Source organism: Sphaeramia orbicularis, chromosome 18, assembly GCF_902148855.1.
Source record: "Sphaeramia orbicularis chromosome 18, fSphaOr1.1, whole genome shotgun sequence".
Lineage (NCBI taxonomy): Eukaryota > Metazoa > Chordata > Actinopteri > Kurtiformes > Apogonidae > Sphaeramia > Sphaeramia orbicularis.
The window spans coordinates 2425815-2496124 of NC_043974.1; the positions used below are offsets into that span (position 1 = coordinate 2425815).

At 37.4% G+C, this 70310-nt stretch overlaps 4 protein-coding genes across 5 annotated transcripts in view; 2 read left to right on the plus strand and 2 right to left on the minus strand.

Annotated features, from left to right (window-relative positions):
* The first annotated feature begins 437 nt into the window (after positions 1–437).
* On the plus strand, positions 438–9487 carry LOC115438153 (galactose-specific lectin nattectin-like). 2 transcript variants are annotated; one of them, XM_030161571.1, is made up of 8 exons: positions 438–500; positions 579–672; positions 1352–1399; positions 1648–1695; positions 8216–8322; positions 8499–8618; positions 8711–8822; positions 9082–9487. In XM_030161571.1, exons 2-8 carry the CDS (start codon positions 603–605, stop codon positions 9153–9155), a joined length of 579 nt encoding a protein of 192 aa, XP_030017431.1. In that variant the 5' UTR covers positions 438–500; positions 579–602; the 3' UTR covers positions 9156–9487. The 2 variants fall into 2 exon arrangements, with proteins under 2 accessions (XP_030017431.1, XP_030017432.1); XM_030161572.1 differs by having other exon boundaries at positions 8219–8322.
* Positions 9488–20530: 11043 nt separating this feature from the next.
* LOC115438138 (transmembrane protein 185A) lies at positions 20531–34894 on the plus strand. Its single transcript, XM_030161548.1, has 7 exons — positions 20531–20745; positions 22981–23157; positions 25366–25573; positions 25713–25796; positions 26527–26703; positions 31126–31249; positions 33834–34894. Exons 1-7 carry the CDS (start codon positions 20708–20710, stop codon positions 34082–34084), a joined length of 1059 nt encoding a protein of 352 aa, XP_030017408.1. The 5' UTR covers positions 20531–20707; the 3' UTR covers positions 34085–34894.
* Positions 34895–36408: 1514 nt separating this feature from the next.
* LOC115438132 (crossover junction endonuclease MUS81-like) lies at positions 36409–60622 on the minus strand. The gene is given in 18 exon segments (XM_030161541.1): positions 36409–36806; positions 38507–38590; positions 40064–40167; positions 41100–41234; positions 45016–45111; positions 45249–45368; positions 46992–47104; positions 49062–49189; positions 51732–51896; positions 52941–53144; positions 55510–55598; positions 55692–55748; positions 55750–55773; positions 55882–56013; positions 56169–56254; positions 59338–59421; positions 59424–59466; positions 60453–60622. Coding segments are annotated over 18 exon segments (1872 nt in total). The 5' UTR covers positions 60594–60622; the 3' UTR covers positions 36409–36739.
* Positions 60623–70111: 9489 nt separating this feature from the next.
* The window catches only part of LOC115438140 (putative transcription factor Ovo-like 1), a 29238-nt gene continuing 29039 nt past the window's right edge, over positions 70112–70310 (minus strand). The window contains exon 5 of the mRNA XM_030161551.1: positions 70112–70310. This exon is cut by the window's right edge and continues 347 nt beyond it. The gene's annotated coding sequence lies outside the window, so the exon portion shown is untranslated.

Consider the following 70310-nt stretch of genomic DNA (forward strand, 5'->3'; position numbering starts at 1 on the left):
TAAACATGTCCCATTGTACAGTAGAGCTTTAACTGAGGAGGAGGAGGAGAACTGAACACCTTGCTTTTCCAACTCAACATGGATCTGCTCCAGGCCTCCACCTTCTGGAATCGGTGTATTGTAAACTGATGAATTTGGGGGGGACGGATCAGGTCACTAAAAAACTGGGGGGTACACGTCCCCCCCATCCCCAGTGCTGTCTGCGCACATGCACACACTGCAGCTGCAGTTCAGTTTGTCAGCTCAGTTTATTCTTGTTTGTCCTTTTCGCTGACTTCACGTCCTTCCATGGAAACAGTCACTGTTGTATTTATGAGTGAAATGATCTGTGTACGTATGCGTTCATGTTTATCCTCTGGGTGTACACTGTCAGAATGTGTGCAGTTCCTGATAATTTTGCTGATGACATGCTATGTACCAGTATATAAGAAGTGGACTTAGTGTCGTTGAGCACCTCAGACTGAAACTGAGAAGACACAAGAGAAGCAAATCTGCAGCAGGTTTGGCATCCACTGTGGAATTCAAACTGCACTAATACTCACATCCACACATCTAACATGTGTTTGTCTGCTCTGAAGGCCTTCATCTGGGACATCTGCATCATGTGCACCGTGGTCATGAAGTTGCTGGTTGTGTTTCTGCTCGTTGGATCCATGATGGTCCTGTCAGAGGGTACTGATGAGTCAGACTGATCCTCCATGTGTTTGTGTGACTGGACACCAAGGTTCTAGTTTAGTTTAGTTTAATTTAGTTTGGACTTTTTTTTCTCTATTCAGTCAGTTTTAGGTGGTTTTTACAGCAGGTTTGCTAGTTTTTATTAGTTTTTGTTGTTTTTCTAAATGCTTAGTTGTCGTTTAGTTTTCGTCTGTTTCTGTCTTTTCTCTTCCTCGCTGTTGTATTCACATAAATCCCAGACAGGATTCTACTCTATCCTAACTTTAGTCTCCATGTTGCCAAGTACAGTGGGGACGAGAAGACGACTCTAAACCACAAGTGACGGACCTTCAAGTGTCGTAGGGTGCCACCAACCAAAATTACTCGATTTCGTATTAATCCGACGTTGACAAAGACAAAAACAAAGGGAATTTAATCCATAATTTTTATCCGTTTTAGTTAGTTTTATAAACACACAAAACAGTTTCAGTTAGTTATGGTTTTTCTTTTAATTGTAGTTTTTATTTATTTCAGTTAATGAAAATGTTTTTTCAATTCTAGTTTTGGTCATTTCGTTAGTTTTCGTTAACGATAATAACCTTGCTGGACACACACTCACATGTGCACACACACACACACATTGAAAGTGTTTGGACTTTAACACAAAGAACAAATGTCTACTGGTATCAAACTGTAGGTTTTCCAGAACCAGAGCCTGGACCTGAGGCTGAACCGACTGAAGAACGTGGGTGCATTTTCTACTTTTTGTCATAGATTTAATTGAATGTCATTGATTTTCATCAGAACAGTGTGCATGACAGATGAGTGCTTTGATAAGTGTCTGAAATGACATGGATGTAATTCTGTTTGGAATGTGTGTGATTGTGAACACAGACACACAGCAGAGCAATGGGAATGGAATCAAATGTCTGTATTTATCCACTTTTTCTGTCTCTGATTCATTCACATATTCATCCTTTTTACAAAACCAAGGTGAAGCTGACACAGAATCAGCAGATGAAGAATCAGCAGATGGAGACGGTAATCTGCTGTTATTTTTTCAGACTTTTACAAAGTCACATTATAAGCAGTTTATCCCAGACACAACAAAGGTTCAGCTTTAAAACAGTTCTGTTACAGTTTGGTCTGTATTTAAAACAGTTCTGTTACAGTTTGGTCTGTATTTAAAACAGTTCTGTTACAGTTTGGTCTGTATTTTAAACAGTTCTGTTACAGTTTGGTCTGTATTTTAAACAGTTCTGTTACAGTTTGGTCTGTATTTAAAACAGTTCTGCTACAGTTTGGTCTGTATTTAAAACAGTTCTGTTACAGTTTGGTCTGTATTTTAAACAGTTCTGCTACAGTTTGGTCTGTATTTAAAACAGTTCTGTTACAGTTTGGTCTGTATTTAAAACAGTTCTGTTACAGTTTGGTCTGTATTTTAAACAGTTCTGTTACAGTTTGGTCTGTATTTTAAACAGTTCTGTTACAGTTTGGTCTGTATTTAAAACAGTTCTGCTACAGTTTGGTCTGTATTTTAAACAGTTCTGTTACAGTTTGGTCTGTATTTAAAACAGTTCTGTTACAGTTTGGTCTGTATTTTAAACAGTTCTGCTACAGTTTGGTCTGTATTTTAAACAGTTCTGCTACAGTTTGGTCTGTATTTTAAACAGTTCTGCTACAGTTTGGTCTGTATTTAAAACAGTTCTGTTACAGTTTTGTCTGTATTTTAAACAGTTCTGCTACAGTTTGGTCTGTATTTTAAACAGTTCTGCTACAGTTTGGTCTGTATTTTAAACAGTTCTGTTACAGTTTGGTCTGTATTTTAAACAGTTCTGTTACAGTTTGGTCTGTATTTAAAACAGTTCTGTTACAGTTTGGTCTGTATTTTAAACAGTTCTGCTACAGTTTGGTCTGTATTTTAAACAGTTCTGCTACAGTTTGGTCTGTATTTTAAACAGTTCTGCTACAGTTTGGTCTGTATTTAAAACAGTTCTGTTACAGTTTTGTCTGTATTTTAAACAGTTCTGCTACAGTTTGGTCTGTATTTTAAACAGTTCTGCTACAGTTTGGTCTGTATTTTAAACAGTTCTGTTACAGTTTGGTCTGTATTTAAAACAGTTCTGTTACAGTTTGGTCTGTATTTAAAAAAGTTCTGTTACAGTTTGGTCTGTATTTTAAACAGTTCTGTTACAGTTTGGTCTGTATTTAAAACAGTTCTGTTTCAGTTTGGTCTGTATTTAAAACAGTTCTGTTACAGTTTGGTCTGTATTTTAAACAGTTCTGCTACAGTTTGGTCTGTATTTAAAACAGTTCTGTGACAGTTTGGTCTGTATTTTAAACAGTTCTGTTACAGTTTGGTCTGTATTTTAAACAGTTCCGCTACAGTTTGGTCTGTATTTGAAACAGTTCTGCTACAGTTTGGTCTGTATTTTAAACAGTTCTGTTACAGTTTGGTCTGTATTTAAAACAGTTCTGTTACAGTTTGGTCTGTATTTTAAACAGTTCTGCTACAGTTTGGTCTGTATTTTAAACAGTTCTGTTACAGTTTGGTCTGTATTTAAAACAGTTCTGTTACAGTTTGGCTTGTATTTTAAACAGTTCTGCTACAGTTTGGTCTGTATTTTAAACAGTTCTGCTACAGTTTGGTCTGTATTTTAAACAGTTCTGTTACAGTTTGGTCTGTATTTTAAACAGTTCTGCTACAGTTTGGTCTGTATTTAAAACAGTTCTGCTACAGTTTGGTCTGTATTTTAAACAGTTCTGTTACAGTTTGGTCTGTATTTAAAACAGTTCTGCTACAGTTTGGTCTGTATTTTAAACAGTTCTGTTACAGTTTGGTCTGTATTTTAAACAGTTCTGTTACAGTTTGGTCTGTATTTAAAACAGTTCTGCGACAGTTTGGTCTGTATTTAAAACAGTTCTGTTACAGTTTGGTCTGTATTTTAAACAGTTCTGTTACAGTTTGGTCTGTATTTTAAACAGTTCTGTTACAGTTTGGTCTGTATTTTAAACAGTTCTGCTACAGTTTGGTCTGTATTTTAAACAGTTCTGTTACAGTTTGGTCTGTATTTAAAACAGTTCTGTTACAGTTTGGCTTGTATTTTAAACAGTTCTGCTACAGTTTGGTCTGTATTTTAAACAGTTCTGCTACAGTTTGGTCTGTATTTTAAACAGTTCTGTTAAAGTTTGGTCTGTATTTAAAACAGTTCTGCTACAGTTTGGTCTGTATTTAAAACAGTTCTGTTACAGTTTGGTCTGTATTTTAAACAGTTCTGTTACAGTTTGGTCTGTATTTTAAACAGTTCTGTTACAGTTTGGTCTGTATTTAAAACAGTTCCGCTACAGTTTGGTCTGTATTTTAAACAGTTCTGTTACAGTTTGGTCTGTATTTAAGACAGTTCTGTTACAGTTTGGTCTGTATTTTAAACAGTTCTGTTACAGTTTGGTCTGTATTTTAAACAGTTCTGCTACAGTTTGGTCTGTATTTAAAACAGTTCTGTTACAGTTTGGTCTGTATTTTAAACAGTTCTGTTACAGTTTGGTCTGTATTTTAAACAGTTCTGTTACAGTTTGGTCTGTATTTAAAACAGTTCTGCTACAGTTTGGTCTGTATTTTAAAACAGTTCTGTTACAGTTTGGTCTGTATTTAAAACACTTCTGTTACAGTTTGGTCTGTATTTAAAACAGTTCTGTTACAGTTTGGTCTGTATTTTAAACAGTTCTGTTACAGTTTGGTCTGTATTTTAAACGGTTCTGTTACAGTTTGGTCTGTATTGTAAACGGTTCTGTTACAGTTTGGTCTGTATTTTAAACGGTTCTGTTACAGTTTGGTCTGTATTTTAAACGGTTCTGCTACAGTTTGGTCTGTATTTTAAACAGTTCTGTTACAGTTTGGTCTGTATTTAAAACAGTTCTGCTACAGTTTGGTCTGTATTTTAAACAGTTCTGTTACAGTTTGGTCTGTATTTAAAACAGTTCTGTTACAGTTTGGTCTGTATTTTAAACAGTTCTGTTACAGTTTGGTCTGTATTTAAAACGGTTCTGTTACAGTTTGGTCTGTATTTTAAACAGTTCTGCTACAGTTTGGTCTGTATTTTAAACAGTTCTGTTACAGTTTGGTCTGTATTTAAAACAGTTCTGTTACAGTTTGGTCTGTATTTTAAACGGTTCTGTTACAGTTTGGTCTGTATTTAAAACGGTTCTGTTACAGTTTGGTCTGTATTTTAAACGGTTCTGCTACAGTTTGGTCTGTATTTTAAACAGTTCTGTTACAGTTTGGTCTGTATTTAAAACAGTTCTGTTACAGTTTGGTCTGTATTTTAAACAGTTCTGTTACAGTTTGGTCTGTATTTAAAACAGTTCTGTTACAGTTTGGTCTGTATTTTAAACAGTTCTGCTACAGTTTGGTCTGTATTTAAAACAGTTCTGTTACAGTTTGGTCTGTATTTAAAACAGTTCTGTTACAGTTTGGTCTGTATTTTAAACAGTTCTGTTACAGTTTGGTCTGTATTTAAAACAGTTCTGTTACAGTTTGGTCTGTATTTTAAACAGTTCTGTTACAGTTTGGTCTGTATTTAAAACAGTTCTGCTACAGTTTGGTCTGTATTTTAAACAGTTCTGTTACAGTTTGGTCTGTATTTAAAACGGTTATGTTACAGTTTGGTCTGTATTTTAAACAGTTCTGCTACAGTTTGGTCTGTATTTAAAACAGTTCTGTTACAGTTTTGTCTGTATTTTAAACAGTTCTGTTACAGTTTGGTCTGTATTTAAAACAGTTCTGTTACAGTTTGGTCTGTATTTTAAACAGTTCTGTTACAGTTTGGTCTGTATTTTAAACAGTTCTGCTACAGTTTGGTCTGTATTTTAAACAGTTTTGTTACAGTTTGGTCTGTATTTTAAACAGTTCTGTTACAGTTTGGTCTGTACTTAAAACAGTTCTGCTACAGTTTGGTCTGTATTTTAAACAGTTCTGTTACAGTTTGGTCTGTATTTTAAACAGTTCTGCTACAGTTTGGTCTGTATTTTAAACAGTTCTGTTACAGTTTGGTCTGTATTTTAAACAGTTCTGTTACAGTTTGGTCTGTATTTAAAACGGTTATGTTACAGTTTGGTCTGTATTTTAAACAGTTCTGTTACAGTTTGGTCTGTATTTAAAACAGTTCTGCTACAGTTTGGTCTGTACTTTAAACAGTTCTGCTACAGTTTGGTCTGTATTTTAAACAGTTCTGCTACAGTTTGGTCTGTATTTTAAACAGTTCTGTTACAGTTTGGTCTGTATTTTAAACAGTTCTGTTACAGTTTGGTCTGTATTTAAAACAGTTCTGTTACAGTTTGGTCTGTATTTTAAACAGTTCTGTTACAGTTTGGTCTGTATTTAAAACAGTTCTGCTACAGTTTGGTCTGTATTTTAAACAGTTCTGTTACAGTTTGGTCTGTATTTTAAACAGTTCTGTTACAGTTTGGTCTGTATTTAAAACGGTTATGTTACAGTTTGGTCTGTATTTTAAACAGTTCTGCTACAGTTTGGTCTGTATTTAAAACAGTTCTGTTACAGTTTGGTCTGTATTTAAAACAGTTCTGTTACAGTTTGGTCTGTATTTTAAACAGTTCTGTTACAGTTTGGTCTGTATTTTAAACAGTTCTGCTACAGTTTGGTCTGTATTTAAAACAGTTCTGTTACAGTTTGGTCTGTATTTAAAACAGTTCTGTTACAGTTTTGTCTGTATTTTAAACAGTTCTGTTACAGTTTGGTCTGTATGTAAAACAGTTCTGCTACAGTTTGGTCTGTATTTAAAACAGTTCTGTTACAGTTTGGTCTGTATTTTAAACAGTTCTGTTACAGTTTGGTCTGTATTTAAAACAGTTCTGTTACAGTTTGGTCTGTATTTAAAACAGTTCTGTTACAGTTTGGTCTGTATTTAAAACAGTTCTGTTACAGTTTGGTCTGTATTTTAAACAGTTCTGTTACAGTTTGGTCTGTATTTTAAACAGTTCTGCTACAGTTTGGTCTGTATTTTAAACAGTTCTGCTACAGTTTGGTCTGTATTTTAAACAGTTCTGTTACAGTTTGGTCTGTATTTAAAACGGTTCTGTTACAGTTTGGTCTGTATTTTAAACGGTTCTGTTACAGTTTGGTCTGTATTTAAAACAGTTCTGCTACAGTTTGGTCTGTATTTTAAACAGTTCTGCTACAGTTTGGTCTGTATTTTAAACAGTTCTGTTACAGTTTGGTCTGTATTTTAAACAGTTCTGTTACAGTTTGGTCTGTATTTTAAACAGTTCTGTTACAGTTTGGTCTGTATTTAAAACAGTTCTGTTACAGTTTGGTCTGTATTTTAAACAGTTCTGTTACAGTTTGGTCTGTATTTAAAACAGTTCTGCTACAGTTTGGTCTGTATTTAAAACAGTTCTGTTACAGTTTGGTCTGTATTTAAAACGGTTATGTTACAGTTTGGTCTGTATTTTAAACAGTTCTGCTACAGTTTGGTCTGTATTTAAAACAGTTCTGTTACAGTTTGGTCTGTATTTAAAACAGTTCTGTTACAGTTTGGTCTGTATTTTAAACAGTTCTGTTACAGTTTGGTCTGTATTTTAAACAGTTCTGTTACAGTTTGGTCTGTATTTTAAACAGTTCTGTTACAGTTTGGTCTGTATTTGAAACAGTTCTGCTACAGTTTGGTCTGTATTTAAAACAGTTCTGTTACAGTTTGGTCTGTATTTAAAACAGTTCTGTTACAGTTTTGTCTGTATTTTAAACAGTTCTGTTACAGTTTGGTCTGTATTTAAAACAGTTCTGTTACAGTTTGGTCTGTATTTTAAACAGTTCTGTTACAATTTGGTCTGTATTTTAAACAGTTCTGTTACAGTTTTGTCTGTATTTTAAACAGTTCTGTTACAGTTTGGTCTGTATTTTAAACAGTTCTGTTACAGTTTGGTCTGTATTTAAAACAGTTCTGTTACAGTTTGGTCTGTATTTAAAACAGTTCTGTTACAGTTTGGTCTGTATTTTAAACAGTTCTGTTACAGTTTGGTCTGTATTTTAAACAGTTCTGTTACAGTTTGGTCTGTATTTTAAACAGTTCTGCTACAGTTTGGTCTGTATTTAAAACAGTTCTGTTACAGTTTGGTCTGTATTTAAAACAGTTCTGTTACAGTTTTGTCTGTATTTAAAACAGTTCTGTTACAGTTTGGTCTGTATTTAAAACAGTTCTGTTACAGTTTTATCTGTATTTTAAACAGTTCTGCTACAGTTTGGTCTGTATTTAAACAGTTCTGTTACAGTTTGGTCTGTATTTTAAACAGTTCTGCTACAGTTTGGTCTGTATTTAAAACAGTTCTGCTACAGTTTGGTCTGTATTTAAACAGTTCTGTTACAGTTTGGTCTGTATTTTAAACAGTTCTGCTACAGTTTGGTCTGTATTTTAAACAGTTCTGTTACAGTTTGGTCTTTATTTTAAACAGTTCTGCTACAGTTTGGTCTGTATTTAAAACAGTTCTGTTACAGTTTGGTCTGTATTTAAAACAGTTCTGTTACAGTTTGGTCTGTATTTGTCATCAGCAGAACACAGTGTTGTCAAGAGAGCAACAAGATGTCCCTGTGGTTGGAGACAGTTTGGAACTCTGTGTTTGGTTGTGAATGAAAAAATGAAGTGGACTGACGCTCAGGTATTCAACAGGATCTGAATGGAAAATGCTTCTCAACGTTACCTTTTGTGTTTTTGTTTTGTTCTTCTTATGTGGTTGTATTTCTTTTCTACATTTAGACTTTTACACAGTAGTTTTCCGTTGCCTTTGCTCTTCTTTTCTTCCATATCCATATATTTTGTCTGTGTCCTCTGTAGAGGCGCTGTCAGTCCATTGGAGGAAACCTTCTGTCTGTTCATAATGCGCAGCAGAACAACCACACCTTGAGTTTACTGGGGAACAAACGAGCATGGATTGCAGGATTTGATGCGCAAGAAGTATGTAACCACAATCTGAATCCAACTGTCTGTCTGGTTTGTAAATGAATACATTTCTATGTAACTTCATATTCATTTGTGTTTACTTTTAGGAGGGTCAGTGGCTCAATGTTGATGGTACACCCTTCAACTATACAAACTGGTGTCGTGGACAGCCAGACAATGCCCATGGCAAAGAGCACTGTGTTGAAGTTAACTTTAGAGGTAAAGGAGGACACGCCACCTATGTATTAAAAGAAAAATAATCATCTATTCACAATAAATATTTGATAAATCATCATGTTGTTCTACAACATTTAGTTGGTTCATTCTACAAATATGCGAAAGATTTTTAGAGAGAAACTGTTTTTCCTCCAGGATAAATCATGTGTTGGTTCTGTGCTAAAGTTCAGGTCAGAGTTGTGTAACTGTTGTGTAGTTTGTGTACAGATGTTGACTCAGTTACTGTGTTTGGGACTTCCAGGTCGAAGGTGCTGGAATGATTTTGTTTGTACAAAGCTCCTTTACTCCATCTGTGCCACAACAGTGAATCCCTGAGCAAACACAGAGGCATGAAGTGAAACCACAACCAGTCAGCGCTGTGTGTTTGTGTCTACAGTCTGTGCATCGGTCTGTGTCATCAGTCTCATAGATAAACTGATGACTCCATATTTGAAATCAAACCTGTATTTCTTTTCTTTTCTCTCGCTGTAACGCTACACATGGAAAGAAGTGACAAGTCAAATGTGAACTGTAGGTGGACTGCTTTAGGACCTGGTGTCTCATAAAAGAGCAGATTGAACGGTTCTGAAAAGATGCTTTTAGCTCAACTTCATTCTGATTCTGTTCTCCTTCAATCATGCATGATTAAAAAGATTTAAGCATTGAAACAAGATGGTTTCGGAGTTTTCATCACATCATTTTAACAGGAATAATTCAGGATCTCAGCAGAACCTCGCTGTAAAAAAATACACCCGTAAAAAATCTGTAATATTCCAGCAGCAGGGGTGCCAAAAAAATACTGTTAAATAATGGAAAATAACCATCTCATAAAAATACCGTAATTTTCCATAATTAAAATACAGTTTTTTGCCCTAACTTTACATGAGATTTTGCATATTTTTTTTTACTTTTTAATGTTTAATAAAGAATATTTACATGTATTAAAACAATCAAATTACCTATATAAACATATATATATATATATATATATATATATATATATATATATATATATATAGTAGTGGTGGGCAGCGATTACAATTTTTAATCACAATTAATCATGTGGATTTCTGCGATTAATTGCGATTAATCGCATAGTTATATGGGAGGTTGCTGGCATCAAAAGCGTGTATTTCCTTTCAGTGATATTTCAGACTGAAGTACTCCGGTGATCAAAAATAACTGCACATGTCAGTGCTTCCAAACACCTGTGTCCTTCTCACCCCCACCATCTGAAGACATTTAAAATGAAAATGTCCATGGAACAGACCGGTACTGTTACACATGTTTATGTCCACACATGTTTATTTCCACTGGTGAGTGATTGACAGGAGTCTTAGTCCCACTAATAAGTACTCATACTAATAAGAACAATAATATGTGATGTTCAGTTGTTCAAAGCAAACAACGGGGGCCCTCTAGTGGTGGGAATGAGTGTCACTAACGTATGTTTTGTCCTTGCAGTGTTTCCGTAGTCAGTTCATATATATACATATATTATGTAGTAGTATATGTATATATACATATATTATGTAGTCAGTTCATATATATATATATATATATATATATATATATATATATATATATATATATATATATATATATATATATATATACATACATATACACACACACACACACACATATATATATATATATATATATATATATATATATATATATATATATATATATAAATACAGTGAGGTGCAGTCAGAGGAGGCAGGGGAGGCAGAGCCTCCCTTGTCATTCTTGAAAAGAAAAAAAATACTTAACCATAAAATATAATAAATGTTGATAGTTTTCAGTTGGTATGTCCTATAAACTCATTTTCCGTTCGAATCCAATATTATTATTATTATTTATTTATTTTGTCAATTAGAATAGCAGAATTTCCACATGCTCCGTTCAAATACAGAGGAGGCAGCGCTGTGCTGTGCCTCCCACAGAACTGTTTCCTCCCGTCATGAACTCTGCTGAAAATATTGTGTGGCTGTCCCTCTGTATATCGCAGTTCAAATGCTTTCAAACACTCTGATTATATGCTCTAACCTTCCATAATCTGCATAACATATGGAATGTATTTCTGTAATGTGTTTAGGCTCGCAGATTAATCAGAAAACCGCAGTGAAAAAGTCACTAGGGGAGGCACACAGTACCGCTGCCTCATGATAGATGGCGCCAGTGAGTCCACAGATTCATGCACTGATAATCTTCTTCGTTCTTTTTTATACACTTTAATTCACCTCATCAAAAATGGAGCATTACATTTCATGTACAAATAAAGGTAAGACCATAAACTTTTTTTATTTTTAGTTTGAAATGGCTCTTTTTGAAGGTTTCCTGTTGAGTTCCTGCCAGTCTACCTATGCTGACCTGATGCACAGCCCATATACCCAGGCCGTTCCTTTGGCTCACTCTCTCTATTCCAGTTTCTCAGGCAGTGGTGATTTCTCACAGACTGCAGTGGAAGCCCGGCTTCCCCTAAAATTACGAAAATTAAATGGTTAAATATGTTCGGTTGTGTTGACATTTCATTGACTACAAATGTGTTAGAACACGTTCATCTCAAAGACGAGTTCGTTCAGAATCAGCTTTATCACAAATCAACGAACGCGATGTTGTTCACTTCTCCTCCATTCCTGTTGTGCTGTTTTCTCCTCCATCTCTGCTCAGTGCATTTGTCCGTAGACTGTGTCCGTCTGTGGGCTTCAATGGGACTGAGTGGAACAGTTTTTTTCATTGCCTCAAAACTGGACGGTAATTGGATAAATGCCACGATGTTGTCCCGCCCCCGGACGCCGGACGTCTCTGGGGTGAATGGAGTTGTGGGCGGAGCTCAGCCGGGCTGGACGCCAGAATCCCACGTGCTGATTGGAGGATCAGTCCAAAGGCTGAATCCCGTTTGATTGACAGCTGTTTTCAGATCTGCTCCTTCACTGACACAGTTCAGTTTAATACCGTCACACATTCTGCTGTGAAATCACAGAAACCACTACCAAAGTACTCGTTCATTTCTTGCACTGTAAATAAAACACTCATTGGACTTCCTTGTTTCAATTTGACATAATTTCAGCATTTTCTTGTTTCAGTTCCATAATTTAATCATTTCTTGTTCGAGTTTAATATGGTTTTGTGGATAGTTAAATCAATCATACTGTCGGCTAGGTCGAAGTGAAAGGAGCATCTGTAGTTTAAAAAGGCTGAAGTCTGACACCCACAATGCACTGGGCCAAGGCCGTCTGAGCAGAGAGGACACTGGTCCAGTCCCTGGAAAAGACGCCTACTTGGTACGATAAGGTTACTGAGCATTTTCTTAAAAAGGAACGGAGGGCCGAATGTATATTTAAATAACTTGACAATTTTTTATTTTTATTTTTTTTTTATGTAAGCTGACAATGAGCTTCCCCTGTCTGAAAGGTGAGCAGCCGCCACTGTTCTCAGGCCACCATATATTTGTAGATCTAGTTCTGAAAGAGTCAGTGCCTCCCCAGCCATGAGCCCCACTGCACGTCACTGTATAAATATATATATATATGTATAAAATTTTCAGTGAGACTCAGTTGTCCAATCCACTGTTAAAAACTGTATTTGGACAGTTTATCAGTGCTTATACATGTTATACATTCACAAAAATACATTTATTCAACAGTTTTGTTGTGAAACCTCCTGTAATTACACAAGATATTTGTCAATTAACAAACAAGTCTGGTTAAACTGACAGAACAAATACTTCTGTTACCGTTAACTGTCAGTAATTTTATCTGGTTTTATTTATTTATTTTTTTACAGTATTAAACTTTAAATTAACAGTTTAATCTCACAAATAGAAAAGAAATATTTGTGAAATTACGACACATTTGCAAATGTATTTTAACTGTAGTTTTCTGTGACACCCCCCCCCCCCCCCCCCCCCCCGAAATCTTTCAAAAATGTAAATTTTTTGGTTATTCACAGTTACAGTTTTTTCATGTTATTTTACATGTAAAATCACAGTCTGTTTTTTTTCGTTTCATTGATATTTTCCTGTATCTTAAAAATACAGGAAAAATCTGTAAAAATAAACAGTGAAAATTCTGTTAAATTACAGATTTTTTTTACAGTGCTGCTTTTAACCACATTAAAATTATATTTTAAAGCAGAATATTTCTAAAAGTACATCATGGTAGTATTAAAAGAACAAAAAACAAGTATTTTCACAGTTTCACTTCAGTTTTACTAAATAGTGACAATGAATGAACAAACTGGTTCAAAAGAAATATGAGATTCACCTGTGACTGAAGATACAGGAATACACAGGTGTCAAACATGAGGCCTGGGGTCCAAATCCGACCCACCACAGGATCCAATCTGACCTGTAGGATGGATTTATGAAATACAAAAATTACACTGAAAATATGAACAATGGAGGATGTCAGAATCCTTTTCATTCAGATTCCACATACAGACCAGTTAGATCTCCAGTAGGTCAGACCAGTCAAATACTATCATATTAAACCTAGAAAGAATGAAAACAGACCATTTTATCTTTGTTTTAGTGTCAAAAAGTCAAATTACATGAAAATGTTTCTATTAAAAAACTGTTATTTGACAAAAAATGTGAATAACCTGAAATGCCTTCAGATAAGTGAATGCAGTTGTACCAATATTCTGCCTGTTATTAAATGTTTGGTGTATTTGTAATTCTAATGTCAGTTCTAATGCACTTGTGTAAAGGATAAACTGAGAATCTGAGGCAGAATATTGTTCAAATTGCAGTTGTTTTTCTTCAGATGTTTCCAGTTGTTCATGTTCTTCAGATTTTTGTCGATGTAAACGTTATCATCATTTAATTGTACTTTTTTCACTGTTCTTATTTTACTGGTCCGGCCCGCTGCAGCTCAGACTGGGCTGAATGTGGAACTGAACTGACATGAGTTTGACAGAATTGCATGAATACACTGATGAAAGTGTCAGAGTCACTGAGTTGATGTGAAATATTCCCATCAGTGAATCAAAGCCCGGTCATCAGAAGTCATGTGGTGGTCCATATTTCAAATGTTCCTCCATTCATCTGACCTCAGCTCTAACACAAGTCTAGGATGTCTACCATTCTAGGACTGGAAGTCACATTAGTACCATTCCTAGCCCTGACACTGAACACTAAAGACTGTCACACACAGCAAAACTAAGAAGGATTTTCATTCATTGGCAAATCATAGATGTGTAGGAGCTATTTGTCTAGTTTTTTTGTTCAAAGTTAATTTACTTTTTTGTTCACTAATTTAGTGTTTATTGTTTATTTTTTGTTTGCTTTTTGTTCGTTTATCCTCCTCAGACCCAGGAAATATCAGCAAAATACCAGCTTTTTTTGTTTTTTTTATTAAATCAGTGCCTATATTGGAAACATGATGATGCAACAGTGTTTTCAGATGCAGTTTTAAAATTTTTATGGAATGTCCTTTGTGGTGGACAGTTTTCTTTTCTTCCTTTTTTTTGTATAAAGTTGTGAAACTCTTGTCCAAATGTGGACAGAAAACCCATAGCTGGGTCTGAGGAGGTTAATATTTAGAATATATATGTTGATTTTCATAGTTATTGTTTTCATTCTTTAGTATTTAGCACCTTTTCGTTTTGTGTTTTCTTATTGGTTTAGACCGTGGGCACCTGGGTATAAACAGGCAGCACTAAGAGAGACCAGCATGCACCTGGGTGGGCCCATGGTTTTATGCCAGCCAGCCAGCATGAATGAATGAATGAATGAATGAATGAATGAATAAGCAGGAGACACAACACACAAGGCCTTGGTTGTTGTTTGCCTGCTGCTAGAGTCCTCACTCAGACCAGAAAAGCGGACCACATTAGTCCAACTCTGAGCTCCTCCCACTGGCTGCCTGTCCGTCAGAGGACAGACTTTCCAGTTCTGTTGCTGGTCTATAAAGCTCTGAATGGTTTAGGACCAAAATACATCAGTGTCCTCCTGACCCAGTGTGAACCCACCAGACCCCTCAGGTCATCTGGATCCGGTCTGTTGTCAGTTCCCAGAGTCAGACCCAGACCTCCAGAAGCTGCGTTCAGCTTCTATGCTCCACATATCTGGAACAAACTCCCAGAAAACCTCAGATCAGCTGAAACACTCCGTTTATTTAAATCCAGGTTCCAGACCCACCTGTTCTCAGCTGCATTTGAACAGAGTTTGTATTCATCAGTTCAGATCTGCACTGTTCCTTTTAAGCTAAGTTTTTATCTGTTTTATCTGCTGGTCTCTTTTATCTGTTTATCTGTTTTATCTATTTATCTGATTTTTGTTTGTTTTTCTCATGCCTTCTGTTGTAATGCTTTGAATGTTTTATGTAAAGCACTTTGAACTGTCTTGTACATGAAATGTGCTGTAGAAATAAAGCTGCCTTGCCTTGCCTTGCCTGCAAAAATCCTAAAAATAAACCACTTGAAATCCATCTGTGGTCTGGACATGGTGTTTCTGACGGTAGAAACCACAAACCCATGGTGCATCCAGTGGTTATTTGAATTTTGTTAAAGTCTTCAGTTCAGTCACTTTTGATTTAACTTGATTTAATTTTGATGACAAGTAGCCGCTACAATATGGATAGGATTTTCAACTGAAGTGAACAGGTCTGAAGAACAGAATAAAGTACATTGGGAAGTTACTTTTCCAAACCTATTTTTCCTTCTGTTTGTTACCCCCCCCCCCCCCCAATAGAGACAAGGGCTATTGTTTTAGGTTCAGTTTGTTTGTTTAGTAACACTTTAGCACAGACCTGGGCAATGTAAGGCCTACTGGCCACATGCTGACCCTGACCATGCATGAGGTCACTGGCAAATTAAAAGTCAATGCCAGTATTTATCATGGTAATAGATGCAACCAATGCAACGGCACAGCTTTTATTTAGTAGGATCTGATAAATTAGTGTTTTTTTGCACATACTTCCCATTCTCAGCATACAGCTTATGGTTATAATGAAGCTTATTGGTTTGTTGGTCAGTTTTAGCCCATTGAGATGTCAGCTAATGCCAAAAAAAGAAAGAAAGATTGATTAAGAACGCAGAGATTTTAACAAGACATGGACTTCTAAGTATTTCTTCACTGAAGTCAGAAAAGGAACTGATATGCAAACAAACAAAGCTGCATTTATGGTTTTTCATGTAAAGTTAACATGGAGCTGGTTTTGCACATTTTTGACAATGTTTTTGTGAATATTCATTAGATAGTTGTATTCTGTGCTCCACATTTTCATTGTATCATTGTGCTGTTTCATTGACTGTTTTTATAGAGATATTTATTGAGCAGAGCTGTAAGTGAGTTGATCCAGCCCTTAAAAACTGTCAAAGTTTCTCATGTGGCCCCATAGGTAAATTAATTGCCCACCCCTGCTTTAGCAGCAAAACTGTTGGTTGAATTCAGATCTAATTGGGTTTACAGATTACCAGTGACCCAGAATGGACGTGATTACATTTTGGGAAAAGTAGGTCCAAGTTCACATTTTTAGGAATTTTTAAAATCTTTTTTTTTCTCCATTTACTTATAATGGGTGAAATGTGTCTCTGCTGTCTATGTCTACGCTGACGTCAGTACACACAGACATGATGACATCAGCTGGATTCATACCAAAATAAGATGGAATACATGTGAGGGGCGGGGCTTGTTGTGCCTGGAACCACTTGTTTGTGTGTGTTTTGCAGATACATTTAACCCACAGGTGTCAAACATGCGTCCCGGGTCCAAAACCGTCCCACCAAAGGGTCCAGTCTGACCCACAGGATGGATTTACAAAGTGCAGAAGATACGAACAGTCAAGGACATAAAACTGGAAAATAACAGCAGAATAACCGAGAAATAATGACTGCAAATGTTCTTCTGGGTTTCATGTGAAAAAAATCAGCTGACATCATGTCTATAAATAATGACAACACCAATTTATTCTGGTTGATTTACTGCAAAGAACATTAAATTCTGATCTACTTTAATAATAAAACGTCAATAACCTGAACAAATATGAACAACCTGAAATGTCTACAGAAAAATCAGTGCAATTGAAACAATATTCTGCCTGTTTAGTGTCTTGGTAGATCTGATCTGTAATGAACATGTAGAAATCAGAAGTTGAGATTGATCAGTTTTTTCTTATTATTTCTTCTTATTTTTCTTCAGAAATGTCAGTTTTTTTCAGGTTATTCACATCTGTTTTGTTTGGATTGTTTGTAAAATGTAAATGTTTTCATAATTTAATATTATTTTTTGCATATAAAAAATTTGGAGTTGTCATTATTTATAGGTTATTCTGTTATTATTTGACTGGTCTGACCCACTGCAGATCAAATTGAGCTGAATGTGGAATCTGAAAGAACAGGAGTTGGACAGCCCTGCCTTAAATGCTGTATTAATGACAGTATGGGATTTTCAGTCTTTCCCAGCTGTGTTTACATTGAAAACAAAAAATGTGTCTATGTGTTATTTATTAAACAGAGCTCATCTCAGACTCACCTTTAACAACTTCAATCAAATCTTTATTTCTTTTCTTTTGTCTTGCTGTAATGCTACTGAATGAAAGAACTGACAAGTAAAATGTAAACTGTAGATCGGCCGCTTCATCCAAGTGTTCAAATAAAATAGGAAAGTCAAAAAATATATTCTAAACATTAAACACACAAAAGTCAAACAAATCAAAAACAAACAATTACCAAAAATACTAAATTACTAAACAAAAAAGTAAATGAACTTTGAAAAAAAAACTAAATAGACAAATAGCTGGTACACCCCCACCCCCCCAACCAGGCCCCCCTGTGTGGGCTCAAACACTGACGTCACACTGACTTTTTGTTGTTGCTTTGTAGGAGTGTTAGAAAATATCAGTTCTGCAATATATTTCACAATATTGTATTTATTAAAAATACTGTATCAATATTTTTAGGTATTTATTAAAATGCAGATATTGTGGAGGTTCATTTTTGTTTATTGTTATTGTTTATATCTTATTTATTCTTATTTAACACTGTTTTATTAAATAATGGTTATTTGAATCATCCTAAAAGCACTTTTTACTGTCTGAGAGGCAGATGGGAGTTCCTTTGTCAGGACTGAACTCCAATCCTGTTCTGATGTTAGTTGTGAAGTAATAGAATCTGAACATTTGAACAGGATCTGAAACTGGAATGTGTGTAAAACAGAATTTCAGTTTGAACACAGGAAAATGTTGTGATATAACATGAGATTCTGTTGTGATCAAATAAAAATGTGTTTAGTATTTGTGCAGATTTCTGGTTTAATTCAATTCTTTCAGGAAATAATCATTTTTTTAAAAAACAAACCAAAAACTGCCTTTTTAACAGTATCATGATAAATTGTGATATATCGTAGTGTGATCCTAGTGTTGTGATTCGTATCGTATCACCAGATACTTGCTGATACACAGCCCTAATGCTTTGTGTGGCTGCTGTAGGTTTAAGGCCATCTCAGCCTATGTTTCTGATATTTATCTGAAATCGACTAGATGTCCTGTTTACTTTGTCACTATCTAAAGTTTTACACTATCACAGGATAAAGAGTTCACATTTGTTAAGCACAAAAAATATGCTTTTTAAAAGCAAGCACTAAAAAATTATATATTAATATTATAATCTACATTCATTGAGCTATTTTTGCATACATGTGACCTAATTATTCTTATCAAATATTCATTAATATGTAAAAATCTTTAACCTTTTGTATGCCATTTTCTTGGTAATGATGCCACTGTGTTTTTAGAAATAAACAAACAAACAAACAAACAATAAAAAATAATTCAGTTCAATACAATTCAATACAAAATGAAAAGTAAACTTTTGTTTTTATTGAATTATGATATCGACATACAAACATCTGTTTCTCAGGCTTAACTACGGTGGCCCAGAGGTGCAAGAGCCCAAAAAATTATCCACTATAAGAAAAAAAGAGAACAGCCCTAAAAAATTTTCTTATAGTGGATCATTTTTGGGGCTGTTCTCTTTTTTTCTTATAGTGGATAATTTTTTGGGCTATTGTCTTTTTTTTTCCTATAGTGGATCATTTTTGGGGCTGTTGTCTTTTGTTTCTTATAGTGGATCATTTTTTGGACTGTTGTCTTTTTTTTTCTTAGAGTGGAAAATTTTGGGGGCTGTTCTCTTTTTTTTCTTATTGTGGATAATTTTTGGGGCTGTTGTCTTTTGTTTCTCATAGTGGATCATTTTTGGGGCAGTTGTCTTTTTTTTCTTCTAGTGGATAATTTTTGGGGCTGTTGTCTTTTGTTTCTTACAGTGGATAATTTTTGGGGCTATTGTCTTTTTTTTTCTTATAGTGGATAATTTTTGGGGCTGTTGTCTTTTGTTTCCTCTAGTGGATAATTTTTGGGGCTGTTGTCTTTTGTTTCTTCTAGTGGATAATTTTTGGGGCTGTTGTCTTTTGTTTCTTCTAGTGGATAATTTTTGGGGCTGTTGTCTTTTGTTTCTTCTAGTGGATAATTTTTGGGGCTGTTGTCTTTTGTTTCTTATAGTGGATAATTTTTTGGACTGTTGTCTTTTTTTCTTCTTATAGTGGAAAATTTGTGGGGGGGGGTGTTCTCTCTCTTTTTTTCTTTTTTTTTCTTATAATGGATAATTTTTTGGGCTGTTGTCTTTTTTTTTTTCTTATTGTGGATAATTTAATGGGCTGTTGCACCTCTGGGCCACTTCACTTAACGCTTAAGGGAGAGAGATGGGTCCCGTCTACTAGAAAAGCCATGTTTTTTATGCTAAATATGGTCAAATGACGCCATCTGGTGGAGAGCAGTGAAAATTATGATTGAAAGGCAAAGCCCAGCCTGATGTCCAGATATTATAAAGCGCATGTATGGCAGCACAGTTCAATGGAAGAGGGGTCAGAAACTGCAGTTGAATGGGTTTCAGTGGCACATTTTTTGGCTCTTAACAATATGAGTGCCACATTTATTTGTACACAGTGTATTTTAGACGTAATGCAGGAGCTGATCTGGAAATAATTAGGGCTATAAGAAAAGATCAGTTCTGCAATATATTGTGATATTTAATGTCACAACACTGTATCAATATTAAAAAGTAATGTATGGATATTTTTATGTATTTATTCAAATGCAGATATTGTGGAGGTTCATTTTTATTTTGTGTTTTTCTTTTTTGTATATATTTTATTTATTATTATTTCACACTCTTTTATTAAATAATGTTAGTTCCTTTGTTGGGATTGAACTCCAATCCTGTTCTGATGTTAGTTGTGAACTAATAGAATCTGAACATTTGAACAGGATCTAAAACTGGAATGTCTGGAAAACAGAATTTCAGTTTGAACACAGTTTGAACATTTGCTGATAGAACATTAGATCCTGTTGGGATCAAATACAAATGTGTTTAGGATTTGGGCAGATTTCTGCTGGAATTCAATTCTTCAAGGAAATAATCATTTTTTTAAAAAGAAACAAACAAAAAGATTGCTTTTTTAACAGTATCATGATATATTGTGATATATCGTATGGTATTGTGATTTTTATCGTGTCGCCAGATTCTTACAAATACACAGCCCCAGAAATAATACGATCAAATACAAATACACAATGCGGACCATGTGTTTGTTTAGATTTTACTGTCTACATGTTCGAAAGAAAGATTTCATTCATTCCGTTCATTGCACGATCTTTGGCAATGAAGGCTTCGGCAATCTTCGGCAATCACGTGACTTCCGAGGCACGTTGTGAAAAAAACACAGCAAAAACAAACGGGTGAAGAGCAGCGCAATGAAGCCACACCGAAACGGTCAACACACCCAGAATAAACCTTTACATGTTCCACCAAGCGTGATGTTATGGTCCGAATAATCAACTACATGGTGAACTAATGTCAGTTGGATAATTGTTGGCCTTTACACCATGAATTTAAGAGGACTTTTCCAGGACTTCAACCCCAGGTAATGTTAGCCACAAGCTAGCGCTGTAGCTAACTAGCTTAACAATATTTAGCCTGAAGATTGGGATTCACAAGAAAAGTAGTCCAGAAAGTGTTCATTTCTTCTTGTAAACACCTCCCTTAATGTTGTCCAGACATCTGTAAGCTACTATCGGCTCAAAGCCAGTAATTAGGATAAGTCTGGAGCTAGCCGAGGCCTGCTAACATGCTAGCTAAGGCCATTTTGCGTTACCTGACAGTCAGTGCAACGCTTTTATCTGTGTATTTATGCCGAATACAATTTAAAAGGGACTATTTCAGATGTCGATGACTTTTTAACAGTGTGCTTCATAGTCCCACCGTAACAATAGCTACTGAGTTCGTATGGAGAGGCTTAACTGCCAAGGCATTAAACACGACACAAAAGTATTCAAATACGCACGCTCCTTCAGCAGGAGGCTAAAACCTTTCAGAATTCTATTTTTCTGTCGTGTTTTGGCTCATAATTATGTTCAAAGAATGTGTAGAACAGGGCTGTCAAACTCATTTTAGTTCACGGGCCACATTCAGCTAAATTTGATCTGAAATGGGCCGAACCACTAAAGTAATAATATATAAATAATGTCAACTCCAAACTTTTATCTATGTTTCAGAACGAAAAAGTAAATTTACATTATGAAAAGGTTTACATCTACAAACTATCCTTTCAAAATATGTGAATAATGTGAACAAATTGGAAAAAAATAGTGTAATTTTAACAATGTTATGCTTTAGTTTATCATTTACACATGTACATTAGAACTTACAGATCACAGTGGATCTACAAATACACAAAACATTTAGTAACAGGCAGAATATTGTTAAAATTGTACTTACTTCTTTTGAGACATTTCACGTTATTCACATTTTTTACAAAATTATACCTTGTTTTAGAGTAAATGCATGAAAATATTTACATTTACAAGGAGAAACATTTGGAGTTGTCATTATTTATATGTTATGATAGTATTTGACTGGTCCTGCCCACTGGAGATTGAATGGGCTTTAGTCACAGCCCCACTACTTCCTGAACTTCAGGTGGGTCCCTTATTTCCTGTCTTTCATTATTGGACACACTGATTAATCCAGGTGTGCCTAATTAATCAGTAGTCACAACAAGAAGTAGCAGACACACCTGGATTAATCAGTGTGTCCAATAATGAAAGACAGGAAATAAAGGACCCTCCTGAAGTTCAGGAAGTAGTGGGGTGATGCATAGAGTTCATTGGTCTGAATGTGGAACCTGAACTAACAGGATTGGTCATATCTTTAGTGTAATTTTTGCATTTCACAAATTCATCCCAAGAGCCGGGCTGGACCCTTTGGCGGGCTGGATTTGGCCCCCGGGACGGATGTTTGACACCTGTGGTTTAGAACAAGTAGTTTTAATGATGACAACTATTTGACAACAATGCTTTACTTGGTCCTTTGATTCAATGTGATATAAAAATAACAAATGGATATAAGCAAGACATATTGGTTGTGTTCAGTCATCTGAGAGATTTGATAGTGAAAGTAAGCAGCTGCAGAACCACAGCTACATACATTTATCTAACCTGTATTTACAAACTTCCATTTTAAATGATAGTACAGGACTTTCCTTTCAGTTCCACTCATGGGTGACCCCAGTCCTTGTAAGTTATGTATTTGTTTCTTTGGTTATCTTTTCCTTTTCCACTCATATTTAGAGCTGCAACCGATTAATCGACTAGGTGCTTGAAGTGAATGCAAAAATTCACGATTCGATTAATCGACTTGAATTGATTAAAGGGAAATATTCTATTGCAGTTTTCCTGAATCGAAGCATCTTTGTGCGTCACAGTAAGCGTGCATGTGAAACCCAACAGTGGAACTAATGTTTAACAGCAGAGAAAGGAAGAAAACAAAGCTCTGATTCAGGAGAATTGTGGTTGAATTATTATTTTTTTATCACTTTGAGTCGATTAATCGGTTGCAGCTCTACTCATATTCCTCCGATGTTTCCTTTTACTTTGGATTTCCATCAGATGATCATTCTCAATCTCATTAATGCACAAGCTACTACCTTTTGATTTATCATTGATGGAGTGTGAAGGGTTAGAAATCCTTTTTAAGTGTTTTAGGTCCTTCTTGTTAAAACTCGTACTACATTCATGGGACCTGAAGCTCCGTAAACAGCAAACAACACACCAGGCTCTGTTGATGTGTGTTGCGATGAAGTGTTGCCTTTGTGTTGCAGTAAGTTCCTGATCTACTCGTGCCTGCTGTTGTTCTCTGTGCTGCTGTCTCTGAGGCTGGATGGAGTCATACAGTGGAGCTACTGGGCCGTCTTCACTCCAATATGGCTGTGGAAGCTGCTGGTTATCATCGGGGCTTCTGTGGGCACTGGGGTCTGGGCGCACAACCCTCAGTACAGGTGAAACAGCTGTTAATATTTTTTTTTGTGCATCCTTAAGACAAAAAATTCTTTAATCGGGTCAGATCAAGCATCACGTCAGTGCAAAGCTGCTGTTCAGTGACCTGTAACTAATGAATTAAACCAGGGCTCTCAAACTCATTTTCTTTCAGGTTCCACATTCAGTCTGATTTGATCTCCAGTGGGCCGAACCAGTAAAATAATAACAGAATAATCTATAAATAATGACAACTCCCAATTTTTGTCTTTGTTTTAGTGCAAAACCCCCCATTAAATTGTGAAAATACTTACTTTTATAAACTATCCCAACAAAAAAGAGGTGAATAACCTGAAAAAACTGAAATTTCTTCAGAAAAATCAGTGCAATTTTAACAATATTCTGCCTCAACTTATCATTTCTACATGTGCATTATGAATCACATCTACAAAGACACTAAACACTGAGGAACAGGAAGAAAATAGTTCAAATTGTGCTGAATTTTCTTTAGACATTTCACGTTGTTTATATTTGTTCAGGTTATTCACATTTTATTGTTACAGGATGGTTTGTAAATGTTTTCATAATTTAATGTTATTTTTTGCACTAAAACAAAGACAAATTTTGAAGTTGTTATTATTTATAGACACAACGTAAGATTTTCACATCAAACCGAGAAATAAATCTGCAGTCATTCTTTTTTGTCGGTTCTTCTGCTGTTATTATTTGACTGTAGATCAGATTGGTCTGTATGTGGAACCTGAACTAAAATGAGTTCCACAGCCTTGACTGTGGAATTTTTACACTTTGCAAATTTATCCCAGGGGTCGGATTGGAACCTTTGGCGGGACGCATGTTTGACACCCCTGAACTAAATGAAACAAATAAGTTTATTTCATATTTCTATGTAGGTATAAATAAGTACTTTAAAATGGTTTGTATGATAATTTGTCTGAGTTCACTTTATTATGTGCAAATGACAAAAACCATGCACAGTCACATAGCCGCTGAAAAAGTATGTCTACTTTTTAGGGTTTATGTTTAAGTGGATAACACACTGTTCCTGTTTCACTATTGTTCTAAATGGACATTGGTATTTTAGAGAACATGTTTATCTATAAGACCAGGGGCGTAAGAAAATATCGGTTCCGCAATATATTGTGATATTTCACTTCACGACACTGTATTGATTTTAAAAAGTACTGTATCGATATTTTTTGGTATTTATTCAAATGCAGATAATATGGAGGTTCATTTTTGTTTTTTGTTTTTCCAGCTCTTTTATTTCTATATTCATGGGTATTTTGTTCAGTTGTTTGTTTACTATAAAAGTACTATTGTGATACTGCAGCTCATACATTGATAATGCTATTTTATTAAATAATGGATAATTCAATCATCCCAAAAGCACTTTTTACTGTCTGAAAGAGGTAAGTGTTAGTTTGTTTTTATTGGGAATGCACAAAAATAATGTTCTGGTGGTGGATGATTCAGGGACTGAACACTATGGATTCTTTTCACAAAAGAATACGAACATTTAAGCAGGATCTGAAAATATAATGTCTGTTAAACATTATTTATTTGTGTTTTTATGTTGTACTGGTAAGTTAGTTTTATTGAGTTTTGACTTTTTTTCTCTAATTCAGTTCGTTTTAATTCGTTTTTAGTACAGGTTTGATAGTTTTTATTAGTTTAAATTTTTTCCTAAATGCTTAGTTTTAGTATTAATTTTAGTTTAGTCGTCTCTTTTCTCTTCTTCTCTGTCGTCGTATTCAAATAAATCCCAGACAGGATTCTGCTGCTTTCTCCCAATTTTAGTCTCCATGTTTCCAGGAAGAGTGGGGACCAGGAGACGACTGGAAACCACAAGTGAACACAAGTGACAGACTGTCAAGTGTTGTATGGTGACAGCAGAGAAAATTGCTAGAGCGAAATAAATCAATTTCATATCAATCCGGCATTGACGAAGACGAAAACTGAGGGAATTTTATCCATGATTTTTATCCGTTTTAGTTAGTTTTATAAACACACAATACAGTTTCAGTTATCGTTTTTTTCTTTTAATTATAGTTTTTATTTATTTCAGTTAATGAAAATGTTTTTACAATTCTAGTTTTGGTCATTTTGTTAGGTTTCATGAACGATAATAACCTTGGTTGAGCCAAGTCCTGGCGTGTAAATCCTGTTCAACTGAATGTTTGTTGTGATTCTGTTTGCGTGTCCTCCATCAGGGCTGAAGGGGAGACCTGTGTGGAGTTCAAGGCTATGCTGATTGCCGTCGGCCTCCACGTCCTGCTGCTCATGTTCGAGGTTTTGGTGTGTGACCGAGTAGCGAGGGGAAACTACTTCTGGCTCCTGGTGTTCATGCCGCTCTTCTTCGTGTCGCCTGTGTCTGTGGCGGCCTGCGTGTGGGGTTTCAGACATGACCGCTCTCTAGAGGTGAGCGACCAGATACGCTGAGACGCAGACCAACCGATACTGCCGAGCAGAATGTCGGATATAACAGGAGGAGCCAGGGTCGGTCACTGTTTGTCATCTAAAGCTTCTTTGTCCTTTGTTCCTTGTCGTTCTTCTGCAGCTGGAGGTTCTGTGCTCAGTCAACATCCTCCAGTTCATCTTCATCGCTCTGAGGCTCGACAGGATCATCAACTGGCCTTGGCTGGTACGATACAAACACACACATCAGATGTTAGCCTGTGCTCATACTTGACAAACTGATGTTTTATATCAGGGCTGTCAAACTCATTTCAGTTCAGTTCCACATTCAGCCCAGTTTGATCTGCAGTGGGCCGAACCAGTAAAATAATAACAGTGAAAAAAGTAAGGTTATATTGTGATTAGGTTTACATCTACAACGTTTCCTTAAAAATCTGAATAACATGAACAAGTTGAATTGTCTTCAGAAAAACAAGTGCAGTTTTAACAATATTCTGCCTTAGTTTATCAGTTTATCATTTACACATGTGCATTACAATCACACAAAACATTTAGTAACAGGCAGAGTATTGGTACAATTGCATTTACTTTTCTTCAGACATTTCCGTTTGCTCATATTTGTTTAGGTTGTTCATGTTTTTTGTAAAAGCATAGTTTAGTAATGTAAACATTTTCATGTACTTTTACTTCTTTACACCAAAAAAACAGAACATGTGGAGTTGTCATTATTTATAGGTTATTCTGATTATATTTTACTGGTTCTGACCCACTTGAAATCTAATTGGACTGTATGTGGAACCTGAATTCAAATGATTTTCACACCATTGATTGTTAATATCTTCAGTGTAATTTTTACATTTCACAAATTCATCCCGCGGGCTGGATTTGGCCCCCGGGACGCATGTTTGACACCTGTGCTATATATGTATGTGCGTGTGTGTGTGTGTGTGTTACAGGTGGTGTGTGTCCCGTTGTGGATCCTGATGTCTTTCCTGTGCCTTGTCGTGTTGTACTACATCATCTGGTCCGTCCTCTTTCTGCGCTCCATTGACATCATCGCAGAGCAGCGGCGGACTCACATCACCATGGCAATCAGCTGGATGACCATAGTCGTCCCTCTTCTCACATTTGAGGTGATTTTATTTTGTTATTTTGTTTTTATTTTAGACTACTGTTTGTATTTAGCCAAGTTACACCCTGTTACTAGACATCCAATTCTGAATGTGTGAACATTAACTCTTTCAGTGCCATGGGCCGATTAAATCGGCTTTACGAAAACAACCTGTAAAGTGCCATGGGCCGATCAGATCGGCTTTGGAGAACACGCCACATTTGTGTACAACAAACCATCCACCCCCATTTCTTTCTCACATTTCGATGACGTTCTTTCTGTGTCCCCCTTTTGAGACCAATCAGACGGGAATTTGAGGTCACGTGACTGAATAATATTTTTATATCTTTTTAATGTTTCTTATTCTCCGGTGTTTCATCAGAGGGAGCCCTCCATGCCGGGGGGCGGCTGTGGACTCCGGGGGCTGTGGCGCCTTCTCTCACTGGGGTCTGCTCCTTTCTGGTGGGTGGGGGTCCCAGTTGGCCCTCTCCCACTAGTTGGGATGCGGGGCTGTGTTGCTGGTGCCTGGTCGCCGGGGTCGGCGGCTGCCTCCTGGTGCGGATGGCTCCCTGAGACAGCGCCTCCTAAACTGATGTTTTACTTTTACTTGTACATTTTTGTTCTGGTCTACCCGTGCTCAGTCAGTCTTCTTAAGTATGTGTGAGCTTGTGGGTTTGCATGTATATGTGTGTGTGTGTGTGTGTGTGTGTGTGGGTGAGTGGGTGGGTGTGGGTGGGGGGCGGTACTGATTTTTAAACTGATATGTAAAGCACTTTGTGCTACAGTTTTTAATGTATGAAAAGTGCTATATAAATAAAGATTATTGTTATTATTATTATGAATTATGCAAATTACGATCAATAATGAATCGGCTGCGTCCGGTGCGTTTTGAATCTAATTAGCAATCAGTCGGATGTTACCGAGCAGTTTCCTGCAGGATTCTTCAAATATTATAAAAACGACGCGAAATACTGAAAAACGGCCAAAATCTGTGGCACTTTTAAGGCTTATTAGCCCCTTAACTGTCTGGCACCGAAAGAGTTAATGGTGTCAGCCCTGCGATGAACTGGAGACATGCCCAGGTGAACCCTGCCTTCGCCCATACATAGCTGGGATAGGCTACAGTGACCCCTGTGACCCTAGTGAGTAGGGATGGGAATCGAGAATCAGTTCTTTTTGAGAACCGGATCCCAGTAGCTCGATTCCTTGGAATCGTTTGCCTGCCTGCTTATTGATTCTGCCTTCGTTGCACATGCGCGATGACGTCACATGTACGCAGCATTGTTTTGGTCAGAACGAAGCCAATATGGTGTTGAGGCAGAAACGGTCCAAACAGACCACACCAGGTCTAAACAGACCACACCAGGTCTAAACAGACCACACCAGGTCCAAACAGACCACACCAGGTCTAAACAGACCACACCAGGTCCAAACAGACCACACCAGGTCTAAACAGACCACACCAGGTCCAAACAGACCACACCAGGTCTAAACAGACCACACCAGGTCTAAACAGACCACACCAGGTCTAAACAGACCACACCAGGTCCAAACAGACCACACCAGGTCCAAACAGACCACACCAGGTCTAAACAGACCACACCAGGTCCAAACAGACCACACCAGGTCCAAACAGACCACACCAGGTCTAAACAGACCACACCAGGTCCAAACAGACCACACCAGGTCTAAACAGACCACACCAGGTCCAAACAGACCACACCAGGTCTAAACAGACCACACCAGGTCCAGTTGAACTCTGTCAAAGCTTCCATTTCTTCTAAAGGGTGGAATCCCTCCAATCTGTTCACATGTGATTCATTTGATTCGATACTCAGCGGTGCTTGTGGATGTAGCGGCACAGTGAACACCGGGCTGTCATCTGGGCCCAGTTCTGGTTCCGGTGCAGGCAACAAACTTCGTACCCCCTCAAATACAAGTTTCTGAAGGTAGGGGAAAGGAAATGAGGAGCACAACGATGGGAGACGAGCAGAATCGAACCGGTTCCACGCAGTAGAAATGCAGCAATAGAGGAATTAGTAAAGAGTCTGGAGTTTCACTGTCACTGTATGCTCCTCCCCCCCCCCCCCCCCCGTTTTTATTCCCTCACCCAATGAGACTGATAAGCAAAATTGATAATGGAATCAGAATCATTAAATTCTTATTGATTCCCATCCCTACTAGTGAGGATAAAGTGAGTTCAGATAATGAATGAATCCTACTATATAATGCACGTTTCGGCCCCGCCCCGTTTCCGGTGTCTGTCCCATTGATGTCTGATCGAAGTTGCAAACACGGGACACGGGAGGGTGTTTGGGTGCAATGCCACTGTTGCACCACAGGAGTGGTATCGTACAAGGAACCACGGGTACAATGCTGCTAGTGAACATTAATGGAAGATCAGAAAACTACGATCTTCAACTCCATTTTCTGCTTTTTTGTCCTAGGAGGACAAAATACCTCAGAGGCAAATCTTGTCTTTTAAAAAACTTTTTTTTTTTCTCATACAGCTTGAAGTCTTTTCAGATTACCAGTGAAAAACATGTACCTCAAAGTGTTGATTTAGAATATTTTTGTAAACAGAGCTGTTTATTTCATAAGACAATCTTAAAATATTCCCTTTTATGCCAAAGGAACTTTATAAAGTCCCTCACTGACGCCAATCTTAAACCAGGCAGGTTTTTTCTGAACTAGTGAAAAGCTGACTTTTGGAGACACGTGGTTCTCACAGGACAGCAATGCTACAAATGTTCTGTATGATCTTATAGAATATGATGCATCACTGTAGATGAAACTACCAGCTGTGTTTTCAGTGAACTCAACCATAAACGGGAATCCAAAACACCGTACAGTAGATACAGCAGTAACCGTTGAAGGCTCATGTATGTTCACTTGTTCACTTTACATACGAAAATAGATTTGTTCGTTTCTCATGTCGTCATGCATCAGTGCCTTCATACTTCCATGCGTCCTGTATGTTGGAATGAGTGTTTTTCAATTACTCCACCAGAGGGTGTAGTTTTTAATTAACATACTGACTGAATACCATGAAGAAGAGTAAAGTTTTTAGAAGAAAGCCAATAATAACAAACATGGCGATGACAGAGGTGGTTTTACTAATGTTAATATTCAGAGGGGTAGTTGTTATGAGTATATCGGTAGTTTTTCACTGACTCACACAGTCACTCTTTGAAAAGTACAGACAGAATTACATATAGACTGTAGGCAGAGGACAGACAGAACTGTATCTGTCTGCGTCTGTAATGTAGAGCAGGGCTGTCAGACTCCTGTTAGTTCAGTTCCACATTCAGACCAATATAATCTGAAGGGGGCCGGACCAGGAAAATAGCTTAATTAATGCTCGGTGTCTGCCTTGGTTCTTGTTTTTCTCGGGTCATGTGCACTATGTGTTGCTGTTTTTTTTTTCTGTTTGTGTGTCTTAGTTCAGTTCTGGTACTGTTATCTGTACGTTTTTTTTTTGTTTGTTTGTTATTTACCTGCTAATGGGACTCAAGATTAAAATTAGCTGTATGGCTAATCAAGGTTCTAATAGTTTTGGATTTGTCATTATAGTTTAGTTTTGTTTAGTTTTGACTTTTTGTCTAAAATTCAGTTCATTGTAATTCGTTTTTAGAGCAGGTTTGCTAGTTTTTATTAGTTTTTGTATTTTTTCTAAATGCTTAGTTTTAGTTTAGTTTTAGTATTAATTTTAGTTTTGTCGTCTCTTATCTCTTCTTCTCCATCGTATTCAAATAAATCCCAGACAGGACTCTGCTGCTTTCTCCCAACTTTAGTCTCCATGTTTCCAGGTAAAGATAAGAAGACGACTCTAAACGACAAGTGACGGACCGTGAAGTGTTGTATGGTGCCGCTAGCTAAAATTGCTAGAGCGAAATAAATTGATTTCATATCAATCCTACATTGACAAAGATGAAAACGAAGGGAATTTTATCTATAATTTTTATCCATTTTAGTTAGTTTTGTAAACACACAATACAGTTTCAATTGGTTATGTTTTTTTTCTTTTAATTGTAGTTTATATTTATTTCAGTTAACAAAAAATTTTTTTCAATTCTAGTTTTCGTCATTCTGTTAGTTTTTGTTAATAATAATAACCTTGTGGCTAATCTTATATAATCATATTTCCATTTAAATGTTCATTAATACGAACTGTCCCATTTTAAAAATTTGTCAGTTCCCTGCGTTCCCAGCCGTCCTTCTGCTGGACAGACTGTTTTACTGGACACTCAGTACTTTGACTGCTCATATTATTGATGAATGTTCTTCTACTTGTACTTTTTTCAGGTTGTGAAAGCAGATCTTGTGCCTGCAGTGGTGTATTTTCAGTGTGGCCTCAGTGCTTTTACTGAGAGAACAGAGCAGATGGTCCTCCCCTTGTAAACAGCACCATGTGCTCATGACAGCTTCTGCTTTGTGTGTTTAGATCCTGCTGGTGCACAAACTGGACGGACACAACAGTCTGAGTTATGTTTGTGTGTTCGTCCCCCTCTGGCTCTCTCTGCTCACGCTCATGGCCACCACCTTTGGCCAGAAAGGAGGCAACCACTGTGAGTATTTTAGTCCTGCTCTATATTTACAGATTGGCTGAACACGTCTGATGCTGTGGTTTGTGAGGCTTCGGCCGGCTACTTTAAAAGACAGTCACACTTTGGAAATCTGCTGTTGTCAGGGGTGGTTTTATCGCTCAGGTAGGGCTGAACGATTAATCGATTTTAAATCAAAATTGGATTTTTTAATTAGAACGATTTTTAAAAAAGGGAAATTGTAAAATCGATTTCATCTCTCTCGTGCCTCTGGGCTGCACAGCTGCGGGCTACCATAGGCTCCTCCTCCTATCAGTGACAGCGGTCTGTCACAGAAGTCTGTATAATGACCGGACTTTAACTCTGTTAATGAGCCCACAGTACTTATAGCAATGTAAGCCGGGCCTTCATGCATGGATCCTGCAAATGAAATATAACTGTATGGGGATCATTCATCTTACGTTGTCCCGGATCCATATCATACTGTCTTCTTCCGATCCGGGTCTGGGTCTTGGGATCATCAGCCTCAGCAGAGGAGCCCACACAGCCCTCTGCCCACACACATCCACCAACTCCACAGATAAAATCCCTCCAGTGTGTCCTGGGTCGGTCTGTTCCACACACAGATCCCCCAGTTTAAATAGAACCGCATGTGGATCACTCATATTCTGTGGTCCACGCACACACGACTGATGCCTGTCTTACAGTGGTATCACTTCTGTGGGGACAGATACCCCAAAAAGGAAAGGAAGAAAAAAAAAAAAATTAAAAAAAAAAAAAAAAAAAAAAAAATATATATATATATATATATATATATATATATATATGTATATATATATATATATATGTATATATATATATATATATGTATATATATATATATAATGTATATATATATATGTATATATATATATGTATATATATATATATATATATGTATATATATATATATATGTATATATATATATATATATATATATATGTATATATATATATATATATATATATATGTATATATATATATATATATGTATATATATATATATGTATATATATATATATATATATATATATATATATATATATATATGTGTGTGTGTGTCAGGGTAGAGACTGCGATCTGGTAGGATCGGCGATTCTACCAGTAGAAACTCCGATCAGAGTCTCTGACCCTAACCCAATCGTAGTTTCTACTGGTAGAATCGCCGATCCTACCAGATCGCAGTCTCTACCCTGATATATATATATATATAGATAGATAGATAGATAGATAGATAGATATATAGATATATATATATAGAGATAGATAGATATAGATATAGATAGATATAGATATATAATTTATTTCTCTTACCTGTTAAATTTTTCATTCACAAATGTAAGTTCTGTAAGATAAAACCAAATATTTACTTTTTTGAAAAATGTTGAACTTTATTCAAAGCTGTTCGATAAATGTGGAAACAGGCTCTAAAAACCATCAGTATTTGCTCTGATTTGGACTTTGTATTGTAGTGTATTCCCCCTGGCAAACTTATGTTATTTTCTTGTATACATTGTTTGTATACTCTACTTAATTCAATATTTAATGAAAAAATAAAACTTCTGTGGGCCCATCATGTGATACCATCACAGATTTGAGGTTGGGAGCAGTGGCTTGGATTGTGGGCTGCTCACGAAAACGACATCTGACTTCTGTTGTCTTTTGTAGTTTAACCCAAAAATTGAAATTGAAAATTGAGTTTTTAGAGGAAAAAAATCTGGATTTTATTTTTTGCCAAAATTGTGCAGCCCTACGCTCAGGTGTACTTTGAACAGGATTCCTGCGGAGTCTTAAAAAGTCTTGAATTTACAAATCTGCATTTAACACCTTTGAAGAAGTCTTTGAAAGTATTACATTTGATCTGGTCGGTCTCCAGTTGTGTTTCCATAACCTTGTTGGCTGTGTTGTATTTAAATGTGTCTGTTCAATGTCCAAACTAGACAGAAAGTAACATTAGTCGACTCAGTTCCACCCGTTCCAACCCAACAATTTATACTGAAATCAGGAGTCAACTATCGCTAACTTTGCAGCCCAACTTTTTAAAAGTCACAAAAAGAAAAAAAAAAAAAAAAAAAAAAAGGGCCTGGTCAGAAGGTTGTGTTAAAGGGGAGGTCACATGTGGCCATGATGGACAGGAGGAGGAGGAGGAGAGAGGAGGACAGACAGGAGGAGAAAAGAGGAGAGAGGAGGACAGACAGGAGGAGGAGCAGAGAGGAGGAAAGACAGCAGGAGAGAAGAGGAGAGACAGGAGGAGCAGAGAGGAGGTGAGACAGGAGGAGGAAGAGCAGAGAGGAGGACAGACAGGAGGAGGAGGAGCAGAGAGGAGGTGAGACAGGAGGAGGACAGACAGGAGGAGGAGGAGCAGAGAGGAGGTCAGATAGGAGGAGAGAGTTCAGTTTCTTTCTCGTTACTGTTCTGAATCCAACATTGGGGCGGAGCTTCCTGTTCCAGTTCCAACAGTAGAACTGATCTGAACCTGAACCTCGTTGGTTCTAATGTTCTTGGTAGACTTTGTAGATTTCCACTTGGATGGAAAACTGACCGTTTCCCCTCTGTCCGTCCCTTCAGGGTGGTTCGGCATCCGTAAAGACTTCTGCCACTTCCTGCTGGAGCTCCTCCCCTTCCTGCGCGAATACGGAAACGTGTCGTACGACCTCCAGCGCAGCGAGGACCCCGAGGCGGCCGAGGACCTGCCCGTGCCCGAACCGCCGCCTAAAATCGCCCCCATGTTCCACAAGAAAACCGGAGTGGTGATCACGCAGAGCCCAGGGAAGTACTTTGTCCCCCCGCCCAAACTGTGCATCGACATGCCAGACTAAGGACGAGGCCTGGGGGGGTGGGGGGCGTGTTCTGAACGATCAGCGATCCGAGCAGCAGAGGACTGTGTCTGGGTTGGATCCACTGTCTGGAAGGACTGGTCCCTTCTCCTAAACTGCTGGACACAGACTGGACTAACGGAACCAAAACGGGCCGCTCTGACCTTTAGCTGACGTCTCACTGTTTTTGCTTTTCTTCCAACTTTTCAAATATGGACATTTTGAGGACACTGCCCACAGAAGGTGTAAGATCCACTTGAATGGTTCGGTTTGTTGTAGAAGAATGGGATCTGGACAGACAGATCTGGTACCGAACAGCAGATCCACGCTGGACCTGGTACCGAACAGCAGATCCACGCTGGACCTGGTACCGAACTGCAGATCCACGCTGGACCTGGTACCGAACTGCAGATCCACGCTGGACCTGGTACCGAACTGCAGATCCACGCTGGACCTGGTACCGAACAGCAGATCCACGCTGGACCTGGTACCGAACAGCAGATCCATGCTGGGGGTTCAAAGAGTTTCTGAACAAAGACTGTTCTGAAGCCCGGCTCGGACCTGGGACCACTAGAGGGACTCTGCTGAACCTGGGATCAGCGGAGCCCCTCCTGTTCTCACTTCAGAACAAACGAAGGAGAATCACAAGACAACGGCACTTTGTTATCCTGTTCCAATAGAAGCCCTCTCCTTTTGTTTTTGTATATTTTTTGTTTTTGTAAATAACCAGTCATCAGCTTAGGGACCAGAGTGGAAATGCAATGGCTGAAGTTTATTAAAGCAGGAAACAATCATGACTCACTGTGTTAAATCATAAATCTGCTTCATAATTTCATGAGTTGGGTTTTATGAGAATAAAGCGACTTTAAAATGATATTCACGCAGTACTAGGGCTGTGCACTGGAACTGGGAACACATTCTGGACTTAACCCAGGGGGCTGTCAAACTCATGTCAGTTCAGTTCCACATTCAGCCCAGTTTGATCTGAAATGGGCCGGACCAGTAGAATAATAACAGTGAAGAAAGGAAAATTATATTATCAGGTTTACATCTGAACTTTCATAATTGATTTATTACCATTTATTGTAATATTATCTTCTTTTTTTGCATTTTTTCAGTGAAAATCATGTGTTTTCCTACATTTAATTTACTAATGATATATATGTTCATAAAAGCTCAGAGTAAAGTTGAGGGTTATTATTTTAGAATTAGAGAAAACTGAAGAAAAAGTGACTTTCTCAGCAAAATCCATCATTAACTGAACATAAACCCAGTGTGTCCATCAACTGTCACTGATCCAACTCCATGGGTTTGACTGGGGAATCAATGTTGTAGTACAGTTCTGTCAAACTCAGTTCAGTTCAGTTCCACATTCAGCCCAATCTGATCTGCAGTGGACCGAACCAGTCAAATAATAACAGTGAAAAAAAGAAAATTATATTATGATCAGGTTTACATTTACAAAATTTCCTTAAAAATCTGAATAGCATGAACAACTTGAATTGTCTTCAGAAAAACAAGTGCAGTTTTACCAATATTCTGCCTCAGTTTATCAGTTTATAATTTACACATGTGCATTACAATCACACAAAACATTTAATAACAGGCAGAATATTCTTCAAATTGCATTTACTTTTCTTCAGACATTTCCGTTTGTTCATATTTGTTCAGGTTATTCACATTTTTTGTAAAAGTATAGTTTGGTAATGTAAACATTTTCATGTAATTTTACTTTTTTACACCAAAAAACACAGAGAACATGTGGGGTTGTCATTATTTAGAGGTTATTCTGATCATATTTGACTGGTTCTGACCCACTGGAAATCGAATTGGACTGTATGTGTCTGTATGTGGAACCTGAATTAAAAAGTCATTGACACCACTGATTAATATCTTCAGTGTAATTTTTGCATTTTACAAATTCATCCCGTGGGCCGGGTTGGACCCGTTAGCGGGCCGGATTTGGCCCCCGGGCCACACGTTTGTTTTATTTAGTACACCCACAGTATACAACACTAGCTTCTATGCATTACAGTGGAATAATGCAAAATGAATATGCACTATCAGTAAAGGGGATTTGAATAAAGCTATAAGAACTTATCGAGTTACCGATCAGTGAAATGCACACATCAGTCGTGTGTTTAAGGCTTTTATGGAAGTAAATAAGAGAAAATGGAATTCATTTCACAAGTGATGGATTTTTCATATTAAAAAGCAAAAATCTATTTAATTATATTGAGAACTGTAGGGTGTCCTTAAGAATATAAATAAATATCGCAATATATTGCAAAACCAATATTTTCTTACACCCCCGGGAGGCACATTGTGCAAGTAAATGGTTACCTTTATTTGTTGGGAAACATTTTCTTTGCATTTAACCACAGCTACATGAGCAGGAGCCGAGGATCGGCTCATGTAAAAGAACAGAAAACAACAAACTTTTTAAAAAATAACACATTTATTACAAATGATTCACTGAAGTCTCCAGTAGAAATATTAGCTTATAATATAGCAGCATTTTTAAACACGTGGTTTAAGTTTAGGTTATTCAAGTTTAAGAGGAATTAAAAATGACAATGATGAATGAGCATGATTCTTGAAAACATAACCTGGAGGTGTGAAATCCTAGAGTTCATGTGCATTTAGAGGTTCGTCTGTCTATGATAAGGCTCCTGGTGTACAGTAGAGCTGATAGACCGTTCTGCTCAGAGCTGGACCCAGGTTCCTACAACACAAAGTTCAAAAGGACAGTCAGTCGTATGTACAGTAGGTCCATGCACAGCTGGAGTCAGATACAGTTCATATTTAAAGAGAAGAAAAAACTAAACAGGATGTGATTTAGTGGGAAAAGGACCAGACGGCCTCAGTGTCAGTCTGATAAACCCGTCTGTTCTGAATCTGTGAACATTTGTAACATAACTACAGAAAACCTACATGAAAAAGCAAATTCCCTTTGGTACTGCAACTGTCAGATTATATAGAACAAGTGTTCAGAGAACGCAAACCTCCGCCAAGCACCCTGAACGCTGTGCATGTGTGGATCGACTGTTTCTGTTTAAATTCAACAGTTTCCAGGTTGTTCCATACAGCAGAAACAGTTGCAGCTTGGTCCCAGTCATATGTCTGTCCAATTAGATTCAATTCCAACCAATATTTGTTTAGTTTTAATTTTAAATGTGTGGTAAATGGGATTTTCAGTGTTAAATGTAAATGTCCACAGAGTCCACATTCCACAGTGGATGTGGACAATTTAGTTCCAGATACAAGATACTGTTCTAAGCTCCGGGTGGATCCAATTGGAGTCGTTTTGAATTTTTGATGAATTTTGGAAAATTGCTTAATGATGACGGATAGGAAAATTGTAGATGTTGTGACCTTGCTGTGACCTTGAACTTTGGCCTACTGGGACCAGAATGTCATGGGTTGGTCCCAGGGCCTAGGCCTATCTGTGGGGAAGATTTGGGAAAGATGGGTGGAAGAGTTTTCCTGTAAAGTTGCTAACAAACAAACACACAAAACAAAGTGATCACAGTACCTCCTGGCAGAGGTAATAATTATTTATCCAATTATGCAGAATTACAGCAATTACAATTCCAGATGATCATATAAGGCAGGGGTGTCAAACATGCATCCTGGGGCCCAAATGCGTCCCTCCAAAGGTTCCAATCCGGCCCCTGGGATGAATTTACAAAGTGCAAAAATTCCACAGTCCAGGCTGTGGAACTCATTTTAGTTCAGGTTCCACATACAGACCAATCTGATCTACAGTCAAATAATAACAGCAGAAGAACTGACAAAAAAGAATGACTGCAGATTTTCTACTGGGTTTGATGAAAAAAATAAATAAATAAATAAATAAATAAATAAAAATTACATAATGTTCATAAATAATGACAACTTCAAATTTTGGTCTTTGTTTTAGTGCAAAAAATGACATTAAATTTATGAAAAAATTATATTTACGAACTATTCTGTAACAATAAAATATGAAGAACCTGAAATGTTTAAAGAAAATTCAGTCCACTTTGAACTCTTTTCTTCCTGTTCCTCAGTGTTTAGTGTCTTTGTAGATCTGATCCAGAATGCACATGGACTAATGAGAAGTGGAGGAAGAAGACTGAGAAAATTGCACTGATTTTTCTTAAGAAATTTCAGTTTTTTCAGGTTATTCACATCTTTTGTTTGGATAGTTTATAAAAGTAAGTATTTTCATAATTTAATGGTGTTTTTTTTGCACAAAAAAAAAGACAAAAATTTGCAGTTGTCATTATTTCTAGGTTATTCTGTTATTTTACTGGTACGACCCACTGCACATCAAATCAGACTGAATGTGGAACCTGAAAGAAAATGAGTTTGACAGCCCTGATATAAGGGCTTACAACTACTCCATAAATCCTATGTTGGATAAATAAACATATACTACACCTTTTCAGTTTGCCGTATCGGATGGACGACAGGAGGTTCTCCTTCTCTGCTCCACTTGAACATTTCTCATAAGCCGTCAGAAGACTAAGAGATAAAGTCAGTGTGGATTAACGACCAACTCACTCCTTTGATACTATTTACATGTGAAAAAGTAAAGCACATGTAAACACCATGTGTGTGAAATATGGAAGAATAGTGTCAGAGAAATAGGCTGCTGAAATTGTAAAAAAAAAAAAAACATTTTTTTTTAAAAATTCACGTATTGCAGTTTGAGCACCAGACCGTGCACTGCACCTGTCCTAGAGGGAAAGAACATGTGGGTCCAACACGAAAACAATCGGATGAATAGTGTCCGACAAATGGGATGGACAAAAATCTTGAACGGATGGACTTCCTGGTAGATTGAACCCCCCCCTTTAAAAACACTGGAAAAGTCTCTTCATTTCACTAACTGCCTAGTTTTCTTTGTGAAGGCGCTGTTACGGGTGAAATTATTCATATCTTTAGAAAAAAAAAAATTCAATGGCATGGTTCAGTACCATTTCAGAAATAGACCAAACACTCCACAACAGTGTTAGAAATGAAACGACAAACTGGTGAAAACCTGGACACCTCTGAAAACCTCCTACATGGACTGTACTGTCCCTAAACAGACAACCCAACCACCTGGTCCTCCTCTGGGTCTGGGTCTGGGTCTGGGTCTTCCTCTGGGTCTGGGTCTGGGTCTTCTTCTGGGTCTGGGTCTGGGTCTTCTTCTGGGTCTGGGTCTGGGTCTTGGTCTTGCTCTGGTCTGGGTCTTGCTCTGGGTCTGGGTCTTCCTCTGGGTCTGGGTCTGGGTCTTGGTCTTGCTCTGGGTCTGGGTCTTCCTCTGGGTCTGGGTCTTGCTCTGGGTCTTCCTCTGGGTCTGGGTCTGGGTCTTGGTCTTGGTCTTGCTCTGGGTCTGGGTCTTGCTCTGGGTCTGGGTCTTCCTCTGGGTCTGGGTCTTCCTCTGGGTCTGGGTCTGGGTCTTGGTCTTGCTCTGGGTCTTCCTCTGGGTCTGGATCTTCCTCTGGGTCTGGGTCTGGGTCTGGGTCTTGCTCTGGGTCTGGGTCTTGCTCTGGGTCTGGGTCTTGCTCTGGGTCTTGCTCTGGGTCTTGCTCTGGGTCTAGGTCTGGGTCTGGGTCTAGGTCTGGGTCTGACAGCTGTAGCAGACTAAGGAACTGAAAACCCTTTGACTGACAAACAATGGATGCTTCATCTTTCTTCTTCTTCTTCTGTTTTATGGCAGTTGCCAAGGCAACAATGTGCACTGTGTACTGGTGAAATGCACCAAATCTAAGCAATTTAGATGTATTATTATGGGCTGTATTTATCGGTGAAAACCGTAATTATCTGAATGACATCATTTTCTTTTCAATAACGGACCAGTAATTATCGGTGCCTGTAGTTATCGTCTATCTCTAAACCAAATGGATCTTTACACTATGTTTGGAATGAGGCTTGTTTTGTTGCCCCCCCCCCCCCCCCCCCCCCCCCGAACGGTGAGTTCAGGGAACGTCTGACAGTACGACAGCTTACCTGTGGGGGGTGCTGTACTGCTCCAGAATTGCCGCAGCCTTGTCTCCAGACAAACCGCTGATTTGCATCAGCTGTCGTGCAAACACCTCCCTCACTGTCTGACACTGGAAAGCAGATGAGAACACACAGCCGTGACTCCTGCAGGTCTTTGGTCACCATGGAAACCCAGCAGACACACGGGGACAGGCCTGTCAAACTCATGTTAGTTCAGTTCCACATTCAGCTAAATTAGATCTGCAGTGGGCCCAACCAGAAAAATAAGAACAGAATAATATATAAATAATGTCAACTCCAAACTTTTCTCTATGTTTTAGAGCAAAAAAAGTAAATTTACATTAGGAAAAGGTTTCCATCTACAAACTATCCTTTCAAAAGATGTGAATAACATGAACAAACTGAAAAAATAAGTGTAATTTGAACAATATTCTGCCTCTGTTTATCATTTACACACGTACATTAGAACTTACAGATCACAGTGGATCTACAAACACACAAAACATTTAATAACAGACAGAATATTGGTACAATTGTACTTACTTCTCTTAAGACATTTCAGGTTATTCACATTTTTTGTGAAATTATACATTGTTTTAGTGTAAATACATGAAAATATTTACATTTACATGTCTTTTCTATTATTTGATTTTTTTTTTATTTGTGTATTGTTTTTTTTTTTTTATTTCATTATCTTCCATATGTATTGTATTATTTCTGTGTCTGAAATAAACAAAAACTAACTAACATTTAACATTTACAAACAGAGACATTGTCAGTTGTCATTATTTCTCTGTTATTCAGATCGTATTTGACTGGTCCTGCCCACTGCAGATTGAATTGGCCTGAATGTGGAACCTGAACTAAAAGGATTGTTCATATCTTCAGTGTAATTTTTACATTTCACAAATTCATCCCAGGGACTGGACTGGACCCTCTGGGGGGCAGGATTTGGCCCCTGGGCCACATGTTTGACCCCTGTGTACTAGGATGTTCATCTGTGTAGAAGGAGCTCTGGTCTGCAGTCCCCCTCAGCACCCACCTTGTTTTTGGTGGCACCGTGGTTAAACTCAGCAAAAGAAATGAGCGAACAGGAGGGGAGTCCCCTCCCCCCCTCCTCCTCGTCACCGCCTACATCCCCCTCCAGCTCTCTGGAGCGACACACCAGCGTACGGTTCTGGGAAAACAAGACGCAACAGGAATGATCAAATGTTGCGAGGTTTCATGACATTACAGATGTTTTTAAATGTAAAGTAAAGTAAAGTAAATTTTATTTATAGAGCGCTTTTCACAGACAGAGTCACAAAGTGCTTTATCAATTCAAATCAGAATCAAATTAAGTTTACAGAGACCCAACAGAATCCTTCAGGAGCAAACACATGTGATTGGTGACAGTGGAAGGAAAAACTTCCCTTTAACGGGCAGAAACCTGGAGCAGACCCAGACTCCTGAAGGATGGACGTCTGCCTTGACCAGTTGGGGTTAAAGAGAGAGAGAGAGAGTAAAGGAGGAGAAAAGAGAGAGCGATAGAGATATAGAGAGACTGGGGGGGGGGATGACACATGGAGTACGTTATGATGAATACATAGAGTGTAATCAGTCTGTGGTGGTCCTGGGTCAGGTGGGAGACTAAAAAGCCTTTTTGAACAGGAGGGTTTTGAGGTGTTTCTTAAAGCTCTCTCCAGAGTCCATGGACCGTAGGTGTAGAGGCAGGTCATTCCATAGACGTGGTCCACAGCTTTAAAAGACCTGTCACCGCGTGTGCTAAAACAGGTCCGTGGAACCATCAGCAGGTACTGTCCTGAAGACCTCAAGCTACGAGTCGAGCTGTAGGGCTGGATCAGGGAAGCAATGTATGCAGGGGCCTGGCCATGTAGGGCCCGGAAAGTTAGCACAAGAATTTTGAAATGAAGACGATATAGAACAGGGAGCCAGTGGAGAGATTAAAGGATGGGAGTGATGTGGGTTCTCCTGTTTGTGCGGGTCAGGAGCCTTCAGCAGAGTTCTGGACAAACTGTAGACGGGCCAGCTCCTTCTTGTTTAAGCATGTAAACAGGCTGTTGCAGTAGTCTAAGCCAGAAGATATGAAAGCGTGAACGATCATCTCGAGCTCATTTGTGGACACCATAGATCTGAGTTTGGAGATGTTGCGTAGGTGGAAGAAACAGTTTTTGACTAGGTGTTTGGAGTAGAATTCTAAAGACATGTCCTGGTCAAAGATGACACCCAGATTCCTCAGTTTTGTCTTTACCGAGGAACTCAGGTCTCCAAGGTGATGTTTGATCCCTGGGATTGCACTATCCGGGTCAGTGATGAGGGTCTGTGTTTGACTGGAGTTCAGCTGGAGGCTGTTCTCATTTAGCCACTGCTTCAGCTCTGACAAGCAGATGATTAAGGAACTCAGTTTGTGGGGCTCAGAGGAGTTAAAGGAGCAGTACATCTGGATGTCATCCGCGAATAGATGATAGGAGACATCACTGTACTGTCGGATAATGTGGCCAAGTGGGAGGACATAGAGTAAGAATAGGACTGGTCCCAGGACAGAGCCTTGGGGCACACCACACAGTAGATCCGCTGAGTCAGATTGGAAGTTGTTTATTGACACAGTGAAGCTTCTGCCGGTCAGGTAAGAGGAGAACCAGTCTAGCACAGGACCTGACATCCCTACCAGGTCCCTCAGTCTCTCAATCATTATGGTATGGTCCACTGTGTCAAAGGCCGAGGAGAGATCTAGCAGGACCAAGACCGTGGATTTCCCGGAGTCAGCCGCCATCAGGATGTCACTAGACACTTTTAATAGTGCGGTTTCTGTTGAGTGGCGTTGTCTAAACCCGGACTGAAAAGTGTCATAGATCTGGTGTGTCTCCAGAAAAGCTGTAAGTTGTTTAGACACTGCTTTCTCAAGGATTTTGGCCAATAGGGGGAGCTTTGAAATGGGCCTGTAGCTTTTGAAGTCTGTGGGGTCCAGTGTGGTTTTCTTTAGTTTAGGTTCTATGATGGCCTGTTTGAAGGAGCTGGGAAACAAACCAGTTGAGAGCGACAGGTTAAAAAACTTTGTGACCCATGGTCCAATAGTGTCAAAGACACCGACAAGGAGCTTATGGGGGAGGAGGTCTGCAGAGTTGGAGGAGGGTTTCGTTTTGGATAAAAGTGCTGAGATGTCCTCCAGTGTCACAGGGTCGAAAGAGGACCAGGTTTGCAGAGGGGGATCAGATAGGGTCAGACGGCCAGAGGGTGGTGGGATACTGTGTTTAATATAAATGTGGTTTCCTCTGCCGTTAAACAGGCACATTTAGGTTCATTCTCCTGTCAGTGCTCTGGACCACCATGCTGATGAAGGTCTGAGGAGGTCCCTCTCACTGACACTGAATTCCTATGGGGATAATAAAGCCAGTGAACCTTTTATCACTTTCTAATTTTAGATGCCCGGGCCTAAAGTCTGTTTAAGTCCGTTCAGACTAAACAGGAACTTCAGAACATACTGAAATGAAGTGATTATCGTCTTAAGGGGGCAGCTGCTGTTCCATCTGCGTTGCCACGGTAATGCTACGCAACGCTTATGGCAAGATACACATGCTTTACATCCACGTCAGTTAAAAGCTCATAACCAATTTTTGTGAAACAGGACACGATCCAAACAACAAGCACTTAAATGGACAAATATGTAAAACAAACCCAACAGTCTGAGACCAGCGTACGATATGAATAAGCTCTTCAAATCAAAGACCAGTCAGACAAACGCTGCACCACTTTGCTAACACTAGGGACGAAAAATAACTATAGGCACCGATAATTATCAGCCCCATATTGAAAAAAATGACATCATTCAGATAATTCTGATCATTAAAGTTTACACCGATAAATAGAGCACATAATAATAAATATCAGTGGCTTATTTATTGATTATTTTGTTAATTTTGTTGATTGTTTTGGGGGGTTTTAAACTCTTTTTTTTATTATTTTGTTGATTATTTGTAAATGTTTTTATTTTGTGCATTTGTTGACTGTTTTCTGTTGTTCTGGTTTTTTTTCACTTAGTTTTTGATTATTTTGTTCATTTTATTGATTATTGTGGTCTTTCTTATTCTTGTTTTTATTATTTGGTTTATTATTTGTAAATTTTTTTGATTATTTTGTTCATTTTGTTGATTGTTTTGGGTTTTTTTTTTTAACTCTTATTATTTTGTTAATTATTTGTACTTTTTTTATTATTTTGTTCATTTTGTTGATTATTTGTAAATGTTTTTATCATTATTATATTATTTTTTTGTTTTGTTTTATTATGGTTTTATTCTTGCCTGCATTTGGTTTAATTCTACCTGTGCCCGTACCCGCGACCCGATGCACTCATCTGGGTGCAGGACTCTGACACACACCGTGACATGCTATTACTAGGAAATGCGTACGGTAGATAACCATGGCGTTTTTATACCGCTGTTTTCTTTTACATCCTTATGCAGAACAGGAATTTATTTAAAAAAGCTCCCTTTAGGCCTCATGTGTGCACATTGTGCCTGTTTTATACGACTGAATACAAGTAAAGGAATAAGAAAAGGTTCAACTGTTCAGGACAGAAAGGGTTCTTCTATTCAGTTCAGTGATATAATTCATTCCTAGTGTGAAATTTAGGTTTTGCTGACAAGCAAAATAAAAATATAATTTTGGGAGAAAAAAAAAATGCTCTCTTTACACACAAACTGCGGCCCAAGAAGCGAGGTACAGACTGAACTGTGGCCTACCTGTACCGCTGCACCATTAGTCTGTACACAGTATAGGACCATCAACAAAGGCACATGCATTCCTTCATCTTACTTTATTCAGCTTTTAGAAATAAAGTCTGAAAAGCTCAGACACTGAAACTAAATAAAAACTAAACTAAAACTAGTTAATTTCCTAAAATCGAATTACACACTGCTAAAAGTAACTACCACTAAACTATAATAACAGAAGTGTGTTACCTGGTAGAGTTTGGTCAGGTATCGGGTCATGACAGTGAGGTAGGCTGCAGACTCTCGCACATCCTGAACTCTCTTCACAAAGAAGCCGTCCACCACCTGAAAACACACATCACATCACTTCACAGCTTTGGATCAGGGTCTCTAGGTTATGTTCTTTTACTGAGGCCTTCGATAAAACAATACTCTGACTTTCCAGCTCCCTGTGGTGGTCAGAATATGAAGCGCACTGGTACCTGTGTGTTGACGATGGCCTGCTGCAGGCTGGTTTCAGGTAAACTCAGGTGAGAGGCAGCAGAGCCACACTCCTCCACCAGGTAAATGGGTCGACGGAGGCCACACCTTTTAAGACGAAACTGTTACAAAGAGTAAGAATGAGAGGAAAAAAACAAAATATGGAAAAATGGAAATGTGAGAAGAGTGATTCAAAATATTATCAACACTTGAGTTTATGAGGAAAATTAGTAAATGGACCAAACAACTGGCCTAGTGTGACTGGGGAACAGTACAAGTGAAACACTCCGATAATTAAGATTTTTATGCAGCAATATACTTTAAATTATTAATACACATACACATAGTACTCTTAACATTTATTGCCCTTGCTGGTAAAAAAATAAACACACAAAATGCAGTCTTCAGCAGTACTACACACAGAGATTATGAAAGTGTTTTCAGTGCAGAGGTAGAAAGTTCAAACACTGTATTAAAATGCATAATATGTATAAAATGTATAAAAAAAAGTGCAGCATCTTAAGAATATCAAGTCAGTCAACTATCATATAATATGATATCACAGTATAAAACAAATAAACCCGTACACAACCAAGTAAGAAACAAAAAGTAAAGGGGTAAGCAGCAGTAAAGCACAACAATATAAAATAAACTCAACCAGTGCCCTGAAAAGTGGTTTCAGTGCAAGGAGCTGCTTCAAACTGGTCCAAGCATCTTGACTTCAAGTACCTCATTATCAAAGAAAAATAAATGACCACAGTATAAATTAACCTCCTCAGACCCAGCTGTGGGTTTCCTGTCCACATTTGTGGACATGAGTTTCACAACTTTATACAAAAAAAAAGGAAAACTGTCCACCACAACGGACATTCCATAAAAATATTAAAAACTGCATCTGAAAAAACTGTTGCATCATGATGTTTCCAATATAGGCACTGATTTAATAAAAAACACAAAAAGCTGGAACTTTGCTGACATTTCCTGGGTCTGAGGAGGTTAAACTGAAAAAAAGCACACTGATCAAATATCCAGTGTCACTCACACTGGTGTGTGAATGTGTATGAATATTCAGTGGTGGTGGGAGGGGCTGTTTGGTGCAACTTGGCAGCCACGCCTCCATCAGTCTGCCCCAGGGCAGCTGTGGATACACACAGAGTTTAACACCACCACAGTGAATGAATAATGGATCCATACTGTAAAGCACTTTGGGTGCCTTGAAAAGCACTATAGAAATCTAATCCATTATTATTATTATTATTATTATTATTATTATTATTATTATTAAATATTGGCTTTAAGAAAAAAATTAAGGCCAATATTGAAAAAAATCCATATATCGGCTCTAGCTGATGTTCCTGAAAAAGAACTGGTGAACATGTACAGTACAGTTCATGCTAGAGGGAGTGGTTTGTTTTAGTTTAGAACAGTTTAGTTTGAAAAATGTTATATACGTTATATTTATTTTTAAGTTATTTTCCCTCCCCCACACACACTTTTCTCAAGTTTCATGTTGTTGTTATTTCAATTGTAATGTGGTGAAATAAATATTCACAAGTTTTTACTATTTTTTCTATATGACTTTAATCACCACACATTCACACAAAAAGTACTGAAAACAGGTACCACTGTCTACCGGTACCCATTCCCAGGAACCGAGTATCAGTACGGTAACGGTTTAAATGTGAGTGAGACCGTAAGTCCCCATTAGTTTGAGTCGGTTTGTGTGTTACGGATTATGAACTGACCTTCTGCTCCCTGAAGCGTCCATCGATGATGCTCCCGCACAGATCGTCCATCCTCTTCCTCTCTACAATGTAATCGAGTACCAGCTCCCGACCGGGCGGCGCTCGCAGCTGACCTGCACAGACACACACAGAGAAGAGCACGACCATGCATGAAGAGTTTAGAGAGAGTGGGAGAGGGACAGCAAAAGCACATTTAATAACAAAGCTTCATATATACCAAAGCTCCAGAACAAGAGCAACATTCTATTGTGCATTTACCACAAAAGGTTCAAAACTGTTTACTCTGTATTCTAAGTAACCCATTTTTAAAGAAAAATGCCAGACAAAAAGAAAAGATCCTGAGAACGAAGATTATAAGTATCTGTGGTCCTCCGACTGATGTAGGTCAGAAGGTAGGATGGAGCAGAACTGTAATAACCAAATGAATGAAGCTTTTAAAAGTCCGTTCAACATGATTTCCTTCTCACATCGCAGAACTCCTTTGACTGGTCACATGACTGATTTCTTCCTTTTATTACAATAACCATTAAAACACTGAGGTAGATGTCACCTGTTCTGTGTTTAGATCCAGACATGGTCCAAACACACATTTCAGTTATAGCAGAGGTTAAAAGGTTTAAATGGTGTATACTGTTCACTTCCTTTTATTTTCTCAGAAAAGCGCTGGTACCTTTTCTGCTCCATCTGCTCAGAACCTTTGGCAAACAAATCTAAAACTGAAGGATCTGGTCTGTGTAGACCCCTTTAACAGGATTTTAAAGGACAGGCCAGGGAGACTCAGTCACCTGGATGTAGTCGTTTCACCTGACTGTTAAAATATATTCTGCTCCATCTCATAATTATTTTATATTTATAAACTGAATATTGATTTTATATCTTTAGAAATTTCCAATTTTACATGCATTACTTGATTGTATTTTTGGCTGTATATTAACTGTAACTGACATGTAATCTGTGATGCTGCTCGTCTTAGGATCCTCCTGCAAAAGGTTTTTAATCTCAATGAGACTTTTCCTGGTCAAATCACAGTTAAATATATACAGCACAGGTGTCAAACATGCGGCCCAGGGGCCAAATCCGGCCCACCAAACGGTCCAATCCGGCCTGTAGGATGAATTTATGAAATGCAAAAATTACACTGTAGATATTAACAATCAGTGGTGTCAAAATCATTTTAATTCAGGTTCCACATACAGACACATACAGTCCAATTAGATTTCAAGTGGGTCAAAACCCGTAAAATATGATCAGAATAACTTATAAATTATGACAACTCCACATTTTCTCTTTGTTGTTTTGGCGCAAAAAAGTAAAATTACATGAGAATGTTTCCATTACCAAACTATACTTTTACAAAAAACATGAATAACTTGAACAAGTATGAAATGTTTTAAGAAAAGTAAATGCAATTTTACCAATATTCTGCCTGTTAATAAATGTTTTTTGTGATTGTAATGCACATGTGTAAATGATAAACTGATAAACTGAGGCAGAATATTGTTAAAATTGCACTTGTTTTTCTTAAGACATTTCAAGTTATTCAGATTTTTAAGGAAACTTTGTAGATGTAAACCTGATCAGAATAGAATTTTCCTTTTTTTACTGTTATTATTTTATACTGGTTCGGCCCACTGGAGATCAGATTGGGCTGAATGTGGAACTGAACTGAAATGAGTTTGACAGCCCTAATATGAAGTTTTGAGACGACTCCATTTGTGAAAATGCTCAAACTTGTACAAGTGCATCCAGGTTCATGCTTTTATGAAAAGGTGAACGACTGTAGAATGAGATGTTTCAAATGAGAAGCCTCCATTTTCTGAGTTCTCTGTCCAAGGGATCAGTAACATTCCATCTCATCAGATCTAAAGTTCAGTTGCTCTTCTTTGACAAATCTTCACCACCTGGATTACATAGAGGTTTTTTCCTCATTTTCATGACATTTTATACTTCAAACAAAATCAATTCATTCATTCAAAAATTGTTGGATGTTTGACATGGATAGCCTGAAGTTATATCCATGTTACACCTCTACATACTGATCAACACCTTTGTTGTCCTTTACATTTTTACCTGGAATAGGTGCGACATTTTCTCGAGCCACCCACAGGAAGTCTCCGACGTTCAGCTTCCGGATGTCGAAGTTGACCCCATTCCTCTGGAGCTCTTTGACCAGCTCCTGCTTGCGGTGGTGGCTGCCGCTGCACACAGACAAAGCCTTTTCACACTTTAATAATTCTTATTATTGCTGTATAGGTATACCAGGAACACTGTCCATCTGTCCATCTGAGATTTTGGTCCAAATGATTTCATGGACACTGTTCACCCAATTCATCAGAACATTATTTTAGTTCAATCCCAAACAAAGGAACTACCATCTGCCTCTCAGACAGTAAAAAGCACTTTTAGGATGCTTCAAATAACCATTATTGTTATTATAAAACAGTGTTAAATAATAATAAATAAGATATAAACAATAAAGAAAAACAAACAAAAATTAACCTCTGCCATATCTGCATTTGAATAAATACCTAAAAATATTGATACAGTACTTTTTAATATCAATACAGTATTGTGAAATGAAATATCGCAATATATAGCAGAACTGATATTTTCGAACAGCCCTACTGGTCGGGTCCAGTAGAAGGCCAGGTGCATTGCGGTGGACCCCCCCCCAAGCAACAGACTGTTTATACTGATTTGTTCTGGAAAATGGTACAAAACCATAAAAACCAACACCACCAGACTCAGAAACAGCTTTTTGCCCAGAGCTCTGAAAGCCATCACTCCCCTGACAGACACACATCCCCCACCCCACCCCCCCCACCCCCATACAACTGTGTCCTGCACTGAACTGCACGCTCCAACTCCTCTGGGACTGCGATTCCTTTGCACATTACTACCTTATTGCACATAACTGCATCCTAACAGCCCATACTGTGACTGCACTGGACTGTACAGACTGGATTGGACATTTCTTTCTATATACATGTACATTGTACATAGTCTTGATCCACTAATTCTTAGTGTTTAGGGCGTCTGAAAAATCACTTTTCTCTTCAGATCACGGTGTTTTTTAAACCAGTTAATCTCCAACATGATAATAGCCCCCCCAAAAAATTTCAGCAAAATCCGTCAATGTTTGACACCCCCCACCCTCCACCGCAAAGTTGAAGGGCCTGTCAAAAAACGCCAAAAAATGCTGTTTTTAAATGCATTACCATGGTTAATGGATAGTAAATGGAGGCCAAAGTCCCTAAAGTAAAGACCTCCATACTGTGTCACATGTGGTACCTGACTGAGTCTACTGTGGTTCTAAGTCTGTTTGACAAAGAAGTACCAACAGAAACCAGAGCAGCCATGGCAACACAACTGCAGTACAGACAAATGAGGGCTATAGTCTTGGGGGACACAGTGGTGCAGTGGATAGACCTGGTGCCTCACAGACAGAAGGTCCTGGGCTCGGACCTTTCTGTGTGGAGTTTGCATGTTCTCCCCGTGTCTGTGTGGGTTCTCTGGGGGTACTCTGGCTCCTCCCACCATCCAAACACATGCACTGATATATTAATGAGTTAATCTAAATTGCCCATAGGTGTGAATGTGAGAATGATTGTTTGTCTCTATATGTTCAGTCCTGAGATGAACTGGAGACATGTCCAGGGTGAACCCCACCTTCGCCCCTATGTAGCTGGGATAGGCTCCAAGTGACCCCTGTGACCCTAGTGAGGATAAAGTGGGTTCAGAAAATGGATGAATGAATGTCTCGGAGCTGTCTGTCATTAATGATGCTGCAGAAAGAGGTGTTAAGGACATCCCAGATGGTGCCAATGCATCCATGGATGGAGCCCACAGAGGGAACATGGTTCCCACAGGATCAAACTACCAGAGTTTCTCAAGAATGAAATGGAAGAGAAACTATAGAGAGAGTAATATCTGAATAAACTGTGAAATGCACATGTATAAAAGTATGTCCAGATTATCAGAACCATGTCATCATTAAAAGTCTGTGATTTATGCAGCCTTAGATCTTGTATTTAGCCTTATTATTGAAGTGTTCGGCTCTATTTGTCTGCAACTCAAACCTGTATTTTGCTGAAAAGAGGGTTTAGAAAACAGACACTGTGTTCAACTAGATTTACTGTTCTGAACTTCTTTCTATTTCAAGTTTTTAGCCTATAATTGAGTTATTTTATCATAAACTCACCTTATTTTCACTTATATATCACCTGATACAATAACCTATGAAGCTGATATTACAGGGACGCTGTAAAAACCAGAAAAAGCTATTTGTGCACACTTAAGAACTCATATGTGATTTTCTGGGTTAAAATGAGTGTCTTGGCGTTTTTTGATGGGCCCTTCATACTTTGCGGTGTGTGTGTGTGTTTGTGGGGGTGTGTGTGTGTGTGTGGGGGGGTGTCAAACATGACAGATTTTGCTGAAATTTTTTTTGGGGGGGGGGCTATTATCATGTTGGAGATGAACTGGTTTAAATAACACCATGATCTAAAGAGAAAAGTGATTTTTGAGACGCCCTAATAGTGTTTTTATATTGATGTACATATTCTCGGGTGTCTGTATTTTCTCTTTTTCTATTTTTATCTAGCCGAGAACTAGACAGTAAACATTCTTGAATCTCACTTTTTCATGTGTCACTTTATTTTAGTTGGTATAATTCTCTAATGATAGTTTCTAAAAAATGTTAAAGCCTACACGCTTACAGGTGTATGAATTAACTCTTACCCGGTCGTCTCAATAAAGTCCACACAGAGAATAATCTGGTAGGTTCCGGGCAGCAGACGTCCTGCATCTGGCCTCCTGCTCTGAGAGTCCTGAGGTTTGGAAGAACTCGTCTCCTCCACCTCCATCCTGAGTGTCTGAGTGACACCGGCCGGCTTCTCTGTATGACTGTCAATATCGATAACAGAGTTTTAGTCTTTTTCATTTCAACATTAACAGCAAGTAGCACAGTATCTGACCCAGGGCTCTCAAACTCATGTTCTTTCAGGTTCCACATTCAGCCCGATTTGATCTCCAGTGGGCGGGACCAGTAAAATAACAGCAGAATAACCGATAAATAATGACAACTGACAATTTTTGTCTATGTTGTAGTGCAAAAAAAAAAACCCATGAAATTATGAAAATACTTACTTTTATAACGTATCCAAACAAAAAAGATGTGAATAACCTGAAAAAAACTGAAATTTCTTAAGAAAAATCAGTGCAGTTTTAACAGTCTTCTGCCTCCACTTCTCATTAGTCCATGTGCATTCTGGATCAGATCTACAAAGACACTAAACACTGAGGAACAGGAAGAAAAGAGTTCAAATTGGGCTAAATTTTCTTTAGACATTTCAGGTTGTTCATATTTGTTCAGGTTATTCACATTTTATTGTTACAGGATAGTTTGTAAATGTAAATATTTTCATAATTTAATATTTTTTGAACTAAAACAATGACAAATATTTGAAGTTGTCATTATTTATAGACATGGTGTAATATTATTTTTCTCACATCAAACCCAGTAGTAAATCTGCAGTCATTCTTTTTTGTCGGTTCTTCTGCTGTTATTATTTGACTGTAGATCAGATTGGTCTGGATGTGGAACCGACACTAAAATGAGTTCCACAGCCTGGACTGTGGAATTTGTACACTTTATAAATTCATCCCAGGGGTCGGACTGGAACCTTTGGTGGGCTGCATTTGGCCCCTGGGACGCATGTTTGAGAGCCCTGATGTAACCATAAAATGTCATGGGTCTATCATTTCCCCCCAGAGCTACACTATTTTCCTCTGCAAATACACAGAGTTTTATTCTGAACGGATTCCTGAGAGAAGCAGAAATTAGCTCGAACTTTATGTCTACAGTAGATGAACGACTACAGGAAGAAGCAGAAGCACAGTCTAATTTATGGAGTGGGTGTTTCTGAGACAAACCTACTGAACACTCACTCTGTTCTGTCGTCTGCTTGTTCTGCGTCATCATCACTCTCAGTAAGATCCACAACTCCAGGACGCCCCTCCTCCTCCTCCTCCTCCTCCTCCTCCTCTCCTCCACCTCTAACCTCTCCTCTGTCTCCTCCTGGTCCTCCTCCTCCTCCTGCTTCTGCTTCCAGCCGCTGAGCCAAAGCCACACCCTCCTCTGTCAGAGAATATCTAACACAAGAAGACACACTACATTTTCCTACCTGCTGACGCTGAATTCATCCTCCCAACACAGACTGACTAGATTTTTTTGGGCTGATACTGATTATTAGTGATGGAATTGACAGAACTATAGATGTTTCCTCCTCGAGCATATCATGAGTTTGACCATTTTAGAGCAATATTTACAGCTACCAATACCAATTATTTTCATTAATCAATTAACCTGTCAATTTAATTTTTTTTACAACTAATCAGTCAGTTGTTCAATCTATATAATGTCAGAAAAATGGCAAAACTGTTAGTGTTTCATTTCCAAAACCTTGGTGATGCCATTACTGGGGGTGTAAAAAAAAAAAAAAAAAGGTTCTGCAATATTTCACGATATTTATTTCACAATACTGTATCGATATTAAAAAGTACTGTATTGATATTTTTAGGTATTTATTCAAATGCAGATATTGTGGAGGTTCATTTTTGTTTTCTCTTTTTTGTTTGTATTTTCTTTATTATTATTTAACACTCTTTTATTAAATAATGTTAGTTCCTTTGTTGGGATTGAACTCAAATACTGTTCTGATGTTAGTTCTGAACTAATAGAATCTGAACATTTGAACAGGATCTGAAACTGGAATGTCTGTAAAACAGAATTTCAGTTTGAACACAGGAACATTTTGTGATATAACATTAGATCCTGTTGGGATCAAATAAAATGTGTTTAGTATTTGTGCAGATTTCTGCAGTAATTCAATTCTTCCAGAAAATAATCATTTAAAAAAACAGAAACAAACAAAAAATTGCCTTTTTAACAGTATCATGATATATTGTATTGTGATCCTAGTATTGTGATTTGTATCGTACTTATCGCCACATTCTTCAGCCCTAGCCATTACATGTCTTGTTTGGTCTGCAATCCAAAGATATTCTGTGAGCTATCACACTTAAAAAGGTTGAAAGTATAACATTTAGGCTATTTCTCACTGAAACTGATTAATCAGTAATCGGAATAGGTGGAAACATAGCTGAGAAATAATTGATAATGAACCTCCATTAAATGTACATCCACAGTCCTGTTACTACTAATACTCCCCATGTAACCACATGTAGATTAATCCACAATGTATTTATTTATTGGTTGCTTCATTTATCAGGGACAGTACAGTGAAACATAGTGGACCTGCTGAACATGTGATGCTCAGCACAAAGACTATATAGCAAGGGTGTCAAACTCATTTTTATTCAGGGGCCACATTAAGCCAAATTTGATCTGCAGTGGGACGAACCAGTGAAATAATAGCATAATAATATATAATAAATAATGTCAACTCCAAACTTTCCTCTATGTTTTAGAGCGAAAAAAGTAAAATTATGCGATGAAAATGTTTACATCTACAAACTATCCTTTAAAACAATGTGAATTACATGAACCAACTGAAATTTCTTAAGAAAACTAACTGCAATTTTAACAATATTATGTCTAAGTTTATCATTTACACATGTAAACTTACAGATCACAGTGGATCTACAAATACACAAAACATTTAATAACAGGCAGAATATTGGTAAACTTGCATTTCAGACATTTCAAAATGTTCATATTTGTTCAGATTATTCATGTTTTTGTGAAATGATAGTTTGTTTTAATGTAAATACAGTAAAATTACACAAAAATGTTTACATTTACAAAGAGAAAAATTTGGAGTTCTGAGTATTTATAGGTTATTATGATAGTATTTTACTAATCCAACCCACTTGAGATTAAATTGGTCTGTATGTGGAGCCCGAACTAAAATGATTAATATCTTCAGTGCAATTTTTGCATTTCACAAATTCATCCCACGGGTCAGACTGGACCCTTTGGCGGGCCGCATTTGGCCCCCAGGCCGCATGTTTGACACCTCTGCTATATAGCATTTAAGTAACTCACAACTCCCGTCCCTGGTTGAGCTTTTCAAGAAAGAAAACACATATACAGGAAAAATAACATATTCAAAGTAGTTCATAATAACCTGTTTACTTAATACTACAACTTTAGAAAAATATGCTTTTTTTCTGAATGAAATAATACTCATGTTTTTCTAACATCTAGAAAATGAGAAATGTGCTAGTGCTGAGTGCCACAGAAAACATAGAAGACACAAGTACTGTATTTTGTCCTCTAATCAAACGTGTGTGTATTACGAATATATATTTCTTGTTTCACCTATAATGCACATTTTTGGAAATATAAATTTTCCTGCTATTTCTATGAAATACCTAAAGAGACTGACTTTAGCACACTTCCAACACAGAAATAACACCTAATCTAACTCAGCCAGAATGCCTGCTGTAATTCTTAGTGTTATATACTGCACCACAATCAGAAGTGTGTGTTTACCTTGCAGGATTGTGAGTCTTTATCAGCAGATTCTTCTGGATCAGAGTGCTGACTGACGACCAGGCGGTGTACTTACTGCCTAGATCAGGCTACAGACACACAAAATGCTTTAAATCGCCTACAATACAAGAATATACAGCTGAAAGTATGTACTCTGGGTGAGGCTAGAGGATGCTACCTACCACAGTAAAGGATTTATCACAGTAAGGTTGGGCTGCAGTCTGCAGCTCCAGTTTAAAACATGTAACCTTTACTGCCTGGAATCTGTAGGAAATCAGATCATACAACACAATCAGTTTGGATAAAACTTTTACAATATTATGGAAAACAACTCATTCAAACACATTTACTGTCTATGAACCTAATGTTTACCTCTGAGTGTCTGTAAAGAGTGAGCAGCACAGCATAACCCCCTGACCTCTTCTGAGGGACATAACCCCTCTTCTTCCTCCTCCCTCCTCCTCCTCCTCCTCTATCTTCTCTTTGGTCTCCAGCAGCATTCTTCTGAAAGGAAAGACAAGTTACATTGTTTAATGCAAAACACCTTTAACAACTACAATTATCTTATTGAGGAATTTGATGAAAGTAAAAAAAGCTCGTATTACACAAGTCCTCCCAAAAAAAGACATGTGACCATCCTCTCTTCATTACTGTCCTACCTTTCTAGGCAGAGCCAGGCAGTTCTTGTCTGGTCTGCCAACAGATGGCGCTCTGTCTGGTAGACAGTGAATGGGAGCTTCTGGACCTGATGGATATGAAGAGAAAGGAGGCACACATTACACTTATCAGTATCAATATACACTCAGCAGATACTTAAAAGATATGGGTGTTTGAAAATATTGGTTCTGTAATATATTGCGATATTTCATTTCACAATACTGTATTGATATTAAAAAGTACTGTATCAATATTTTTAGGTATTTATTCAGATGCAGATATGGCGGAGGTTCATTTTTGTTTTTGTTTTTCTTTATTGTTTATAATTTATTCATTATTATTTAACACTGTTTTATTAAATAATGATTATGTGAAGCATCCTAAAAGCACTTTTTACTGTCTGAGAGGCAGATGGGAGTTCCTTTGTTGGGATTGAACTCCAATCCTGTTCTGATGTTAGTTGTGAACTAATATAATCTGAACATTTGAACAGGATCTGAAACTGGAATGTCTGTAAAACACAATTTCTGTTTGAACACAGGAACATTTTGTGATAGAACATGAGATCCTGTTGGGATCAAATAAAAATGTGTTTAGTATTTGTGCAGATTTCTGCTGTAATTCAATTCTTCCAGGAAATAATCATTTTTTTGAAAAAGAAACAAACAAAAAATTGCCTTTTTAACAGTATCATATATCACGATATATCGTGATATATCGTGATCCTAGTGTTGTGATTTGTATTGTATCGCCAGATTCTTGCTGATACACAGCCCTATTAAAGGAGTGATATTTTGCTTTTTTAACTGGAATTCTTCCTTTTCCCACATTTCCCTGTGGTCTCCATAAACTGTAAATGCTCTGCTTGGCTCTGAATTCTTCATTCATTCAACTCCACAGGTCCATCTTCAACCCTATTTCTGAGGAATGACACCAGAAAGGTGGTTTGGAGCGCTGGCCCTTTAAATGCACAGGAGACACTTCAGGCCCCGCCCCCTCCAGGTTGTCGACTGTGCTGCTCTGTCCTGTTCAACCAACAACTGAACATTTGAGGTAATGGGCTCCAAGTCTGGACAAATTTTCAGTCTGGACTACAACCACTGATGACGACAAACTATTATGGAGAAATACTGGAGAAATGTTGGTCTGAAGTCTGGACCTGATATGAGCAAATGTGGAGACGGAACGAGTTATAAAACATAACAAACTAAGAAGGAATTCAAACAGGTTGGAGAACTCCACTCAATTCTTGCTGGAATGAATCTAAAGATAGTTTAGCAGCAGCTGGAGGGTTCAAATTCAAACTGTCTGAACTATTAGGGTCCAAATACACAAAGAAATGAACCACAGACTAAGAAAAGTGGGTTTAGACAAAGATGAACCCTTTAAATCACCTTTCCTTCCCATTCTGATGCTTGGTTGGAACTTAAGGAGACCACCTTAACCCTGTCTTCATGCCTAAATACCCTGAGCTCTATGATTGGGCCATTACATATTTGCATTAACCACCTGCACAACAGGTGTACCTAATAAAATGGCCGGTGAGTATAATTCAAAGGGAACATGCATCACTATCACTGAGGTCAGTTCATTAGCAAAGATACATGAGGCAACTACCGGTGATGACAGTACCCACGTTTCCATTGGAATCAGTGCAAAACTTACCCATATTTACTAAATGTCGAAAAGACAGAGGTGTGTAATGTCGGTTTTTCCATTAAATCACAAATGCGATGATTTGTTTATTTATTATCGCGAGATGACACGAGAAGTCATTCCATAAACATGATGACGAACGTAAATATGGTGTTGATTTAAAGATAGATTAATTATTATTATATATTACCCCTCTATCTCCAACTAAATTCTAAAATGATTGGGTTTCCTGGTGTGTCCACACATACCAACACGTTTCTTTTAAAACTCTTCTTCTTCACTTGTTCTAACGTCTGTCAACACCCGTTTTTTTTTTTATTCATGTGACTCTAGTTGTGGAGAAAGGTCTTTCCATTTTTGTGTGATATACCAGTTGTGCTACACCCGAAAAACCACCTCTTGCCAGCACAAAAACTTTTAACTGAAAAATCAGAGTTTTGGCGAAATTGTCGTTTTTCCATTAGGTAAATTTTTATACACAAGTATATTCGTGCAATTTGAGGGTCAATGGAAAAAGCAACTAGTGATGCGATATTCTGTGTGAGACGCCAGCAAATTCAATAATGTGATACTTTGAATTCAATATGCTACAGTTGATTTGATTCTTCCTGAGCAGACAGTACATCTGAAACTCAGTACACCTCTCATTTCCGCATTCACCTTTTATAAGGAGTCCCTGTACAAATAATTCTATAAAAAAAAATTAAAATCAATTCTACAGATGAAAAAGATTTGATTCACTCCAAATTGTACTGGGATATTTTTTATTTGAAAAACCTGTATTTTGAACTTTTACACACTTTTACCAAGGTTAAAATAGTTTTGGATTTTTCATTATAGTTTAGTTTTATATGGTTTAGACTTTTTTTCCTCTAATTCAGTTCATTTTAATTTGCTTTTAGAGCAGGTTTGCTAGTTTTTATTAGTTTTCATTTTTTTCTAAATGCTTAGTTTTAGTTTAATTTTAGTTTGTCGTCTCTTTTCCTCTTCTTCTCTGTCGTCGTATTCAAATAATCCCAGACAGGACTCTGCTGCTTTCTCCCACTTTAGTCTCCATGTTTCCAGGTAGAGTGGGGACCAGAAGACGACTGGAAACCACAAGTGAACACAACTGACGTACCAAAAAGTGTCAGATGGTGACTGCAGACAAAATTGCTCAGTCTGACATTGGCAAAGATGAAAACGAAGGGAATTTTATCCATAATTTTTATATGTTGTAGTTCGTTTTGTAAACACACAATACAGTTTCAGTTACCATTTGTTTTTTCTTTTAATTCTAGTTTTTATTTATTTCAGTTAACGAAAATGTTTTTTCCAATTCTAGTTTTCGTCATTTTGTTAGTTTTCATTGACAATAATAACCTTGTTACACTCATTCATCACTGTGACAGACTTTACAGAATGTGTAATATACCAGTATTAACATACAACACAATTATTAAGTAAATCATCATAAAAAATCATATCATAAAACTTTGAGTGTAAGGACTTAACATCCTTTGGTTCTGTTCTTACCGTTCTGTCTGTAGTGCCGCTGGAGTTTCTCATCCAATATTTACAGATCCCCATCTCCAAAGTTTTGGAGAATTTTTGCCTCTTGGCGTTTTGAAGTGGTAATGGATATTTATTCAAAGAGTTGATCGCCTGTTTAAGAAAGCAACACAAAAAACACACTTTTTTTTTTTTTTTTTTTTACATATTTTTATGTATTTTTACCCTCTGCTTGGTGTATTTGGTTATATCATTACTCTATTGTGAAGATCTCTTTATTCAATCAAACTTATTTAAGATTAACTGACCTTGTGAAATATTATACCCTATTAATTTCATTTAAAGCATTTAACAAATCACTACCAAATAACATACAAAGGTTTTTTACACTTAAAGAGATTACTTATGACATAAGAGGCTTTGGAAATTTTACACTTCCTAAAGCACCAGGTATCCGTATGTATGTGGGGTGAAACTGTGGAACAGTCTGGATCTTCACCACAACCAATGCCCAAATATCCACAGTTTTAAAGTACTTTACAAACGGATGGTCTGGTCACAGTACAGGGAGGGCGGGGCTTATTGTTCACTCCATCCATTCCATCCTTGGCTCTTTCTTATCTTTGTTGGTTTGTGCTTGTCGTTTTTTATCATGTTGGTATGTGTCACTTCCATTACCATTGTTGGTATGTGATTATTGTTAAATATATTGTATTATAAGTTCTGCACACTATCATGTAGATACGAAGTGTAATATACTTCAGTTTTCCTAATCTGTTTACTATCTGTTGTTTCCATTATTAGGACTCTAAACAGATGTTATTATATCATAAAGGAAGCAAAAGTCATGTGTTCCATTGTACAAATGTGAGCTGGGGGCGCGATTTAATAAGTTTTCTTCTTCCCACTCCTTTTTGAGCACTACGTATTGAATTTGTTTTGTTATTGCTAATGTACATGGCAATTGCCATTTTTGTCTTGATCACCTTTGTTTATGAATGTTTGCTCAGATATTGGTTCCTTGTACACAGAAAATGTTTTGGTTTTTTCTTCTGCTCAAAACAAATAAATGAATGAATAAACATAATTTGTTGCGTTTTGTTTTATTTCTCATTAGTTTTGTTGTATAGACCCTTTACCTTCTGGTAGGTGCACTGGATCTTCAGGCCTTTCTCCCTCGCCTCATCCCGGAGCTCTGTGAGCCACTTGAGGAACAGCGGGTTTGGGCAGGACGGCAGGGCACGTTTCCGACCGAACCGGACCGGCTCAGAGGCAGGCATCACTCCGGTTCTGACGGAGCATAAAGAACAAAGGCCTCATCACTAGGGCTGTGGATCGGCAAGAATCTGGCAATACGATACAAATCACAATACTAGGATCACGATACAATATATCATGATACTGTTAAAAAGACAATTTTTTGTTTGTTTCTTCTTTTTTAAATGATTATTTCCTTGAAGAATTGAATTACACCAGAAAATCTGCACAAATCCTAAACACATTTTTATTTAATCCCAACAGGATCTAATGTTCTATCAGCAAATGTTCCAACTGTGTTTAAACTGAAATTCTGTTTTACAGACATTCCAGTTTCAGATCCTGTTCAAATGTTCGATTCTATCAGTTCAGAACTAACATCAGAACAGGATTTTAGTTCAATCCCAACAAAGGAACAAACATTACTGAATAAAAGAGTGTTAAAATAAGAATAAATAAAATAGAAAAAACAAAAAAGAAAAAGACAACAATGAACCTCCACAATATCTGCATTTGAATAAATACCTAAAAATATCAATACAGTACTTTTTAATATCGACACAGTATTGGAAATGAAATAGCGCGATATATTGCAGAACCAATATTTTCTTACATCCTACTCATCACCTCTCATCATTTACTAAAATAAGCCTTGTTGTGCCGAATTCTACTCCCTGCCAAAAACTGCTCCCCTTCCTAAGTCCGCCATGAAGAGGACAGTTATGCAGATGTGTTTTTTATCTGTTTAATAGTAAAGGATGTGCAAACTGTAAGGTTTAAAAAACTTACAAACGTTAAATCTTAGATACACAACACACAGAATATCTAATAATAAAACAGATGCTGCTGAAAACTACATCACCCGCGACTGTGGATGTACTTTTCGGCAGGGAGCAGAATTCGGCACCAGGTACTGCCGTAAACTGCATCCCCCATCAGAATAAACCTGCGAAGCTAAAGGAGTGAACTGACTTTAACAGCTCACATTTGGAGTTCTTCTGGTGTGACAGGGTCAGTTTGGTGCACAGTGTCCTCTTCAACGGCTGACTTTGGAAAGGGGAGCTGTTTTCAGCAGGGAGCAGAATTCAGCACAACTAGCATCACAGCTAACAGCTAGGGTGTTGACATTAGCATCCACCGGTTAGCAGTTAGCGTTAAAGTCAATATGAAGAGTTTTCCAGGTCAAAGGTCCTGGTGTAAAACACAACAGAGAATGTGTGGAGCTACTGCAGAGGAAGAGGGAGTGGTGTGGGGTGAAGTGTCCTCCTCTGGGGAGCAGAACTCACCTTTAGCTGGATGCAGCTGCTTTTAGCGCCTCCTTTTCAAAGACACACAGGTTTATTGACATCAGTCACGTGACTGACGGAAGCAAACGGACCGGAAATGGACAGCGACACCTGGTGGCGGAGGTCAGACTGAACCCAGTGACTGCTGAACAGGAGTCTGTTAATGACAAAAAAAAGGAAGAAAAAGTTATGAATCATTTCAGAAAAATTGTACATGTATAATAGAAACATAAAAAATTCATGTTTTTTTTGTTTTGTACTTGCTGTATGTTATAATTGTGGTTTATTATTATAAGTTAGTAAAGTTTATTTAGAGAGCATGTAATGGCTACCCTGTGCTCCTTTTTAAACGTGCCTGGACCGCTCGAGCTATCACAGCACTTTTCACAGACAGTCGCAAAGTGCTTTACAGTGCAAAGTACAAATAAACAGTGCAAATAAAATACAATTAAAATACTGTTAAAACACAATAAAGTACAATTAAAATACAATTAAAATTCAATTAAAATATGATAAGTACATAAAATGCAGTCAGTTTGTAGCAGCCCTGAGTCAGTTGGGAAATTCAAAAGCCTGCTTGAACAGGAGTGTTTTGAGGTGTTTTTTTTCAAACTCTCTACAGAGTCCATGGACCGTAGGTGTAGAGGCAGGTCATTCCAAAATGCGGTGCGACAGCTTTAAAATCAGTCATTATATTCATACTTTTACTTAATAACTAACCCTATTAACAGTGGTGGAGAAGGCGGAGTCTGTGGATCTTTAAAAACCTCGGGGCCTATAAATGAATTAGAAATCTTCACCCTAAAATATACAGTATTTTAAAAGTTATTCAGACTACAATGAGTGTTAGATGTCAGACACTGTACACACTGGCATGGCTTAATGGTGTTAAGACCCAAACATCATGATCGGTCCGTTCAAAATCCTGGCATGAGTGGTGATGTTGGAATTTTTTTTACCCTTATGTTGATTTCTATTGTTTTAATGCCATGCAATCGACCCATAGTACCCTCACCACTGATCTAAATGCACGGGCTGTAATATCAGTGGAAAAGGCACTGTTTGAGGACAGACGTTTGAACTTACACATAAAAAATAAATGACTGAAACACATTTTGTGTCATTTTATTCAAACTTAAATAATATTTTTAAAATGTGGGTGCATGTGCCTTGGCATATCCTAGTGGTGATATGTGCTTATGGTGCATCTGGCTGGCAGATTTATTAGTATAGCACAATTCATGCACAGGGGTAATTCACAGTGCTTTACAAAAATGGAAAAAAAGACAGGTTAAAAACACACAATTATAATTAAAACAATCAATAAAACATAAATAATACTCAGTTATTTAGTTATTTATTTTTTATTTATTAGTCGTTTCCAATCATAAATGATTGTAAAGGATCAGGATGAAGAAAACTTCTAATCCTTGCCCCTTTCTTCAAACACCTGCTTCCATCAAACAGGTTACCGTTACAGCTGTTACAGTAAACAGTTTACATGACAGTCAACGCAAATACAACAAATCCAACATCCATAAGTTAAATTATTTCATTCCATGCGTTATAAAGCTTCTCTGTTTCTTTCCTTATACAACCTCTGAAACTGATACATATTTGTCCAGCTCTTCTCTTCCACATTCTGACACCCCACAACACAAACACACATTTTCTTCACAATTAGTTCGAACCCTTTGTTGTTTCTAATTAAACCTCCTTCTATGTTCTTCATCCTGTCAAACTAAAAACAAATAATCTCTGCCAAATTTTGCAGCAAAAAGGCAGTTTTCTGGTTCTAAATGCAATCATCACTGTCCTTAATTCAGCTAACTGTCAAACTGAAACATTCCTATTTAATAAACAACTCATTTTATGTTTCCTGAAATTAACAGTTTACATGATTCTTTTGCTCTTTTCTGTCATAAAAACACTGGCTTTGTGTTCCTCATACATGTGTTGGCCCATACTTCAATACAAGAACTCAAATATGGGCAGAATAAGTCACAATATCAAATTCTCATTGCTTTATATCCAACCATAGGTTGCTTTACTCAATACAGGAATATTTTTAGACACCTCTTTTTTTTTTACATAAGCAGTATGGTGGCTTCCAGGTTAATTATCGTCCACTTTTATACCCAAAAAAAACAATTTCTGAAAAACCTTCTCTATCATAACACCATTAATAAACAATGAAACATGTTCTTTACCTTTTTTCTGTTTGTGAACACCATCAACTTAGTTTTATTCTAATTCACAGATAATTTGTTTATATTAATTAAAATCAAGTCAAGAGAGAAGAGTGCAGATACTGTAGAACCCTTTCAGTTGTTTCTGTGCACAGTTGAATCTGAAAACTGACTGCAATCACCACAATAATGTCATCAGAGCCCCCCCTGGTGTTACCCTGTCTCATGTGAAGGTCAGACTGAATGTTTTATCTGATGCGTCTCATATTTGACCTGTTACTGTGGTGAAGGCTGGGAGTGACTGTCTGTCTGTCTGTCTGTCTCTCTCTCTCTCTCTCTCTCCTCCACCTGGTTCTATCTGCTGCTGTTCTGGGGTCTGTCTAGGTCACAGGTGTCAAACATGTGGTCCAGGGCCCAAATCCGGCCCACCAAAGGGTCCAGTCCGGCCTCCTGGGATGAAATTTGTGAAATGCAAAAAATTACACTGAAGACATGAACCAATCCTTTTAGTTCAGGTTCCACATTCAGACCAGTTCAATCTCATAATAACCTATACATTCTAACAACTCAAATTTTTCTCTTTGTAAATGTAAATACAACGTGAAATGTCTTAAGAGAAGTGTAATTTTAATAATATTCTGCCTTTTACTAAATATTTTGTGTATCTGTAGATCCACTGTGATCTATAAGTTATAATGTACATGTGGAAATGATAAACTAAACGCAGAATATTGTTAAATACAAAATTTTTTTTCAGTTTGTTCATGTTATTCACATTGTTTGAAAGGATAGTTTGTAGATGTAAACATTTTCATCATGTATTTTTACTTTTTTTCTCTGTAAAACATTGAGAAAAGTTTGGAGTTGACATTATTTGCCTATTATTATGTAATTAATTTATACACTAGGATATTAACAAATCCTTTAGTTCAGGTTCCAAATGCAAAAATGACACTGTGGATATTAACAGTTAAGGATGTTCAATCTAAAGGTGGGTGTCAGACCAGTAAAATACTATCATAATAACCTTTGAATAATGAAAAAAGGCTAATTTTTTCTCTTTGTTTTAGTGTCAAAAAAGTAAATTACAGAAAATGTTTACATTTACAGACTAGCCTTTCACAAAAAAAAGAACAACCTGAAATGTTTTCAGAGAAGTATGGAGTATTTTAACAGTATTCTGCCTGGTATTAAATGTTTTGTGTATTTGTAGATCCACTGTGGTCTGTAAGGTTGTGATGCACATGTATGAACAATAAACGGAGGTGTAATATTGTTAAAATTATACTTATTATTCTTAAGAATTTTCAGGTTGTTCATATTTGTTCATGTTATGTTCAAGTACGGTTCGAAGACGGGAACATTTTCAGTACGGAATTGTACTTTTTGACTCAAAACCAAAGAAAACCACTTGAAGATACAACGACACTGAAGATATGAACAATCCTTTTAGTTCAGGTTCCACATTCAGAACAATTCAATCTGCAGTGGGCAGGATTCAGTCAAATACGATCAGAATAACAGAGAAATAATGACAACTGACAATGTTTCTGTTTGTAAATGTAAATATTTCATGTATTTACACAAAACAAAGTAGAATTTCACAAAAATGTGAATAACCTGAACAAATATGAACAACCTGAAATGTCTTAAGAGAAGTAAGTACAATTTTAACAATATTCTGTCTGTTATTCAATGTTTTGTGTGGTTTGTAGATCCACTGTGATTTGTAAGTTATAATGTACATGTGGAAATGATAAACTGAGGCAGAATATTGTTCAAATTACACTGATTTTTCAGTTTGTTCATATATTCACATCTTTTAAAAGGACAGTTGTGGATGTAAACCTTTTCATCATGTAAATGTACTTTTTTCACTCTAAAGCATACAGAAAAGTTTGCAGTTGACCTTATTTCTATATTATTCTGTTCTTATTGTACTGGTTGGGCCCACACAGATCAGATTCAGCTGAATGTGGAACTGAACTAACAGGAGTCTGACAGCTCTGGTCTGGGGTCAGTCTGCTCTGGAGGTGCCTCTCAGTAGTCCGTCTCCATGCTTTTTTTGGCCTCCCTCTGTTCCTCTTCTCCTGAAGTGTCCGTCGAAGGGCTGTTTTAGGAAGTCAACTGTGAGTACCAAACCACCCTTAAGCCTCTGAAATCCTGCAGCCGTTGTAGGTTTGCAGACCGTTATCCAGCCGACACGCCCTGTTGTATCCTGAGGCTGAAGGCTGTTTGCAGGAATCCTCCAACAAGACCTGACAGAGACCAGGAATCCAACCCACACCCTCCAGTTTGTGCCAGAGTGGAGCAGGGACAGCTCAACTCACAGCACGACTCAAGGAAAAGCCGGATTCACTCAGTCTTTTGTGTTCAAATGTGAGGTGATCCAGCAGAGTATACGCAGCACATGGAATCATTTCAGAGGAAAGACAGTGGGATTTCCACTGTAGTTGCATCATTACAGTGTAATCAGAGTACTGTTAATTCACACATTAGTTTTATACATACTTAAGAATGATAAAAAAAAAAAAGATGATATTAAATCTATGTCATTAGTAGTTTTTATCCACAGGCCGAGAGGTTACTGAACCACGAAGTGCCTGCAGCTCCTATCTGTACACATCCTCACATATCTGAACAACAGTAATAAAGTTTGCACTCAGCGTCTACCACCCCGGACAGTATTTAGTATCTTACACAATCAACCAATCTTTATTTTTTTGCACCTTTGATACACTTACTGTTTGTACAGAGTATTCATTTCATTTTATTTTACCTATTTATTTGTCCTTGCTTAGTGTACAGTTTATTTCCTTTGTTGTGTTTCAGTTTAGTTGAAATTGTTTTAACTGTACAGTTATGTTATTTGATTTTAGGAAAGGGAAGTCGCAAAGTCAGAACTTCATTGCTCAGTAGTGCTGTGTATATGACAATAAACTTCTTGAATCTTGCAGTGGTAGTTTCTCCTGGCTGTAGGATTCAAGTTCTTCTTGGGCAGAAAATATCTCTGGATACAAGGAGCTGCAGCTTGGTTTTATTCCACGTTTATTCGGTTAGCTTCAGTGAAGAAAACCGCTTCACCCACTGATGATAAAGCAGTTTATTTATATCCCTATGAATGTTTTCTGAAATATTATTTAGGGTTTCATCAAATGTCACCAAATGCCTGAGATTTAAATGTGTTTTCTTTTTGCTTTTTGTTAGTTGTCAGAGTCAGATAGTGGTTGATGCCATTGCGTGAAATTACACCCCCCCCCCCCCCCCCCCCCCCCCCCCCCAGATATGAAAAAAGTCAATAACAACAATCATTTGATACAGGCCAAGGTTATTACTGTTGACGAAAACTAACAAAATAACATAAACTAGAATTGGAAAAACATTTTTGTTAACTGAAATAAATAAAAACTATAATTAAAAGAAAAAAAACGATAACTGAAACTGTATTGTGTGTTTATAAAACTAACTAAAACGGATAAAAATTATGGATAAAATTCCCTTCGTTTTTGTCTTTGTCAGTGTCAGACTGATATGAAGTTTGCTCTCTCAGTTTTCTGTGCTGTCTCCATACGACACTTTTTGCTCCGTCACTGGTGTTCACTGTGGTTTCCAGTCGTCTTCTGGTCCCCACTCTACCTGGAAACATGGAGACTAAAGCAGCAGAGTCCTGTCTGGGACTGATTTGAATAGGAGCACAGAGAAGAAGAGAAAAGAGACCACTGAACTAAAATTAATACTAAAACTAAGCATTTAGAAAAAAATGAAACTAATACAAACTATCAAACCTGCTCTAAAAACTAATTAAAACTGAAGAGAAAAAAAGTCCAAACTAAATAAAACTAAACTAGAATGAAAAATCCAAAACTATTAGAACCTTGATTCAAGCATAAGTTAAAGCAAAAGAAGAAACTAATTTCTGAGTTATATATTATTACCTTTATTGAATAAAGCACATTTTCATAGAAAAGTTGGATATTTTGCTGTACAGAAACCCCAGCAGGTAACATTAGCAGTCGAAGAAAATCAGGTTATTTCATCTCACACATTATAATCCCATAGAACACAAAAAAACAGTAGAACAAAAGTTGCCCAAATTCGACTTGTAGACATCTATACATACAGTACTTTGTCCAATGCTACCTCTGCTCGTGCCCCCCTTCACCGCCCAACCCCACCCCCCATTCCGACTTTTACTGATGCTGGATCAACCTGAGCCACGCTCTGCTGTGATTGGTTGTTAGCAGCTTTGGCTAATGCTAATGGCTAAAATATTCAGAGCTTTTCCACTTCTTCATCCACTCACACATGTAAAAACATTTAAAATTTCCTGCTCTGACGTGTGGATTTCCTGCTTTCCATTTCACTCATTTAAATCACTTAAATGTTTCGTCCGTCATGATGCACAAACATTTTCTCTTTATCTATTTATAGTAGCTAATAGTTTAGTTCACAGAGGGCTTTTCCAGCAGTTAATGGGCAGAATCCAACATGAGGAAGGTAAAAGCTTCTGTGTGTTTTTGTACAGCTTCATCAACATGAGGCGTCATAATACAGACAGAAGCTGATCTTTATGAGTGCATTAGCACATTCAGAGCCACCACCGTTTCTGATGGAGGGCAGCTTCATAATTATGCCAGATGACAAATCACGTATTAAACAGAATATTCAGGATGACTTCCATATATGTGGGTATTTGAAACGGCCCACTGAGAAAAATTCAATTCATATTTATAAAAAACAATTCTACAGAGTAACAAAATTCTCCAGCAAACGAAGAGGAAAGGTGACTGGTGGGTGGAGTCGGTCACAGCTCGTCAATTAAATGTTGCCGCCCTCGCTGAACACAAAGCCAGAGACACGATGACAGAGGAACATTTGTGACTCTCTTCGAATAAATCTGAGGTTAAAACCGAAGAGAAAACGCAGATAGATTCATCACTAGGCAAAAGAGGCTAAATGAGTTATAAAAAGTTCCCAAATCTAGCAAGAAACTCATTAAATTAACAACAGTGGCACATATGGCACAAACAGTAGAAGCCAAGAATTCACAGGCATGTAATAACCCAGAGCTGTCAGACTCCTGTGAGTTCAGTTCCACATTCAGCTGAATCTGATCTGTGTGGGCCCAACCAGCACAATAACAGAATAATACAGAAATAATGTCAACTCCAAACTTTTATCTGTTTTAGAGCAAAAAAAGTAAATTTACATGATGAAAAGGTTTACATCTGCAAACTATCCTTTAAAAGATGTGAATAACATGAACAAACTGAAAAAAAATCAGTGTAATTTGAACAATATTCTGCTTCAGTTTATCATTTCCACATGTACATTAGAACTGACAGATCACAGTGGATCTACAAACACAAAACATTTAATAACAGGCAGAATATTGGTCAAATTGTACTGACTTCTCTTAACACATTACAGGTTGTTCACATTTGTTCAGGTGATTCACTTTTTTGTGAAATTCTGCTTTGTTTTAGTGTAAATACATGAAAATATTCACATTTACAAACAGAAACATTGTCAGTTGTCATTATTTCTCTGTTATTCTGATCGTATTTGACTGAATCCTGCCCACTGCAGATTGAATTGTTCTGAATGTGGAACCTGAACTAAAAGGATTGTTCATATCTTCAGTGTTGTTGTATCTTCAAGTTGTTTTCTCTGTTTTTGAGTGAAAAAAGTGAAATTCCATATGAAAATGTTTCCATCTTTGAACCGTACTTGAACATAACATGAACAAATATGAACAACCTGAAAATTTTTAAGAAAAATAAGTATAATTTTAACAATATTACACCTCAGTTTATCATTCATACATGTGCATCACAACGTACAGACCACAGTGGATCTACAAATACACAAAACATTTAATACCAGGCAGAATACTGTTAAAATACTCCATACTTCTCTGAAAACATTTCAGGTTGTTCATTTTTTTGTGAAAGGCTAGTCTGTGAATGTAAACATTTTTGTGTAATTTTACTTTTTTGACACTGAAAGAGAAAAATTAGCTTTTTTTTTTTAAATTATTATTTATAGGTTATTATGATAGTATTTTTCTGGTCTGACCCACTTTAGATTGAACATCCTTAACTGTTAATATCCACAGTGTCATTTTTGCAGTTCACAAATCCATCCTACAGGTCAGACTGGACCCTTTGGTGGGCTGGATTTGGCCGGTTTGCCACCTGTGTAATAAAAGAACCAATCACAGCTGAGTAGAGCCTCCTTCTGATGGATCCAGTCCAACACCGAC

Bases quoted from the DNA above. Each gene is read 5' to 3' on its own strand.
- LOC115438153 (XM_030161571.1), top strand. From the start codon at position 603: ATGTGCACCGTGGTCATGAAGTTGCTGGTTGTGTTTCTGCTCGTTGGA. The intron at 673-1,351 runs GTACTGATGAGT...ATCAAACTGTAG, and splicing joins CATGATGGTCCTGTCAGAGG to GTTTTCCAGAACCAGAGCCT. The intron at 8,619-8,710 runs GTATGTAACCAC...GTTTACTTTTAG, and splicing joins CAGGATTTGATGCGCAAGAA to GAGGGTCAGTGGCTCAATGT.
- LOC115438138 (XM_030161548.1), top strand. From the start codon at position 20,708: ATGAATTTAAGAGGACTTTTCCAGGACTTCAACCCCAG. The intron at 25,797-26,526 runs GTACGATACAAA...TGTGTGTTACAG, and splicing joins TCATCAACTGGCCTTGGCTG to GTGGTGTGTGTCCCGTTGTG. The intron at 31,250-33,833 runs GTGAGTATTTTA...CCGTCCCTTCAG, and splicing joins CCAGAAAGGAGGCAACCACT to GGTGGTTCGGCATCCGTAAA.